At 36.4% G+C, this 71,849-nt stretch overlaps 6 protein-coding genes, 1 non-coding gene and 3 pseudogenes across 7 annotated transcripts; 5 read left to right on the top strand and 5 right to left on the bottom strand.

Annotated features, from left to right (window-relative positions):
* The first annotated feature begins 1,993 nt into the window (after positions 1–1,993).
* Positions 1,994–10,070, top strand: LOC18010033 (annotated as a pseudogene).
* A 1,530-nt stretch (positions 10,071–11,600) lies between these two features.
* Positions 11,601–25,231, top strand: LOC18009782 (annotated as a pseudogene).
* A 7,293-nt stretch (positions 25,232–32,524) lies between these two features.
* LOC18009832 (two-component response regulator ARR3) lies at positions 32,525–33,654 on the bottom strand. The gene is made up of 5 exons (XM_006392154.2): positions 33,400–33,654; positions 33,238–33,314; positions 33,085–33,162; positions 32,938–33,008; positions 32,525–32,856 (listed from the first exon to the last, which is right to left on the bottom strand). The coding sequence occupies exons 1-5, from the start codon at positions 33,572–33,574 to the stop codon at positions 32,547–32,549; spliced, it is 711 nt and encodes a 236-aa protein (XP_006392216.1). The 5' UTR covers positions 33,575–33,654; the 3' UTR covers positions 32,525–32,546.
* A 6,127-nt stretch (positions 33,655–39,781) lies between these two features.
* On the bottom strand, positions 39,782–41,586 carry LOC18009968 (non-functional NADPH-dependent codeinone reductase 2). Its single transcript, XM_024160152.1, is given in 5 exon segments — positions 39,782–40,138; positions 40,261–40,440; positions 40,557–40,800; positions 41,203–41,318; positions 41,321–41,586. Coding segments are annotated over 5 exon segments (978 nt in total). The 5' UTR covers positions 41,531–41,586; the 3' UTR covers positions 39,782–39,910.
* Positions 41,587–47,261: 5,675 nt separating this feature from the next.
* LOC18010013 (deoxymugineic acid synthase 1-D) lies at positions 47,262–49,003 on the bottom strand. The gene is made up of 4 exons (XM_006392151.2): positions 48,621–49,003; positions 47,993–48,236; positions 47,697–47,876; positions 47,262–47,571 (listed from the first exon to the last, which is right to left on the bottom strand). Exons 1-4 carry the CDS (start codon positions 48,941–48,943, stop codon positions 47,344–47,346), a joined length of 975 nt encoding a protein of 324 aa, XP_006392213.1. The 5' UTR covers positions 48,944–49,003; the 3' UTR covers positions 47,262–47,343.
* A 4,524-nt stretch (positions 49,004–53,527) lies between these two features.
* On the top strand, positions 53,528–54,091 carry LOC112087980 (uncharacterized protein At1g43920, Chloroplastic-like). The gene is made up of 2 exons (XM_024158126.1): positions 53,528–53,719; positions 53,816–54,091. The coding sequence occupies exons 1-2, from the start codon at positions 53,528–53,530 to the stop codon at positions 54,089–54,091; spliced, it is 468 nt and encodes a 155-aa protein (XP_024013894.1).
* A 2,265-nt stretch (positions 54,092–56,356) lies between these two features.
* LOC112087979 lies at positions 56,357–57,286 on the top strand. The gene is made up of 2 exons (XM_024158121.1): positions 56,357–56,702; positions 56,763–57,286. Exons 1-2 carry the CDS (start codon positions 56,357–56,359, stop codon positions 57,284–57,286), a joined length of 870 nt encoding a protein of 289 aa, XP_024013889.1.
* Positions 57,287–57,817: 531 nt separating this feature from the next.
* On the top strand, positions 57,818–59,182 carry LOC112087622 (metalloendoproteinase 5-MMP). Its single transcript, XM_024157574.1, has one exon. The coding sequence runs from the start codon at positions 57,952–57,954 to the stop codon at positions 59,041–59,043; it is 1,092 nt and encodes a 363-aa protein (XP_024013342.1). The 5' UTR covers positions 57,818–57,951; the 3' UTR covers positions 59,044–59,182.
* A 274-nt stretch (positions 59,183–59,456) lies between these two features.
* LOC18009813 lies at positions 59,457–61,100 on the bottom strand (annotated as a pseudogene).
* A 6,351-nt stretch (positions 61,101–67,451) lies between these two features.
* Positions 67,452–67,560, bottom strand: LOC112082365. Its single transcript, XR_002897033.1, has one exon. It is a non-coding gene; the product is annotated as a small nucleolar RNA R71 (small nucleolar RNA).
* Between the last annotated feature and the right edge of the window lie 4,289 nt (positions 67,561–71,849).

The following is a 71,849-nucleotide window of genomic DNA, read 5'->3' as shown; positions in this document are numbered from 1 at the left end:
CGAAACCCAATCCCACCATTATTCTTTGATTTGCACAAATCCTTCCAAGCCACCCAGTGAATCTTCCGTTTCTTTTCACATGCACTCTACCAAAATTCAGGCATAGCGCTAGTGACTTTTTGGCATTGGAATTTCGATAATCTGAAGCAAGACATGACATAGACAGGTAATGCCATGGCCACATATTTAAGAAAAATTTCCTTTCCTCCAAGAGATAAAGTTTTAGCAAACCATCATTTGAGGCGTTTACCTAGTTTTCCCCGATAAAAGCTAGCAATCTCTTCTTATAGCCACTGAAGCATTCAGGTAAGCCTAAATATGTGCCATCTCCGCCCTCTTTGTTAATTCCAAGGAAACAGGATATAAAATGCTTCATAAACGGATCCACTGCTGCACCAAACGTGATCGCCGACTTCTGGAAATTGATCTCCTGTCTTGAAGCTTCACCGTAGAGTTGCAAACATTCAAGGAATGCCGAACATTCCGACAGAGTAGAATGACACATGAACAAGCTGTCATCCACGAACAGGAGGTGCTGTATTGACGGACACCTCTTAGTTAGTCTCATACCAGTAATTTGCCCATCTTTTGCAGCCTTATTCATGACATGAACCAATGCCTCAGCGCACAAAATGAATATGAAGGGAGATAGAGGGTCTCCTTGACGGATACCTCTTTCAGGAATAATGGATCCATGAACTTGTCCATTAAGCAACACAATATATGATACCGAACGAATGCAAATCATGATCCAGTTAATCCATTTGCAGTCAAACCCCATCCGAGTGAATAAAGCTTCCAAGAAGTCCCATTCAACTCGATCGTACGCCTTTGACATATCTGTTTTTATGGCAATGAAATATTCCTTGCATGAAGGATTGGTGTGAAGGCCATGGATCATTTTATGAGCAATAAGCAAATTGTCTGATATTAATCTGTCTTCTACAAAAGCCCCCTGTGCCGGCGATATCAGTGTTGGTAAAAACCGTTTCAGCCGCGAGCATAAAATCTTTGATATGATTTTATAAGTCCCGAACAGAGGCTAATAGGCCTAAGATCCGTCATCAAGGTCGGGTTAGGCTTTTTCGGTAGCAGACATATTTGCGTGAAGTTCCAGTCTTTCGGGAGATCTCCATTTGCAAAAAATATCTTCACCTCTGCAGTAATTTGCAAACCCGTGATCGCCCAGAACTGTTGAAAAAACTTCCCAGTCATACCATCTGCACCAGGTGCACGATCTCCCTTGATTCCTCTAATAGGTCTTCGTATCTCCACATCAATCACCTTAGCTTTAAACCCCTGAAGCAACTAGTCCACATTCTTCGGTTTGGATGATCTGAATAAGGTTTTGAAATAGTCCACTGCTATTTCCCTTCTGACAGTTTCTGCAAATTGCTCCACTCCGTTTGCATCAGTTAGGCTGACAATCTTGTTCTTCATCTTCCTAGATTTAACACTCCCATGAAACCAACGGGTATTCATGTCTCCTGCCATCAACCATTTGTCCCTGCTCTTTTGTTGCCAATAAAGTTCCTCTTCATGAATCGCTTTTAGTAGCTCCGTTTTTAGATCGATCATCTTTTGGGAAGAGGGATTCACCTTTGATGATTCCATGTCCAATTCCAATTGCAACCTCTGAATGTTAATGTTAGAGTTGGAAGGTGATCATCGTTTTCATCTCGCCAACTCTTTACGATAGTCCGAGATTCTGTCGGAAGCTTTATGGGTCCCCAAACTCTGATGTTTATTCCAACCTGTGCGAACAATATCTCTAACCTCCGGAATTTCACACCATCGTTTATCAAACAAAAATCTCCCTCAATGTCCATCATCTTCTTTAACCAACCATGTAAATAATGGTTTATGATCCGACATATCTCGTTTCAGATATTTGGAATGTCACCTTGGAAATAGTTTAAACCATTCTGCATTGCCAAAAGCTCTGTCAAGGCGATACTGAATCCACATAGTCTCTTTTTGACCATTTGCGCCAATGGTCTCTCTGAAACCACCCCATGATAGATTGTTCCCTGAGCTCGGTATTTCCTGTATGCAACAGTCTCTGGCTAAAGATCGAAAAGGGTAAAAGGATTGTTCAGGTCTGATTGGTCCTCCACTCTTTTCTGAATTGTTCATAATCTCATTGAAGTCTAGAAACCATGCTGAATCCCGATTAAGCCTGATATCTGTTAATTTGTTCCATAGGCTTTGCCTCGGATTCTAACAGAATGACCATAAACAAATGAGATGTAGTATGATGTAGATCCCACTGTAACTTTTGTATCTATCAGGCGATGGTCATAGAATAACACATCCACCGTATAAGAACTCCTCCAAAATAAAGTCAAACCTCCACTAAGACCCACTGGATTCATCAAATGATTTTGGTCATAACCCAACGATCTCTGGACTTTCAATACGTGATCACTAGAGTTTTTAATTTCTAGGAGAAACAAGAAATCCGGGAAATGTTCACGACACATTTCTTTAAGGCGTCGAACTATCAAGTTGTCCAAATTACAACTTTTAAAGAGTCAAACATTAAAACTTTTGAATTTAAATGACCAAATTGAACATTCGAATTATGAGATCCAACCAACCTCTTTTTTTGTCACAGCAAAGTTCAAAATTCAAATTTTGAAAAATTCAAATTTTGAAAAATTCAAATTTTGAAGAGGTGATGTTCTCCTCCAATTGAAGAAAACACGTTGGGGACACGTGTTAGATCTCTTATCAATCTTATCCTATGTTCAAATAATCGCTAGGCGGTAGGCGGGCGGACAGACTCTGACTAGCGCCTAGACCAAAAATCGGTGATTAGTCAGTGATTAATCGTTGATTAGTTTTTTGATTAAATAATAATATTTTAAATTTTTAATTACTTTTATTATGGTTTTTTAAGATGATTTTAGAGTTTGAACTCGCTTATGCTTGATTTTGATTTTATTTTATCATAATTTAGTTGAATTAAAATCGTTAATTAGAGATTAAGTCATTAAAATAGTTAATTGGTTAACTGTTGAATGTGTTGTCGTTATCAATTAGAGAAGACAAAACATGGGCTGATTTTGGACCGATTTAAAAAAAAACGAGAAAATTTTAATAATAAAGTTGAACCGATTTCAAATTTTTGAAAATTTTGGAATTTTTGGACAGAATTTCAAAAATTAGGCGGCGATTTTTTTTTAATCGGTACTAAGCGGTCTTAGACGGTAAAAAATCGGAAAACCTCATAGAGACACAGCCTAACACCTAGTCGGGACGGTCATCCATTGCCTAGCGCCTAGTGGATCTTATTTTTGTCTTCATTGTGGGGTGTGCTTTTAGTTATATGTAATGTAATGGGTTACATTCTAAAAGTTACAATAGTTGGCAAAATAATTATAATCTCTAAAATTGTAATGTTTAGAGAAATAACCATAAACTCAATAGTTGCAATGGTTCACTAAAAAAAGGGTAACACTTAAATTTCCAACATTCATTTCTCATTAAAAAGTAATCATAGATTCACTAAATAAACAACACATATACTAATAACAAACAAAAAGACATAACCATATAATAGCAACCGTTTCTAAAATTAGCAGTTATACACGAAAATATACAATTTTAAAAATAATTAATGAAAATATACAATGGTTTTATTGATAGCTTTTCATGGAAAATTATAATCTTTAAAATTAAATAAGATACAATCTTATAATAATATTTTTAAAAAAAAATAACTGTCAATTAATTACAATTAATATGAATAGAAAGACACAATGGTTTATTCATAGTTTGTCATATTGTTATTTTTTTCATAGATTAAAGTTTTTTTTTATTGTTTTTCCTAGCCCTCTTTTTTGTTTTTTTTTTGTGTATTTTTTATTTTCAAAACTTAAATCTTTATTACTTTCAAATAAATTTGCTTTCTTCGTTATTTTCTTTTTCAATTCACATCCAAATCTATTAATTGTACTATCTACTTTCGAAAGTGTATCTTTAATCCCCATTATAATTTGGTATATCTTGTTTCCTGTATCAAATAAATTATATAATTATTTTATATTTTCTGGACAATGAGCAGATGGTAGATCCTCCAATTCAAGTTCTTCTTTATTCATGACTGAACAAAAAAAATAATTTAAAAATACAATTAAAAAACTCATAAGATAAAATATAATATTACCTTTTAAGATTAGTGATATAATTGCCAAGAGAATTACCATTTTTTTGTTTAGTCTAAATTTTTGAGTGCGCAGCTAAAATGCCATATAATACTAAAAAGTGTGCTCAAAAGCCATCCACCTAATAATTATTTTCTTTTTCATTTTCTTTTATTAACTTAAACCCTGGATATTCTTCTTTTCTCCTTCTATGTCGAGATATTAACAAAAAAATCAGGGTAATACCCATCCGAATTCAACCCACCCGATAACCTATTTTTATTTTTTTTATTAATTATTTAAACATTTTTTCTCTTTTCCAGCAATTTCTTTTAATTCTCTTATTTTTTTTCTTTATATTTCTTTTTTTCTTATTCTCCTTCATCGTTGAAACATTAACAAATTTTGAAAACCACCAAAATCTCATCTTCATCATCCAATACTTGCTTACTCATCCTCTCTAATCAGTGTTCTGTCTTTATCTCCTCTCCCTATCACCATTGTTGAAGCTTCAAAACCCAGTTATGTTTTTATTTGGAGATTTAGGGATTTCACAATTTAGGGATTAGATTTACCAAAATTGCTTGTTCGGTATGCAAATCGGGTTAGTAACCAAGATTTATGTGACAATTAGGTCTTTGCATAGGTAATTTATCGAATATAGTTGTTGAATCGTAGTGATTCTTAGGTAGATTGAAATGAAAACCCGAATTCATCATCAAATCTGCAGAGAAGGACAACTGGTACGAATGGTACAACTAAGAGATAAGAGGACAACTTGTACAACTATGAGATAGAGGACAACGGTACAACTATGAGATAGAGGACAATTGGTACAATAGGTATAACTACAACAACTTAAATAATTACTGATTGAAAATACTTTTGTTATAATTGCAAATCGGGTTGGTAATCCAGTTTTATGTGATGATTACGTATTTGTATGGATAATTTTATAAATATAGTTGTTGAGTCATAGTGATTTTTAAATAAATTATAACTATACCTGAGTTCATCACCAAATTTATAGAGAAGAACAACTGGTACGAAATGGTACAACTAAGTGATAAGAGGACAACTAATATAACTAGTACAACTATGAGATAGAGGATAACTATAACAAATGGATAGTACTAAGACATGTTGAATAATTGTTAATTAATAATTTTTTATTATATTTTCAAGAAATAATGAATATCAGCCACACAAGCAATTCAATAGATTTTATATCATTTAATATATCATATTTGGAGTAGATATCTTATTCGGTATTAGTAGATAAAATATTGTATGTAAGAAGATTGTAATATATGAAACTAAACAGCTTTGGAGTAGATAATTTATGTGGAGAATGAATTACACACATAAATGCTTTCTATTCTCCAAAATAACATTGTTGAAAGATGAAAAATGGATAATAAATTAGATAAGTGGTTTCAGAGCAAACGTAACATGAAAACTTAATTTGTGTATGTTTTTGGGTTTGTTTTATCCGAAAAGATTTTATTTTAGCTAAGAAAATTATATGTTAGCTGACGAATTCTTATTCTGTATAACCACATTATTCATTTTAGCAGAAAAAATCTTTCCCAAATAAGAATAAACAAGGTACAGTTAGACACATATATACAATTATCTGTAACTCTTTAATTTAAAAACAAGGTACATGATAATGAACGATTCAACTTATTTTAGCCTTAAAGTGTACAAGAGCATTTTGAAGTTATTTGTATTTTGGATTTCTTGGATGTCTTTGATTTCTTGCATTACTATTTATTTTGGAGTTATTTATATTTTGGATTTTTTGGATTTTTTTGATTTCTTGCATTACTATTTTCAATTTCTCCATGGTAACTTGGTGCAATTACGTAACGAATTGCTCCATGGCAACTAGGTGCAACTAGGTACAATTACGTTATGAATTTCTCTAGGACAACTATGTGCAACTAGGTACAATTACGTTATGAATTTCTCCAGGACAACTAGGTGCAACTCGAGACAACTACATTTTAATTGTAATGTTAAAAAATAAATTCCTAAAGTTATTCACTTAAAACCAATACAACCCCTACCCTAAAAGTCGTATATTTTCAAGTTTATACTAGAAAAAAAATAAAAATAAAACTTTGTTTTGTTCAAAGAACCAAATATTTTTGGTTTCACTTGAAATAACCCTTATGTTATAAGGAAGTCTTTGATAATGTTATCCATCTTATGCAAGCGTCTATGCAAAAATATAGGAAATAGAAAAATAATAATGCAAAACCCTTGGGGCTGCTATATAATGTTCAAAATTCTTGTGGACAATTAGAACATAATAATTTATGTCGAAGGACAACTGAAAGAACTACAAAATCGATCAAAGGACAACTATTAAGAATTTTGGACAACTGGACAACTAAGTACAACTATGTGCGCCGACAAAAAGGGGACATGTGCGCCGACAAAAAGGGACAAGGGACACGTGCGCAGTCAAAGTACCACGTGCGCCGTCAATTTTATACATAGTTGTATTCAGTTGTCCAGTTGTCCAAAATTCTTCATAGTTGTCCTTTGACAATTTTAGCATTTTTTCCAGTTATCTCTTGATATAAATTATTCTTTTGTAGTTGTCCACATGATTTTTGACTATTGTAGTCCATTTACAACATTTTCATACTACAATTTATGCAAAAATTTTGGCTCTTTTCCATCATAAGATTGTTAACATTATCAAAGTCTTCTTTGTATCATAAGGGGTGTTGGATGTGAAACCAATTATATGTATTAGAAAAATGATAAATTTCATGTTATCCATCTTTTTAATTTTATTCCTTATAGTTTACGAATTTTTTACATTTTTTAAGTGAATGTTTGTTTTCTATATTTATAGTTTATCATTATTATTTTCTAATGAAAGAATTGCATATAGTTGTACATATGTGTCTAGTTGTACCTTGTTTATTTCCATCCAGAAAGTATTCTCGGCCAAAAATGAAATCCTCTAGATTATATTGACTTACCTAAGTGTCAAGTTATCCATCAAAATAATATGTGCACTTATGTGCGCCGTCAATTTTTGTACATAGTTGTACCTAATTGTACTAGTTGTCCTCCTCTGCAGATTTGGAGATGAACTCAGATGTAATTATAATTTACCTAAGAATCACTACGATTCAACGACTATATTTAAAAAAATTATTCATGCAAATACCTAATCGTCCTATAAAACTGGGTTACCAACCCGATTTTCAATTATAATAAAACAATTTTCAATCAACAATTAATTTCGTTTTAAATTATTAATTTCAATTTAAATAAAATCAATCATTTTTTTATTAAATTCAGGAATGCGACAAAAAAAATTATTTAGAGTAAAATTGGAATTACATGCGTTTTATGGCACACAGACTTGTTTATGGCACAACAGATTAGTTTTTTCCAATTTATGGCATTACAGCCATTAAACCTAAATTTTTTGGCTTTTTCCAAAAATATTTTTTTGGAGAGTGAACAGATCTTTCACCATTCATTTAAATTTTTTTTTATTGATGACTAACTATATACTAAAAACTCTTTCTTGTAATACTATTTCTATAACAGTTGCTTGCAAATGAACAATGTTTTTATTAATGAATTTTAAATTAATTTAAAGTTTATCAACAATAAATTGATATATTAAGTGTTATTTTTTAAAGTAAGAAAGTATTATAAAAAAAATTCAATAAAAAATAATAAAAAGTAAAACAAAATATATACAATCTTCAAAAGACATAAGTATTAAGAAGAGAAATCGTTAATAATCATCGATTATGTAGTACAATTAATAAAATAAAACAAAAAACACAACTATAAAATTTTAACCTTTGAATTGAATAAATTAACAGATATACATAAAAATGTAAAATTAATTAAAATAAATAATAAATAGAAAAACACAATGGTTCAATAATTTATTTATAGTTTTTCATATTACGATTATTAATAGATAGTTGTGAAGTTATTATTTTGGACCTTTTAGTTGTACTTGTAAATTTGTGTTAAAAAATTACTGCTTTTAGAATCAACGTATTGTTTTTCTTGGATTTTGTTTGAACTTTTCTGTTGGTTGGGATTTTACCTTTATACTAGGTTTTAACCCCGTGCATCCGCACGAGAATTTTTCATTTTTTATGCCTAATATAATTTTTTTAGAATTTATTTTTGTTATTTATTTTTTTAATTCAAAAATTTTATTATGATGTTTTAACTTTGAATAGTATAGATTTATATATTAGTAGAATAAAAATATGAGTTAATTAAGTAAATATTGATCTATAATGTTAATTATGAACTTTGTTATTATGTAAATTTAGATTTACACATAAACAATCTATAAATCTATGAATTAGCTAACCCGTCTGTTTAGTTATCTCAACTCATTTTTTAATATCTTACATGTTTTGACAAACTAACCCGTATAAGATTGTTATTATAAATGTAAAACTTTAACTTTCTCTATCATATTATTATAAAATATAAATATTTACCAATATTAAATATTTGATGCTTTAGTGATTATGATAAACAATACAATAAGATATTTGTTAACTATTTGTACTATTATAAAAATATTATTTAAATTCAAAATTTTAAATTAAATTTAACCTGTATTTAAAAAATTTTAAAGTAATTAAAATTATTATCTAATTTTGTAATAAAATTTAATTATAATTTATTTTAAATTTTCAATTAAATTGAATCTAAATTTTGTAATCAAATTTAATTAATAAAAAGTTCGTATAATTTAAAATTTAAATTAAATATAATTTATATTTAAAGAAATCTAACAATATTTAAATTAGTAATCAATTTTTAAAATTAATTATAATATAAAATATAATGTTATAAAAAAAGTTTAGATATTTTTGGAAACAAACTCTAAAAGTGATTCTGCTTTAATAGAATAGATGTTTCTACTTTGGTAATTTATTTTCCAGGACTTTATGTTATATATCCTTCAACAGTCTTCAGTCAAATTTTAGATATTATATACCATTGCTGACATGTTCGTTCGTAGTTGTTTTTTTTTTATATATATTTGATAAGTTATTTACTGCTAATTTTTTAGGTGTTGAATAAAAGCTTTTAAGAAATTTTAATTATCTGCATTTCAAAAAAAAAAAATTAATTATCGTTTTGCCTATCTCAGACCAAAAATAAAAATTGTCATCCGACTTCTATCTTGGGTCCCACTGAACTTAAACGTATTTCTAACGACGACATTTATAAGTTTTATATACGTCTACCATCATCGTCTTTCTTCCGTCTTCTTCTTCGCTTCTCAATTCCAAAATGTTTTATAATGCCAATTCTTCGGTTTCATTTCTCCTGAAATTTTGACTTTAAAACCTTAAAAAGATTTTGAGTATCCGTTTCCATTACAGCGACATTGGGATTCGGATGTTGATCTCTCGGCGGTGAGTGATAGCAAATTTTATCGAATCTGTGCAATGCTTGGGAAGGAAGAAGACGGCAGTGGCGGTGACACACTGCAAGCGTGGGCCTGGTCTGATCAAGCTCAATGGTTCACCAATCGAGCTATTCCAGCCTGAGATCCTCCGGTTCAAGATTTTCGAGCCAGTCCTCCTCGGAAAACACCGTTTCGCCGGTGTCGACATGAGGATCCGTGTCAAAGGTGGTGGTCACAGTTCTCAGGTCTACGCCATCCGTCACGTTCAGAGCATCGCCAAGGCTCTTGTTGTTTTCTACCAGAGGTACGTGGATGAGCAATCGAAGAAGGAGATCAAGGATATCCTGGTCAGGTATGACAGGACCCTTCTTTGTGGCGGATCCGAGGAGGTGCGAGCCGAAGAAGTTCGGTGGTCGTGGTGCTCGTGCTCGTTTCCAGAAGAGTTACCGTTAAGCTGGTTTGTTTTATTTTCACTTTCCATCTGTTAGTTGATAATTGAGTTTGGTCCTATTTTATCTATAATTATATAAGTCCGATATGTATGTTAAGCGAATAGCTGTGTGTAAGAGTTGTAACTTGTTCGATAAGTTACAACTGTTACCAACAGGTGCTTACGATTATGTTATGTAGACAACTATATAAGTGTTATTGTTGTCTTAATGTAAAATTGTCAAGAATAATAAAGTAACAAGGTTTCAGATTTGACTTTGTTCTCTCTCTCGTCCAAGTTTCTCTTTCTTCTCTAGAGAGTTTTCTCTCTCATTCTGTGTTTTTAACACGATCATCGGAAAGTTTTTGTCTTAATGGACTTGTGAGACTTAGAGTTTTATTTTCAGTTTGATGCTTATTTTATAATGGATATTCTCTCATGTTTTGCTATGTTTGCTATCTGAAAGTTTTAATTTTTATTATTACTCCAGTACTCCTTATTTCTTGTCCTCTGATGTATGGCATTTGCGTAGTATGATCAATTTGTTAGGTTAATTACTCCTTATAATCTGCATTTGCGTCGAAAAGTTTGAGCTTGGTGTTGAGTTTGTGAAAAGGTTGTGGCTTGATGTTGTGACTGAGCTAGAGTTAATCAAACATCCGAAACCTGTGATCTTGTCTGTGTAAAATTATTTGCGAGTTGATATCTCCACCTCGATAAACGTCTTTTAAACAATTCAAGTGTCTACATTTGTAGCTTCAGTCTCTTGAGTGTACTCAATAGAGAACTTGTTGTCTCAACTTCATGAAGTAGCCTACAGAATTTTCAGGCTTTATTTTGTATAAGCAGGGATGCAACAGATAAATGAGCTCTTTTGTCTTCCTAACAAAGAAATTTAGGTTATTCATTGGAAGCGAAGTGAATCCGATTTAGTCTGTTGTGTACCTATTTGGTATGATTATATTTGTTATAATGTTTATCAAATCTTCCGTCTTTTCCCTGTGAAGCCTTCTTGTTGAATTTCGTCAAATCTCATCATTGTGAACCAATTTGCCATCATCGTCTTATTTCTCGACTAAGAAAAGTATTGCAGATTTGGTTTGTTGCTTGTGGCATCATCCCGGCTATAAGAGACTGAAATTGACCGATAATTTAAGAGTATCTATTCATCAAATAACATTGTTAATAAACTAGAATCCTTTTTCCAAGGGAACATTTGATATATGGAAACTTTTGGGTCACGGTTAAAATCGTTTTCTCGACAGACCTTGATTTTAGTTCTGCTCTTTTGTTTTCCCAAGTTTCAGCGGCAAAGACATTCGCAGAACCTTTCTCAGTCAGTCACCTTCTCAAGGAATTCAGGCGAAAGGCAAATCCTCACCTTCTTATCTATTTCTCTCTTTTTTTCTGGCCTTACATATGTGGCACATACAAAGCCTCTTACGTTCACTTAGATGCTTATTAGATAATGGGCAAGAAGTTATGTTTTTGCTATATTTAACCGTTTGCTAACCGAAAGAAGTTACTTTTAATTTCGTTCTTTCTTTAAATCAGTCCTTAGTTTATGTGGATCCTTACCAAGAAGGGAGTAATGAAGTCTCAGTGGTTGCGCAAGTCTAGTGAAGTGTCTCCTCTTCTGTTAGTGCTTTATTTTCTCAACTTTGGTGTGTTCTGATGCTGACAACACTTCGATATTGAAACAGAGCATTTTGTATAGATTCAAAAGCTTGTTGCTTTCTGAAAGAGGACAAAGGTCATGACACACAAGGACTAAGCACTCTCAAGCATGTCTTTCGGTCTCACATTTTTAATGGAGAGAATAACATTAGAGGATCTCACGTCGAGAATAAGTAAACAGCGAATACAAATCATTTATAAAAAAAAAGTCAACGTCTTTGGAATTTCTGGCATTCATGAATCTTCCTCTCCTACTTCAAAAGTCAAGCTTTGCTGTTTTCTTGTCTTATGCGTCTTTTCCGTTGTTTCTACAAAGCTTCTCCGTTTTTCATCTCTCTTTCCCAATTAATGCTGAAAGCTTTGTGATCCTCTTCTTGGATCTCTCCGTGTTCTTATCCATGGCTTCTTCTTCATCTCTGACTTGCAATGGAGGTACCAAGTCTTCCCGAGCTTCTGTGGAAGTGACGTGCGAAAAACCTTTCTTAGCCACGTCCTGGAAGAGCTCAGAAGCAGGGGAATCACACTGTTCATTGATGACGAGATCGAGCGAGGCGAATCTATCGGTCCCGAGCTTGTACAAGCGATCAGAGAATCAAGAGTCTGAAAGATCAGAAGATGTTCGTGTGTTACACAAGATCTTAGTGTGTGATACAGAGTTGTTGCTATAGTCCTTACAGAGCAACAAAGAGAAGAGGAACGTGAAGTTATGTTATGAAATGTTGATGAGGCATTGGAGTCTTACTGATCCAAGAAGATGGAAAAGGGCCAACTTCTAGTTTATAAATAAAGTTATGTGGGCTATTCGAAATAGAAGCCCAACTACAAGTTACTGGCTGATGATGACGTAAGCTTGGTGAGTTAGGGTTTTCATGTGAAGAGTATAAATAGGACGAGGCAGTCACAGAACAACTTACGCGCCAAGGGTTCTATTGTGTAACGTATATGGTGTGTGTGTGGCGTCGTCCCACCAGACAGATAGAGAGATCTGTTGGTGGTTTTGTTATGGAAATCACACTTATCAGATGAGACGTAGGTGCACCAGTGCTGCTGCTGGTTATAGTCAAGCATGCTGTGCTTGTTATTATTTCTATAGTCCATGTAGAAAAGAGTGGTAAACACGAATGTGTATTGTATCATGTAGCAATTGTAATTTGCAATCTTTTCTAGTGGATTGGTTATGGACGAGATCTCGGGATGTAGGTTCGCTGAACCCCGTTAACAAATCTCTGTGTTCTTATTTATGTTCATCGTAATGCTCTTACTCTTTCGTCATACTAGTGCATTACACAAGTATATAGATCTAACACAAATCTGGTTCTTACATTTGGTATCAGAGCGGGCTCTCGACAGAGATCTGTTCTCGTTTCGAGTGGGATCCTGGAATTAGATTTGTGGCTAGCAGAGAAAATTGCTGATGAAAAAGACGATGGTTCGTGAACGTATAACAGAGAGGTTTGACGATCAAGTAAATTGCTTTGTTGGGTGATCTGCTATAGATTGATGATGGAGACTTGATTTGTCACCAACAAAGAAGAGAGAGTTTCTGGTCTGTGCTGATCTGGGTCTCAGAGGTCAGAGCTGCGAGACTCAAGGTTCAAAAGAAATATTTTCAGAAAAACGCAAGGTTAAACTTTCTAAGAAGCGTTTCTGGTCTATGGTAAAGAAAGGCCTAGAGTTTGATGTTGAGTGATGGCTTCACAACTTCAGTGTTGATAACGAAGATTAAGCCGATGAAGGTAGCGATGAGCAGTGGTCAAGCCGTCGAGAAGAAGATATAGAGATGAATCGATCTACTCCTTGTTGAAGAATTTGTTAATGAAGAGGTTTTCATCGTTCTAGCTAGAAAATGAATTAATGATATGGAGAGGAATTTCAGAGATTATGATTCGTCCACCAACTACAAAATCTCATAGATGGTCTAGTCAGAGATAGAAAATTTCACCTAGAAACCTCTTGCTAATGTGATGTTCTCGTGAAAAAACAAAAAAAGGAACAGAGAGCTCTCATCTCCAATCTGTCTTGAAAGAAATATGTTGCAAAAACAAAGGTGGAGGCGTTCCTGATCTTGAAGAGAAGAAGATGATGGGCGAGAAGATAAACATTAGAAGATGTAGCCTCAATCATCGTATCTGCTTGGATCTCAACCTAAAGGAAGATTTGTTACCTGAAAAGAGAGGTGGAGTTTCGAATATAAGCAAATCTTGGTTGAGAATTGCAAATATCTTTGATGCATTCAATATTTCAAGTTGACAAAAAGCAGATGGGCAAGTGTCTCTCAGTCATCGTCGAAGATTCCTTTTCTTTCAACAAAGATCTCAAGGGGTTTAACAATTTTGTAGCGGCATTTCTGATTTGGCTACTGTTCGTGTGGGCTCTATGGAATATATAAGAAGGAGATTCATGTGAAGAAAGGTGTTACTATCAAGTCTATTTCTAATTCAGACAGAGGAAAAAGAGTTAAGATGTTTGACTCAAGGACCGTCAATAATGAAGATTTCACTGAAAATTTTGATCGGAAACTGTTTCTGGGTTGGTGTTCTTTTTGCCGGGATATTGATTTTGCTATCGTGAAAGGAACAGAAGTTATGGGGGAAGAAGATTCATGTGAACTGGGCCGACTGGGGAGCAAAGTGGAGTTGTCAGCATTGTGGGCTTTAGTTCTGATAGGCCCAATGGAGATTAAATTGTTAACTTCACGTTTTCATCAAGAACAAAAGGGACGAGCTTTACGATGGCAATTGTGTTCTATGGATTTGAATTCTGTGAAATCAATAAGTCGGCCGTACCTTAGCATAACGTTGGGAGCTTATGCGACTCACAATTCTTCAGATTCACAGTGAAACAATCATTGCAACTGCGACCTTCTCTAAATTATAGAGTTCAGAGGTTTAGAAGTTTCGAAGAGGGCTGTAGGCATATAGGATCCGCCTGAAATAGCTGAAATTCCAGGCTTACAGTTTGGCGAAATTTTTAAAGCTTTAGCAAGATAAGGTCGCTGATATTCTTTCTTCGGAATTACTCTTACTAGCTCCGGATTCAATTTGTGTGTAACGACTTGCTGACTTTTGGCGGTTGGGGCTGAATTTGAGCTCTATGGTGGTCTTGAAGAGGTTTGATGATGGTGAGTATGGAGAAATTATAAAGTCTCCAGCAAAGTGCTGTAGTTGCTTTTTTGCAAATTAAGGATTCAAACTGGAAGGAAATTTGTGTTTATTGGATTCATAGAGCTCTGTTTCTCTGTCAAAGATTTTAGAAAAGAAATTTCAAGTGTAAGAGTTCTCGATCAGTCGCTAGAGGCTTCATGAGTATCAGATTCAAAGATAAAAACATCAGATTCGGTGGCAGCAGATTTGATGTTGTTAGGACTAAACGGAAATTGATGACTCTCGTGACAGGATTTCTCTGAATTTTAATGGGAATTACATCGTTATTGAAGAAGGGATTCCAGTCTTAAATTTCAGTTTTCGAGTTCATTGTGATACAATGTGAATGGGATTTGCGATGGTAACAAGTATGAGTCTCAACGGTGAACGCTTGTAACAGGTGTAGTTTGTGGGATTCTGGTTCTGAGAAGATGTCTGCTCTATTTTAACATTGTGCATGCTAGGGAATCACAAGAGAAAGCAAGACGGCATCAGAATATCACCAGAAATTGCAGAGCTTCATGACGATTACGCTTTGGGTCGAATCTGTGATATGGGGCAAACGGTGATCTCGCTGAAGGATACTGTATCGGAGTTAAATCAATTTTGGATGTGATGCTATTGGAAAGTTGGGTGACATTGGTTCTTGAGCAATCAAAAGAAGAATGACATTCAGGTATGGCTTTGAGACATTGTAAGATGTTAGGTTTTCAGATAGGATCTACAGATGTGGGTCAAAGAAATGACGGGAATGTGTTTGTACGTGAAGAAATATAACGGATCTAGAAATCAAAATCATCAAGCCAGATGGAGAACTTCTTTTGATATTTTTGTATAAGTTTAAGCGCGTCTCTAATGATGAATGCGAGATTGAAACAAGAAAGGTGTCTTGGTTTACAGTCTTTACTGTTAAATGAAGCCGAGGTGAAACACATGACAAGAAGAGCACCGACGAGCAGAGGTAGCCTAGCCTTGAATTAACGGAGGAAACCGTTGGAGATATGCTTCAGTAATCTGTTTTGGATCAAGGTTTTGTTTACAGGACGCGTTGATTTTGTGGGTCATTGTTATTGAACGTCAGATAAAGAGGTTCTTGTTTACAGATGGTTACAGAACTGGACTAAGAAAACTTCAGCACCTACCGATTCTTGTTGGAAAGGAATTTTTTTTTCAAGAAGAATTCAAGTTTGGCTCAAGAGATTGTTATCAAAGATGAGCCAAGAGGAAAGGAGTGCATAGGAATTGAAGATCAAGAGGAGGACTCTCTCTTTCTAAGAAGATGGTCGGTATCAATCTGAGGTAGAATACACAGAGTTGTGTAACTCCGATTCGGTTCTGCAAGGGTAGCTTAAATGACATCTGCCGGGAGATGTTGGTCGGGATCAATATGAGGTAGAATACTCAGAGTTGTGTAACTCTGATTAAGTTGTAACCCAGGAAGCTGAAGTGTGTAAAACCTCTATAAATTAATACTCATAAATTAATAATCACTATAAATTAATAAATTTTGTTGGTCCCAAGTCGGGTTAATGTAAAAATCCATCAAATTCGATAAGATAATAAGATAATAATTTTTTTTGAAACCCTTATGTAAATTTATGGTCCCAACAAAAACATAAATTAATAATGATATAAATTTATGCAAATATATGTAAATACAATATTTTTAAAAAATAACTAATGTGTTTATTTTTATTTAAAGTTGAAATCTCATTGGTTCTCATCTCTTTAATTATTATATCAGTAGCTTTTATTGCTTTTTTACTATATACATGATGATTTTTTGATGTGATAATTGATTTTTTTTTATCTTTAAGTGTTTTTAAATGTATTGTAGTGTTATCTTCAATTTTATCATTAGTAATACTGATAGTAGCCATGATATTTTTATAAATTTTAAACTTATGAACATGTATATTTTTACATAGACAATCCAATATGGTGTTAAAAACTATTTTATTGTGATAGTTATGATTCTTAATCATAATTTATATCATGAGATTTGTTAAAATTTTAAAATATAACATTATTACAAAGAAATTTTATAGAAAATTATATGCGGAAAACAAATTTTCTTTATAAATTAATAATTATTAATTAATATCACGATAAATTAATGAATTATCATGGTTCCAACATTATTAATTTATAGAGGTTTTACAATTGGGATTCGTAAATCTGTTGCTGCTCTAGCTCTTAAAATCCGAAGGTATATGTATGAGGAATTGAAGATCGTGTGTCTGTTGAAGCCTGATGATTATTGACTGTAGCTACCATCTGTTTCAGAATTTGCAATCACCTGTCTTGTTCATTGGGTTACTGTTTGGCATGAAAATTTTGTGTAAAGAAAGATTTTTTTTCACAACTATGCTCCCGAGCAGAGGGAGTAAGATTTTCTGGCTGGTCTTGGGTAGGATTTTGATACACACAGAAGATGGCGATCAAATCAAAACATAAAAAGGATCATTCTCATGAGTTTGTTGGGTTATTATTAAGGGAGAGCTTAGTAAGAATATGATCCGATCTTGGTGAAAGTATGATCATGATTATTGAGAATTGCTTTCACAAGTGCATCTCTCGTTGTTCTAAGCCAGAGAGAATCTTCTTTTGTTTCCACTGCAATCACAGAGGTGGAATACACGTGGTGTATGCAAGTAGTTAAAAGGGTGTCATGATGATTTTGTAGTCAAACCTGGATCTAAAAGGGTCTAAAGCAGCCTGTGTTTTATATGAAGCTGGTGTAAATTGTCTCTGTAAATTGCTCCTAGAACTGCTACCACATCAAAATGAAACTGTTCTGTGCGTACGGCAAGCGTAGATCTTGTCCTATTGGCGACAGCGATATCCTTTTGATGCTGGGACAGCTGCTTCTGAGCCATTTTCATATCGTTTTTGGTACAATCACAAGCTGAACTTTGCTTTTATGTGGAAGCTGTGCCTTGATTTGTTACTGCAAAGATGGAGTCTCTAGTAAATCATGGATGTTGACTGGTGATCAATAATCAGAGAGAATCGTCGTAATTTTTGTAGAAGCCGGTTTGAAGCATATTATTTTGATGTTTAGCCAGAAGCTTGCAGAGGTGAGGCTGACTGCAGGGTGTTGCAGAGATCCAAGCATAGAAAATCAGTGAAAAAAAAAAGATCTTTAATGGTGCGTGTATAAGTACATGGATCTTAGAGGAGTCTTCTAATGATGTTCGTTACAAGAAAAGTGCATAAGAACTCATCATTAATGGCAAGCTTAAGAGGAACTGCTGACAATTTTGGAAATGAGGAATACAGCACTGTCGAACCAACTTCAAAGTCACGTTTGCAGATTCGAAACTGTTCAGATCGAGCTGGAATTTCGTGTCAAGCTTCGTGGCACTATTGTTTTTAGAATCAACGGTGGGATTGAGTTTCCAACGGCTGTACTGAGATTTATTCATGCAGTTTCCAGACAGGTTTGTTCAGAGAAGGCTGTGACCAGTATGACGAGATGTTGAGGTTGAGTGGTCAAACAAGATCTTTTTGAGCTGAATTTTTGCAGTAATATCTTGGACATGTTGAACTATTTTCTGACCAAAAGCGAGCTTATTTGGAGCCTGGATGACAGAAGAGCGTTTTTATTGAAGTAAAGATCATCTTTGTAGAACATCTAAGTTTCTGACAGATATCTGTGTCCTTGAGTAAAGTGTGATTTGAAGCTACTCATGGTGGCAGAGGGAGTGAGTCTCTATCTTTGTTTTTTACAAAGTCTTGTTCACGATCAGACAGATTAGTAGCAGAAGGATGGTAAATGCTTAGTAATATGCTTCGAGGATGTGTTTTTGTGGATTTTCATCTTAGTTGTGCACCCAAGCACGGGGAGATGAAGGCATGTGAGTAAGCACCTTAAGGCATGTGAGTAAGCACCTTGGTTTCAGGGAGAGTAAGGTTCTGTGAAAGGTGGATACTTGGATTACTCTTGTGGTGCATATGTAGCTTGAGTAGCAAACTAAGATAAAAAGGGAGAGACTACTGATGATGCGTGAACTAAGCGGTGCTAAGCTAGAACATCTCTGAAGTTCAGATGAATCTCATGAGATTGATTATTTATGATTAAGGGGGAGACTGATCACATATGACACACTTGATGTTGATGTTCAAAGGCAGATATAATTGAAGCTAACGCATGGGGGAGTTCTCTTGAGATTCTGGTTGATCAACGTGAACGAAGAATGCGACGAACGAAAGTAAACTGAAGAATGCGACTATCTTTAGATGATGATTTGCTTTATTATTATGTCTCTGTTCGTTGCATGAGCTTAATGAATAGAGTGCTCAATGTCAAAATAAGCTTGGAAAAAAGAGTGATTGATGATATTAAGATCATGTGAGCTAATGTAATAAGGAGATGGTACATGACAGTTGAAGATGTGGTCTAGCTATGGTGGTTTTTATATGAGTGTGCACTCAAGCAGGAGCAGAATGTGAAGCAAAGATTGAGGGGAGATTGCTACTTAAAGTTAATCTGCTGCGTAGCTGCTGGTTGTGGTTGTGTTCACTGATGTGCTTGAGTTGACACACTCAAATAAAAAGGGGGAGAATGAAAGATCAGAAGATGTTCGTGTGTTACACAAGATCTTAATGTGTGATACAGAGTTGTTGCTATAGTCCTTACAGAGCAACAAAGAGAAGAGGAACGTGAAGTCATGTTATGAAATGTTGATGAGGCATTGGAGTCTTACTGAGAAGATCCAAGAAGATGGAAAAGGGCCACATAGACTTCTAGTTTATAAATGAAGTTATGTGGGCTCTATTCGAAGTAGAAGCCCAACTACAAGTTACTGGCTGATGAGTGATGATGATGTGGTGAGTTAGGGTTTTCATGTGAAGAGTATAAATAGGACAAGGCGGTAACAGAAAAACTTACGTGCCTAGAGTTCTATTGTGTAACGTATACGGTGTGTGTGGCATCGTCGCACCAGACAGATGGAGGGATCTGTTGGTGGTTTTGCTATGAAAATCGCACTTGTCAGATGAGACGTAGGTGCACCAGTGCCCTGCTAGTTATAGTCAAACATGCTGTGCTTGTTATTGTTTTCATAGTCCATGTAGAAAACAGTGGTAAACACGAATGTGTGTTGTACCATGTAGCAATTGTAATTTGCAATCTTTTCTAGTGGATTGGTTCTGGACGAGATCCCGGGGATGTAGGTTCGCTGAACCCGGTTAACAAATCTCTGTGTTCTTATTTATTCTCATCGTAATGCTCTTACTCTTTCGTCATACTACTGCATTACACAAATATATAGATCTAACACAAATCTGGTTCTTACAGGGTTGCCATTGTCGTGCTCTCGAGGAACTACGCTTCTTCAAGCTGGTGTTTGGATGAGTTAGTGGAAATCATCAAGTGCAGGGAAGAGCAGAAACAGAAAGTGACTCCCGTTATCTACCAAGTGGATCCATCTGATGTGAGGAATCAGACCAGAGATTTCGGAAAAGCCTTCGAGGAAACCTGTAAGAAAAAAAACAGAAATGATGACGCAGGCATTGAGTGAAACCTGTAAGAAAAAAGCAGAAGAGGTGACGCAGGCATGGAGGCAAGCTTTGGAGGAAGTCACGAGTATAGCTGGTTATCACTCTAGCAAATGGTTCGTTTACTTTCTCTTCCACTTCTTGCATGTTATAGTGTAGCTAGCTACCGTTTCATGATGACTGGTTTTAATGGAGAACTCTGTTTTTGTTAGGAACAATGAAGCTGATTTAATCAACAATATTGCCTTATTTGTTACGGGTGTGTTGGATATGACACCGTCAAAGGATTTTGATGACTTTATTGGCATAAGCGATCGTACCACGGAGATAAATTCGTTACTGATCCTTCTACCAGATGAAGTTAAGATGTTTGGAATTTTGGGTCCTACTGGGATTGGTAAGACGAGCACTGCCAGGAAATTTTTTGAACAATTCTCTGCTGATTTTTAATTCAAAGCGTTTTTGGAGAATATCAGAGGAATATGTGCGACGGCTGGTTATGTTGACGACTATCCATCGAAGTTATGTTTGCAGAAAGAGTTGTTGTCTGAAACTTTCAAGCGAAGGGACATTGAGGTGAGTCACTTGGGAGTTGCTCGGGAAAAGCTGAGACAAAAAAGTGTTGGTCGTTCTTGATGAAGTGGATTCCTTGTGGCAACTCGAAGCAATGGCAAAACAGTCTGGATGGTTTGGTCGCGGAAGTATAATTATAATTACCTCCGAAGATAGAAGAATTTTCACGGCACAGGGGGTCCTCAAATTTACGAGATGAGATTTCCAACTAAGAGTGAGGCTCTTCAAATCTTCTGTAGATATGCTTTCAGTCAAAAGTCTCCAAGAGATGGTTTTCACGAGCTTTCTTGGGAAATTTCTGGACTAGCAGGTAAACTACCGCTAGGCCTGAAAGTTATGGTCGTATCTACGAGGGTTTCTGTCCAGAGACCAGTGGGTAGACGCATTACCAAGGCTCAGGTCTAGCCTTCACAGCGGAATCGAATCAACTCTGAGATTTAGCTATAATGTGCTAAGTGATGATAAAGATAAAGCTCTTTTTCTGTATATTGCATGTTTCTTTGTTGGTTACAAGGTTGATTGCGTTAAGAGGTGTCTTGCGAATTGTGGTTTGGACGTCAACTACGGGCTTCAAAACTTAGCTGATAAATCTCTCATATACACCACAGACTACGAAGTTAGAGATGCATCTTTTACTGCAACAAATGGGTAGAGAAATTGTCAAAAAACAGTCTTTGGACGAGCCTGGAAAGCGACAGTTCTTGATGGATGCCGAGGAGATTTGTGATCTACTTGATGAAAATACTGTAAGTTTTCAAATTCGTTACTGTAGTCTTGTGTTTCCTCCTTGGTTTTTCTTAAGCTGAGATTGTGTTCTTTTTGAAATATTTATTCTAGGGTACAAGAACTGTTCTAGGCATAACACTACACGACCTTCCAGACAGAGAGGAAATCAAATAAGTAAAAGCGCCTTCAAAGGGATGAATACTCTCCAGCTTCTAGCAGTCCGCTCTCGTAGCTTACGCATACCTCCCGAAGGCCTCAACTGTCTCCCCGAAAAACTCAGATTGATACATTGGAACTACTGTCTAATGAGATTTTGGCCTTCCAAGTTCTCTGGAAAGTTTCTTGTGGAACTTGTCATGCAGTATAGCAAACTTGAGAAACTGTGGGACGGTATTAAAGTAAAAATAGTCGCCATTTTTTTTTTACTGTATTGCGTGTAAAGCGCGATTATAGTCATTTCTGAATTTTTTATGTTTTTGTTTTTGTTTTTCAGTATAGCCTCTCCAATGCCTCAAGTTGATGGATTTGGGGAATTCTAGGGATCTGAAGGAGATTCCAGATCTCTCAAAAGCAACGAGTCTCGCGAAACTAGATCTCTATGGCTGCGATAGTTTGTTAGAGCTCCCAAGCTCTATCGAGAATGGCAATAAGCTTATAGACTGCAGACTTTTCAGCTGCTCTCATTTGAAGGAGCTCCCTTTCTCTATCGGCAATGCCACGAATCTCGAAATTTTGAGTCTTAGCTATTATGAAAGGTTGAAAGAACTACCCTCTTCAATCGGTATGTTAATCAATCTCAAGCGATTGACGCTCAGTGGTTGCTCGAGTTTGGTGGAGCTTTCTTCTATTGGCAACCTTCACAAATTGCAGGAATTGGATATGAGTAATTGCGTAAAGATAGAGAGTTTTCCTACTAACATCAACTTGGAATCTCTCTCTAGAGTTAATCTCTCGGGTTGTAAACGATTGAAAACCTTTCCTGATATTTCAACAAACATGAAATATCTCCATCTGAAGTATACTGCAATAAAGGAAGTGCCATCATCAATCAGCTCTTGGTCGTGTCTACATACATTGGAAATGTCAGGGTCTAGAAATCTTAGGGAGTTCCCAAATGTTCCTAACAGCATTGTAGTGTTGGAGTTGAGCAAGACAGGAATAAGGGAAGTTCCTTCATGGATTGAGAATCTATTTCGTTTGAAGGAACTAGATATGGATCAATGTGAGAAGCTGAACACTATATCTCCAAACATTTATAACTTGGAGAATCTGATATTTCTTTGTCTAGGTATGTCTGCCGATACTAGGTGTCAATATGATACTATGTGTGCTAACTACGGATGTTGAACTGGGCGACGAGAGTAAAGATGGTGATAGTGGCGACGATGAAGTGGATGACGAAAATGGCTATGCTCGTTTTGAAGCGGTAATCAAGTGTGACCCTGACCTCCGTTGGCATATTGTATCAGACTTTGATATTCACTACATTTTACCGATATGTCTACCCGCAAAGGCGCTTACATCTCTAATATCGTTACGTCTGGAAATTGATGGTTTCAAGACTATTCCAGATTGCATCAGACGTCTCTCCCGATTACGTAAGCTTGACATCAGTGAATGTACAGAGCTCGTAGCATTTCCACAGCTCCCAAGTTCCCTTCTATCTCTAAATGCAGAAAACTGCTTTTCCTTGAAGAGAATAGTCTATTCTTTCCAAAACCCAAATATCGAGCTAAACTTTGCTAATTTTGCACTAACCTGAATCAAGAAGCTAGAGAGCTCATCCAGACATCATCTTGCAAATATGCGCTCTTACCGGGTGTAGAGGTGCCTGCACACTTCACACACCAAGCTACTTCAGGTTCCATAACGATCAATTTGACTCCAAGGCCTCTTCCTCCTTCAGATTCAAAGCTTGCATCTTGTTGTCACAAGGCAATATTAATGTCGTGGATGACAGTGATGACGATGATGAAGAGGTTGAGAATTCAACGATGTGTGTGTCTTGTCGCGTCAGGGGTAAACAGGATGGCCTCGTTGTCCATTATGGATCAAACCAGCACCATATGCCAGCTATATATGGGTATAGATATCCAGAGCATATATATACATTCGAAGATTCTTTCTGTCTAAACAAGGATTACCCTGAAGACGAAGAAGCCACTATAAGCGAGCTTGTGTTTAAGTTCATAGTCCATAATAAAAGGTTAAAGGTGGAAGAAACTAATGTCAAGCTCATTGTATTCTTGGAGGTACCTCATTATATTCTTGACGGAAAAGAAACTAAAGACGAAGAATGTAATGGCACAAACATGGAGGCCACCAATGAAACTGAACAAGAAGAAGAAACTGAAGGTGATGATAATGCAGAGACGAGGAGCATGAAACAAATGAGATTAAGCCTTGTGTAGATCTTGGAAACTGTGATGCTGTTAGATTTTCTTATTCTGTGCAATGTAATTCTCCAAGAAGAGAAGCTCAATCTCAATACCTAGCACAAGAAATCAAGATTTTTGAAGAGAACATTGTTTGAAAAATAGCCCATATGATGAAGGAAATTTGTTATCTGGTGTGGGCACCTAATTGTATGGTGTAGAATTAAGAGTGTGGTCAGATATCCATTGTGCTGTTCGATTAAGCGGAAGTGTTGCGAAAACATTGTTGACTCTCCATGTCAATGGTAGCTCAAAAAAAGAGGATTGGAATCTACCTCTGTGTTTGGAGAACTGGACAGTCGAAGAGCAAGCGATAAGTAGATGGAGCCCAGAACTCAGTCGTGAAGATGAAACCTCAAATCAAAAACCAAATGTTACCTCTGTGAGTATTTTGAAAACCCCTTGACGAACCGTTCTTGGCTAATCGAGTACTGGTTTTGATTTTACTTATCAATATAAGCAACTAGTTTCAATCTTAGTTCAGATAATGAGATGCGTAACCTTTTTTTACTAGAGAAAATCTCAAGTCTCCTACCTTTTTAATTTTAGGCATCTTTTGTGTTATTTTTATTGAAAATCAAAAAGAAATCTGAATTTTTGGGTTCATACATCTTCCCTACAAAACCAAATATCAGGTGACACCTACAAACTATCCAAAAAATGAAAACCATGTCTGTTTTCTACAATATATTGTGCGCCAGAACGAATTGTCATTTGAAGTAGGAGATGAAGTGAACTTGAAGTTGAGAGCCTTCAGAGGAAATGATAGGCATCAGAAGCTGAAAAAGCTTCAGCCGAGGTATATGGGCCCATACCCTATAGTCGAAAAGATTGGAGAGGTAGCATATCGACTGCAACTGCCTCAGGAGTTGTCCGATCTTCATGATGTGTTCCACATTTCGCTATTTAAGAAAGTAGTAAGAGAACCAGAGTTCATTTTACCTGCCCGGCCAGTCGACTTAGAGGGAAATCTGTCAATTCTAAGAAAACCATCTGTAATTTTGGAATTTGGAGAGAATAAAGTTAATGGTAAGAAGACCAAGATGGTAAAAGTTAGATTGGAGAGAGATGGTATCCGTGAGGAAATGTGGGAACCAGAGCAGCAGATGAGAAATGAGTACCTTGAACTCTTTCTAGCCGGAATGGAAACGATAAGGAGGGAGTGAATTTGGGGACAAATTCTTTTCAACAAGGAGAGAAATGTAACATCCCAACCTATACAAAAGCCCGATAAGAGGCGCATCCCCCAAAATCTGTCCCTATAAAAGAGAAAACCCTAAGGAAAGAGCCTCATTCTCTGCAAAATCAGCCCCAAGCCGTGCAGAAAGAGAGAAAGATATCGCCCAGCAGCATCAGAGAGCTCTTGCCGCCGCTAGCCACCACCGAGCCAAGGAGAAGCCGCCGAGAGCCTCTTCCTTCCCGTTGTTTGCTTGATTCCATTAATTTTCAGTATCCTTAATCCAGATCTGCAAATTGGCCAAGGTGAGGAGTAGATCTAGATTCATAGGACATTATTTGTTTGTTTTTGATGTATTGACTTTAGAACTACTCAGGTCTGAGTTGATTGATGCATTTAGAGAGATCATGAGAATGTGAAATGAATAAGGAAAGATGAAACACCAGCATAATTGTTTGTCCATCTGGTTGATTGCCTAATGATTGTAAGTAGCTAGAGATAGATGATCGACCTGTGGAACGGCACAGTGATTTGATTATTGATTGTTGGGGTTTATACCTGGAAGAAAGGATGATCCACATCGCTTGGTGGTTGAGGCGAACCACGTTGAATGTCTTTGTGACCAAAACGAGTTTGCCATGCCTTGTTAGCATGATGAAGAGTTTGTCATGCCTTGTTAGCATGATGAAGAGTTTTCCATGCCTTGTTAGCATGATGATCTGTGCGTTGCCTCGTTAGCATGATGATCTGTGCATTTGCTTTGCTTGTGTGCTTGTAGAGCACTGTTTGTTGCTTGTTTAGTTATAGGCTTGATATACTGGAAATAAATGGTTACTGTAATGGGAGTGTACGTGGATTTATTTCTCACTGAGTAATTTTTCCAAATTACTTATCCCTTAATCTTTCTTTTCAGGTGAGTATGAAGATTATGATCTTAATGGCTACGAAAAGGAGTAGTCCAAAGTGGTGAGCTTTTGGGATGGGTTTTTCCTTCGTTTTGTTTCAATTTCTTTATTCTATTTAAGATTTCTTTGTAATTTGCTTTGGTTTCTCTTTCAAATTTAAGTTATGAATTTTTATTGCAAGACTTGATTTTTATTAATTGAATAAGAGTATTATTCAGAAATATGTTTATTTAATCTAATAAATATAGTAAACCAGTTTAAAATCGAAGGTGACAGTCCCGTTCGTCTGGTGGACGGATTGGTCTGTTACAGATCTATACAAAGTACTTTCCACTGGTAAAAGTGTTCAGCATCGAGTTTTCACTTTAGGAGCTCAAGAAGCATGGAGATCCATCGAATATAAGTATACCTATTACCCTGAAACGCAAGGTATATGCAAGAAAGGGGTTGTCTGCTATGGAGCTAACAGTCCTGACAAAAGATCTGTTCTAGTGTGCTTTGATTTGAGATTGGAAGAGTTTAGTCTTATTACATTACCTGAGAGTGTCCAAATCAAACGATTTGACCATAGCACTAAAATCGCGAACTACTACTGAAAGATAGCCTTAGTAGATTATTAAAATAACGGTAAATTCGACATGTGGGTTCTGATGGATGTCAACAAACAAGAATGGGGAAACACTTCAGTCCTGGTTCCTTGTTGGGAAGATGTAGTTGGGTGTAACTTATTATTACGTTGCGAGGGTACTATTATCAGTACTGGAGAGGTAATATTTCAACCAGTTTATATTTCTTACCAGTTTTTCATTCTCTGTTACAGTCCCAAAAAAGGCAAGGCTAAACTTTAAAAGAAGAAGTGGAGATCGGTATGTTCGTTACAAAATTTTCCTGGATCACGTAGAGAGTCCTATGTTTCTTCCACATAATGAAATTTGTCCGTTGGTAATCTAGTTGTTGATTTTGTCTAAATTAAACTTTCATTTCAGTCTCATTAAGATCCCAGAGAGTACTCTTAAGATCATGCATGACTCATAGGGGTCTTTCTTTAATTTATATATATGAAATGGTCTGCTTATGGATTATGCAAATGCAATGGGGCTTTGATAAGGTAAGTTTTAGTTTTTTATTTCCTCGAACTTCAGTTTTCTTATTTGGTTATATTTGGCAAAGCAGCATGAATTCTGTTTTGTATTATAGTGTAAAGATGAGTCGTTATTGGAATGGAAATATTGGTGCAGTCTTTTGACCTTTTCTTATATGTTTAATTAATATTTTTATAAGAATCACAAATAGCTACAAACCGTTTAGTTAAGTGTGTAAACAGTCTTTGTGCTAACAAAATTGGCTTATACACCCTCTATTATATAATAAAATTAAAAATTTCAATAACTCTGTCGCATCAATAGGCTACTATGGCCTGAGAAGTATTAGTAGAAATGTTATGAAAGTTCTAATACTTGACTGATCGAAAAGGCTCCTATATATGGCCTGAGAAGTATAAGTAGAAATGTTATGAAAGTTCTAATACATGACTGATCGAAAAGGCTCCTATATATGGCCTAATAAATAAAAGTATACTGACTTGATCGATAACATATACCAAAAACAAAGCTTAAGCACAATAAAACTCAAAATCTTGTGTCTTACGAGAAACAGCTGTGAATGTACTGGTCAAAACTCAAAATTCTTCATGTTCACACAGCTCTCCAACTTGCAGATGTGTTTATCGTGTAATGACGCCTACTCAGTTTAATTTTCTCATTGGCAAGATAAGTCTTTTTCATTTTTTTCCCCCTCGTCTTGAATAAAAATAGTAAGGTATTCGGTTTACTAAACCCTGTAAATATCAGATTAACTGTGCTCGAGATGTAGTGATCTAAACCTCAAACCTAAGCTCCGATTTCAGCTCAAGAACACAGAATTGAACAGAGAAAGAAAGATGTAAGCGACGACACAAGATTTTGTTAACCCAGAGTTCACTTCCTTTCAGGATAGCTACTCTCTGGGGCTCGACAGCACGAGCAAGAACAATCCACTAGAGAATAAGCTCGATACAAGAGATTCACTCTTAGATCACGAAGAACAAGCCTCTTCGATCTCTTCTTCTCTCTCTACCTTATCGTCTAACGTCTATATTCTCTCTCTGTAACAGACTAATCTTATCTTCCAATATATATATGAAAGACCCCGGTTCAACTCGATCAGACCAGAATCAATAACCTTCCTGGTTATCTCCAATCTTCTCTTGAACCTGATTAAGCCTAAACCCAAAACCGGTATTAGCTCAATTGACCATAGTGTTGATATCACCTTCAACTTACAATCTCCACCTTGATGTCAACACTACCAAAGTCTGTCCCTCATGCCGTCGAGCGTAGCCGTTCTTCTAGCACTTGGCTACTTTGAGCAGAGCCAAAGCTTGCTCAAACTTCTGAACTGGTATCACCTTTGTTAGTATATCTGCAGGATTCTCAGATGTATGTATCTTGCTCACTACAACCTCTCCTTGATCAACTATGTCTCTCACAAAACTCATCTTCACCGCCATGTGTTTTGTTCTCTCGTGGAACACATTATTCCTGGCAAGACATATCGCACTTTGTGAGTCGCAGTGAACCTTCACCACATTTTTTTTGAATCCTAATTCCTCGGCTAAACCTTTCAACCAAATTCCTTCTTTAACCGCCTCCGTCAATGCAACATATTCAGCTTCTGTTGTTGATAACGCCACAATGTATTGAAGACTCGACTTCCAGCTCACTGTATTATCACCTGCAGTAAATACATACCCTGAAGTGGATCTTCTCTTATCCAAGTCTCCAGCAAAGTCTGAATCAGAGTAACCCTCTACCTGTAAACCAACTGAACTCTTCTTGAATACCAAACCTCTGTCTTGAGTCCCCTTTAAGTACCTTAGAACCCATTGCACAGCAGTCCAGTGATCTTTCCCAGGATTACTCATAAACCTACTCACTAGACCAATCGCATAGGTCACATCTGGCCTGGTGCCAATCATAGCATACATTATGCTCCCAACCGCATTCGAATATGGAACCTCTCCTGCATTTTCTTCACCATCTCTCAAAGCTGACAATTTGAAATGAGATCCTATTGGTGTTGTGACCGACTTAGCCTCATCCATTCTAAAAACTTGCAGAACCTTCTTAATGTAACTAGACTGAGACAACGTGAGAACTCCACATTCTCTATCTCTTTCTATATCCATTCCTAAGATCCTCTTGACTGGCCCTAAATCTTTCATTTCAAATTCGCTATTCAACAACTTCTTAACCTTATCTATTTCAGACTTACTCTCGGAAGCAATCAGCATATCATCCACATATAAGAGTAAATAGATATGTACCTGATTCTCCAAAGTCTTTATATAGACACACATGTCGAAATAGCTCTTCACAAAACCATGCCTGACCATGAATTGATCAAAACACTTATTCCACTGTCTTGGGGTCTGTTTTAACCCGTAGAGAGACTTTTGCAGATGACAAACCTTGTTACTTTTGCCTTTTATTTCATATCCAACCGGCTGCTCCATGTAGATATCTTCATCAATACTTCCGTGTAAGAAGGCTGTTTTAACATCCAACTGCTCCAACTCTAAGTTCAAATTTACCACAACTGAGAGCATGAACCTAATCGACACATGCTTTACCACAGGAGAGAAGATTTCCTGGTAATCGATACCTTCCCTTTAGGCCAATCAGCACTTCGTTGAGCTTCAAAGAAGTCCTTCGGTTCCTCGGATATAAATTCTTCAGCTACTGACAAAGCAAATGCCACTTCGCTGTCTTCAGTAAACCTTGCTGGCTTAACTATCTCTCGGCGTTGTCTGTCTCTAGTTAGCTGGTTCTTCAGCGATACCTTCCTCAGTTTCTACTACTTCCTCATCAACTCCACCTCTACCAAGATACTCTTCATTAGTTACATGATCCTCACTGATCCCTGTTGCTTCAACAAACACTTGACTCTCGTTAGGCACACTAGTATCACCTAACTTCTGCTTTAGCTTTTTATCGAATACATCTTTATACATAGTATTTTCAGTGAAGACCGCATTCCTAATTACACACTTGTTTTCACTAGGAAGCCATACTTTGTATCTTCCACATTGAGAAGTCTCCTTGTCCGTTGAACCCTAAACCTCAAACCTAAGCTCCGATTTCAGCTCAAGAACACAGAATCGAACAGAGAAAGAAAGATATAAGCGACGACACAAGATTTTGTTAACCCAGAGTTCACTTCCTTTGAGGATAGCTACTCTCTGGGGCTCGACGGCACGAGCAAGAACAATCCACTAGAGAATAAGCTCGATACAAGAGATTCACTCATAGATCACGAAGAACAAGCCTCTTCGATCTCTTCTTCTCTCTCTACCTTATCGTCTAACGTCTATATTCTCTCTCTGTAACAGACTAATCTTATCTTCCAATATATATATATATATATATATATATGAAATACCCCGGTTCAACTCGATCAGACCAGAATCAATAACCTTCCTGGTTATCTCTAATCTTCTCTTGAACCTGATTAAGCCTAAACCCAAAACCGGTATTAGCTCAATTGACCATAGTGTTGATATCACCTTCAACTTACAGAGATAGCTGTCCATACACGGGTAAAGTAAATTAAAGAAGCTTAAATCAATGTATACAGTCAGTATAAGGGAGTCTTGTGAAAGTATTTTAGTAACATCTGAATTCAATGAATAGTTTTGGCAAATATCACTTGCAACGCTTAAAATTTTTCTTTTTTATTTAAAATATGTGTCAATGTTTTATCGCATGTTCTACTTAGAAAACCAAATAAAAAAGTTTTATATGTGCCGTACGTTAAGGGAACAAACAAGAAATCAAAGTGGAAGAAGATAAAAGTTGGTTTATCACAAGTTTAGTACGCCAAACGTGAGGGCTATCTTTGAACTGATTCTGTTGTCTACAATGATTATTGATTTTGATTCATTGCATTTGCATATTTATATTTAAATATTGATGCCTCTTCCCATGTTCCAATGGGCAATGTAAGCCTGTAAGGGTCTCGTTAATTAATTTAGCTAGACCATCTTCTAGTATCCGATTTGATCTTTTACTCCAAAAGAATTAAATTTCAAAACACATTATAATATACTCTCTATAAGTAGATATTCTGATCGTGGTGTCAATCAAGAAAATTAGTACGTGTGATTAGGAGCTAAAATGCTTACTTAATTAATCTTATGTTAGACATCAGGTTTGACGTGATCATATGAGAATCCCCATGATAATCTTTAATTAGTTACTTTGACAATGCACTTATTGTTTGTTACAAAAAAAAAAAGACAATGCATTTATTGTCTCCATGATGTTTTTAAAAAATGTTCATCTTCGTTGACAAAAATAAGAAAGAAAACAACAATATAGTAATCTCCGTCCTTTTTTCTGACATTCCGAGAACGCTCCTACGATTCCGAGACTGCTCCTACCAAAAAGAATGAAACAAAATGGTAAGCTCTTACGCTCGGCAACTACAATAGATAGATATATACTAGTGTGGATAATTAGTAAAAGACTTAGTTTGAAACCCTGATGAATATCATCTGTATTTTTACTATACGCTAACTCAGTTTTATGTTTTTACTATCAACCAGATTGTCTCGTATGTCAGAAAAATAGTAGAATAGTGGATTAATCAAATAGCAAAAACCCTTGAATTATATTGAAAAATCATAGAACGCTAAAAGGCTGGTTTAGTAGATGAAAGATAGTTTATTTATTTTATTTATACTTTTTATAACATAGTATATAGCACAATCTTTTTTTCAACATATAAAATAACATGAAAAATTGATTAATGTTCTAAATGATGAGAATAACAGAATCACGTTTTTTTTTTGTAAAAACAAAAACAGAATCGCGTTTTAAATGGGTGATACAATGGTATATCATAGTGAATGTTAGTTTAGAAAGAAAAAAAGAATGTTAGTTTAGAATTTTTGGATGATTATTGAGAAGTATCCCCCAAATCGTACATAGCTGGCATTAAATCATTTCTGACACCTTAATGAATTAAAAATCAGCTTTCAAATCTCATAAGTGGTTAGCAGAATATTCTAATACACCTAGTAGCTAGAAACAGTACGTTGCCAAAAAATGGTATTTTTCGTAGATTATGTGATTAAAAAAAAAAGATGGTTAACGAAAGAAAAAACATTACCTTGAATTAGAAATTAACGAAATATAATAAAGTAATTAAATACAAGAAATCCAAAAGGTTTTCGTTCGTGGGTAAAGAGACCCACGTGGATATATATATAGAAAAGAGAGAGATCTATAAACTGACGGCGTCAAGTCAACGTACAGTCAAATAAAACCGTCAAAAGTAAAAAGTTAACGGAGACAGTTATCACACGGATCTCCTCATTTTCTCCATCGGTCTTATCGGCGAATCCATCGGCGAAGCTGAAGACTCCGGCGACGATTTCAACGAATCGTCATCTGTAACAGGAGGCGAAGGCGATGTTGAAACGAATTCTACCGGAGACGAAGGTAAAGTAGCGTCCGCGGTGGTGGTGGTGGATGACGGCGACGGCGGAGCAATCGGTTTATTCCCGTCGGCGACTTTTACGTCTTTCGTCAAGTAATTCCTCAGGCGTTTCACGTCGGCGAGTTTCACCGGTTTCAGTAAGAAATCCTCCGCACCTTCTTCAAGGCATCTGCAGATTTATCGTTTTTTTCTATAATCAATCTGCATTCTGATGAATTGGGAAAAAACAAATTTCCGGCGAGAGATTCACCTGTCGATTCGAGTGAGTACGTTCTCCGACGACATAATTACAACTGGAACTTCCCGGAAACTAGTCGATTCCTGTTTTTAGAAAGATCAACAAATTTTCCAGGAAACCTTAAGAGAAAATTTTTTCCATGGCGAGAAAATTTCGTACCTTAATCTTCTTGAGAAGCTCGTATCCAGTCATTCCAGGCATACAATAGTCAGTGATTATCAAATCAACTTTCAATCTCTGAAAAATCAAGATTCAAAATCAAAAATCATAAATTAAAATCCGGAATCTGGAAAGCTCTCTTTGAGTGATTACATCGAATTCGACGGAGGCTTTATCGTCGTCTAATCCTAAGAATTCGAGAGCTCGCCATCCACTATCAACCGCCGTGACTGCATATGAATTCGCCGCCGGAGATTAGCTTTTCGCATGAGGTAATCAAACGAAGAAGAAGAAGAAGAAGAAGATGAAACAGACCTTTGCAGGAGGTAATACGAAGCAATCTCTCGATGACGATGCGATCGACGAGGCTGTCATCAACGGCTAGAACGTGAACCTGGTCAGAATCCAACGGCGGAGATTCTAATTCTCCGATTCCTATCCCGATCATCTCTGATCTTCGTAGACACGAAACGCCACCGTCTCTGGTCATAGCTCTCTCTCTCTGTCCAGTGTAGGAAAATCAGAGAAAGTGCCAAACTCTGTGTGTTTTGCTTGCTCTTCTTCTTATTGTCCTCCACTTTCTTTTATAGTTCCATTATTGCTTTAACTGTTTAACAATCAAATCCTTATTGGTGTATTTTGTTTTCTGCATTATAATAAAACATTCTACAACAGAACATACAAGTGAAAAGGCTATTTAGTATGTTGAAAAAAAAATAGCCTTCTAATGAGAAGTATGTCCAATATTACCAACAAAACGACTTAAATTATAAGATTTTATCAGAGAAGATTGATCATCGAAGGTGTTTAGTAATCAGTAATCAAAACGGATGATAATAATGTTAGGACTGGACAAAGTGATAGTGAGATTGATCAATATAATTTGCCAATAAGACTTACATAGCCATCAGAAGAGTTTTCCCATCTGAATCCACTAAAAGATTTTAAAACACTGTTAAACCATGAGCTTAGTTATAGTGCAATTCCAAAAAGTCACTAGATGCAGGTGCATGCATATTCCTTCTCTTTTATAGAAGCATATCCTAATGCATGCATTATGTATAATTATAACCAATTAAGATCATTAGAGATATCAAACTGAACTTTCAATATTTGTGTAATTAGTTTTTTTTTTTCACTTCCTTTGGCCATTGGAAAAGTCTGCTCGTGTTGTTTTTTTTTTACGCAGTTGAAAATCATTAAAATCTAACTAGAGCTAAATCTTTTTAAAAACTCAAATTCGCAAGCAAAAAATTTGAAAAAAAAATTGTAGAACCACCGGAATAAAATTCAGAATCCACAATAAAATTCTCTGTTTTTAGTTAAGATTAGTTGGATACAATAAAAAAAGTGTTTGAATATTAAACGAAAAACCATATTGCAATATTTAAAAGAAAACACAAATAAACAGAGATTGCCAAAAACACCATTAAAACGTATCTACATCATTTCCATAGGCATGCATTTTGGTTTTAAAGTCTTTTTCTACCAAACGTCTCTTTGTTGTGGTTTAGATTTTTCATTTTGAAAAGTTTTCATTCGTAATGCCAGTTCATAATTTATACCAGTTGAACCACTGACTTTAAATACAAACTTCTATAAATTTTATTAGTTCTAAATATTAAACATGAATGGACAGACAAATATTCAACGTGTATAGATTCACGTGACGTGAATGTGAATACCATTATAGTTTTAAAATACATTTTATAGAATAACATGTTCAAGTTTCACCTAAATATTAAATCAAAGTAAAAAAATTGATTTGGCTTTGTTCAGTTATATAATTGATCACATTGTATTTGTCATTTACTTAATCTCGATATCTCATCGCTAATTTACACTTTAATTAAAAAGAAAAGGAAAAAGATATTGCGTACGTTCACGTTGAGTTTAGATCTGTGGGCCCTAAGAGATCTAAGTGGGACCCATTTTATTTGTTGAACAATTTTTTATTAAAAAAATGCTAAAAAATATTTCAATTATTTAATTTTTAAAATAAATTTACACAAATTTTTAATATTAAACTATTTTTTCGATCCATAAAAGTATCTAAACTTTTTAAAATTTTATTTTCCCATTCTAATTTTGCGGTCATTAACTGACATAACAGAATCAATAAACAACATCAATTTTTTGTAAAAAAAAATATCAATTTTTTGTAGGAAAAAATGCTAAAATATACATCAACTATTTAATTTTGCTAGAAACCCACATAAATTTTGTGCGTAGCTTGAAATCCACACAGACTGTTTTTTGATCTAGAAAAATATCCAAACTTTTTAAAGTTTCATTTTTCCTCCTCAAATTTCACGGTCATTAATAGACATAAAGGCTTCGAAAAACTGCATTACTTTTTGTAACAAATACTAATTGCTATCAGATTGATACCATTGTTATTTTTAGAAAATCTCTAAATCGATTTGAGTAAAAAAAATATAAACCCTAATTTTTCTCTTTCTTACTTTTAGAAATTAAATGAAATTGGTTGAAAAATATGGTTAGTAGTCTAAATCGAGTTGGAAACAGTGCATGTTATGATATATAAGACTAATAAGAGCAATTCGAAGAGATAATGTATGTGTTTTGAACATGATTTATTGCTCTACTAAACATTTTTTCAACTGCTTTCACTTAATTTCTTAAAAATAGCAAAAAATTTAGGGTTTATGTTTTTCTTTCTCAAATCGATTTGGAAATTTTTTAAGGGTAACATTTATGGTATCAATCCAACAGTGTATTACAGAAAACTAACGTAGTTTCTCGATTCCGTTATGTTTATTAATGACTGTGAAATTTGAGGAGGGAAAATGGAACTTTAAAAGTTTGGATTTTTTTTAGATAAAAAAAATAGTTTGTATGGATTTCTGATAATGCAAAAAGTTTGTGTGGATTTCTAACAAAATTAAATAGTTAAGATATTTTTTTAGCATTTTTTACAAAAAATTAATATTGTTTATTGATTATGTTATGTTCGTTAAAGGTCATGAAATTAAATGGATGAAAAAAGAACTTTAAAAGTTTAGATATTTTTATAGATAAAAAATAGTTTATGTGTGTTTTTAACAACGCTAAAAATTTATGTAGGTTTCTTCAAAAAAATTAAATAGTTGAGGAATTTTTTGGCATTTTTTATCTTTTAAAAAACACTGGACTTTTTTTAATTTTTTTTCAACCATGATTTGCTGTTTCAGACAATACAACGTGATAAAATCTGGGACATTGCTTTTGCTTTGTCTTTGTCTTTCTCAACTAGTGTTCTAAAAGATCAATCGATTCGATTATTAGTTGATGACGTGATTAGACGGTATATGCACTGCTAATTCATTTTTAATATGCTTGTATGATTTTTGTTCTGTAGATAACTTTTCTAGAAACCAATTGTTTTGTGAATTTCTTCTCACAGTTTTTAGGTTATATATCCCATTTCATTAATTGTTTTTAACCTTTTTCTATCAGGTTTCTCTCAAATCTTTTTGTACATGGAATAAGTTTAAAACATCAATTAAAGTTTAGATATGAACAAAACTGATTCTTCAAATAAAGAAGATTTTTTTCTAGTGTCGAACTTAAACGAGTCTTCATTGACGATTGTCTCTATTCTCAGCCAAGGGAGTTTCGGTTATATCTCTCTCAGGATGGACTCTCAAATCATCGACTTTATGCAAAGAAATCATCGTGTCTCAAACACATGAAGTATTTTGAGAAAGAGCTCAGGGTTAGGGTTAGGGTTGGGTTAGGGATACTCCTCCAAGATTCCTACATCTATATAGAGATTGGGTCCATAGATAGTCTGTTTCTTATTTGAGTCTGTTTCTCTACTTGCTGTGCAAGAATACTATTTCGAGTCACTTTTTGGTACTTGCAGTATAAGTTTGTGCGAGGTATATAAATTAAGGTATACAAAAAGTTCAAATCTGTTAGTATTACTCTATTTATTTGCCTTGAGAGATAAGCAATGGAAATTAACTGCATAATAAAAGTCGGAGTTGTCGAATCAATTTGTCCATCATTAGATTTTTAAATAAATTCACCCAAATCAATCAAAAGCCAAAAACTTTAACAATAAATCGAAAGAAAACGATTGTTCTTCTTATATGTGGAAACACTTAAGCTATCAAATTATTCTAAAGTAGAACAGTAGGAAATAGAATTTGAATGAACTTTTGATAAGAACAACAATCAATTATCCTTATCAACACTCGAACAATATTACAAAAATATCAATCAATTCTACTATTAATTGATTACGATCATTATATTATTCGTGTCACGTTTACTTTCAGCTTTAAAAAGCGTTAAATACCTCAAATGAAATCAACGTAACCTCGATGGAGAATAATCGATTAGGCTTAAACGGAATCCGGTTTACCGCTGCAATGGAACAACGTTTCGTTTGTTCTACTAACCATAGAGTATTAGTGTCCTATACATCAAAGTACTCATCTAAATTTAATAGCCTCCAACTTCTTCCATCTCTTGTCATACCTATTAGTCATGGAGGAATAAGATTTTGGGTTTCATATATAGTTCTCCGATCTCATTAAAGAAAAAAGAAGAACAAAGAAGCAAATCATTTGGCTCTCAAGCAATTAAGTTCCAAAGAAACAGGCGTAATAACAAACAAACATGGCGGAGAAACATTTGGAAACGAAATGTACAGAAAGAACAATGAAATTTTTTCTTTAATAATTGAAAATACACACAAAGCAATTCCAGTGTGAGAGAGAGAGGGGAATTCTGTCACAAGTACGCAAGTCTTGGAGGCTGAAGATCTCCTCCTATAAAGCCTAACAAACAATGAAAAACCATATAGCACATGAGCGATTTATGTAACAAAAGTTCACAAAGTATCCATATATAGAAACAGAGTAGAAACCTTTTGTTAGCTTTGGAGAAACCGCTCCTTAGTCGCATCATCATCCCATAAAAGCCCTTTCAGCCATTCTTCTTCTGCTTTTATGACGACATTTTGATTCGCGCTAGTAGAATTAAGTGGAAGTTTTGTTAACCCTGGACAGCTTTTAATGTTGATTTCTTTAAGCTTGCCAAACAGCAAAGGATCCCAATATATGCTCTTCAGATTACCCAAATTCCTCAAAGTAAGGAATTCCAGTTCATGAAAAGGAGTGACATCTCCAAACTCACAAGTACGACGCAACACAGCTTCCTCGTCTTTGCTTATGATGTGTTCTATATCCGGTAACAATACCAAATATAGAGTAGCCAAATGTGGAGCAAAAATCAGCCACGTCAATTCCTTTAGACCAGTACAGTGATCTACTCTCACTTTGCGGAGGTTAATTAGTAAGGCAAATGTCACTTGGAAACCACGGTCCAACTATCTCAGACTCATTGCTGCGTGCCCCTTCTATCTCAATCTTCGGTATATCTGAGTCCTGTATTTCGAGGAAGCGAATACTCGAAATTGTAGCAAGAGGTACTCTAAGTGGATATGAAATTGTATTGCTTCCGAGAGTTAAACCTTCGTTGTAGCTGGAGAACCTCTTATCCCGAAGAAAACATTCCAAACCAGTGGAATTTCTTAAGGTTATAGTTAACAGATATAAATGCTCCATGGCTTGTATCTGCTTCACTAGCCTATATCACTTGTAACTATTCCAGAGGCATACAATCTCAGAACTTGCAAATCTGGTAAATCATATATCTCATAGATACTTTTCAACATGTACGTATCTGACTTAGTCAAGATATTCTACAACGGTTTAAATTCGTTATAGAATTCACAGAGGAGAAGTGGCATAAGTATTTCCAGACTCGCGGAGGCAGTTTAGATCTCAAGGGAGTTATAAAAAGAGTCTCAAGACTTAGCTAAAAACTTATATTTCCTAGCCCTAATTCATTCAAAGCTCTCTTTGTAATTCATCTCTTCGAAATAAACCTTTATTCATTCATATCCAATCAATATAAATCCAATTTATTTAATAATTTTGATTGTACTCAAGATAAATCTGACTCATTGTTATAAATTCCTAATCTAAAAACTTACACAAATTTGTAAGTATGAGATTTAGCAATCAATCACTATGCGAACAATAATGGGCTCGTTCAGCGTAATAGGCTTGATAATGCATGCTAATTGATTAAATCCCATGGGCTTAAAGTATGTAGACAATTGCGTACGCTGACGTCAGTGATAGGGTTAGATATGTGTACTCAATGAAGTGGCCACGGGACACACGAGTTCTAGAGCTGGGCACAGGGGAAGTACTTGCTACTCGGTTTGGCCAGTCCAAATAATTTGTTTTGTTACTTGTACTTGACCCCTCTAAAACAAGTACTTCTTTAAATCAAAGTACTCAACAAAAATAAATTGATCGAATAGCTGCAAATTACTTGACTCGGTTTGTTATTTGCCAAAAAATTTTGATCCTGACTATTACTTGCCAAAGTTCATCTAGCTGGAATAGATGCGATTTCGAGACCAGATGATTCGGCTGCTATATGTCATACGTGGGTTGTAGCAAATCTTCAGGTTAACTATCGTATTCCTTTGGGTTGGTAATATGTAAAGCAAGCTCTATTGCTATAGCTATCGTAAGAAACATTGCTATGTTTAGTCGTATTCAATCGCACCTTACACTCAGTGAACCAACATGGTAGATACTTGATAGTGTCTGAGCAGCCGCTATAGTTATATATGTAATGCTCTCTATTTTTTAAATCTCGGGTAGTAAGATTTTGTGGCTCTTTTGGTCTTTTTTTTTAATGAAAGTTTTGATACCCTTTCCATTATTTAATAACAAGAGAAAGACTAGTAAGTACATCCTTTCCATTGGACCACTTTCATACGAAGTGATCATCATCATATCTCCCCATCCCACATTTCGGCTACAGATTTGATGGGGCCTTTCTCAGAGATATAAACCTCACCGCCAACGATTCTTGACTGAGGAATCTCTGTGGAGATTCTATGTTTCTCTTCCTCTGTCAAAGACCAATCAAATATCTTCAGATTTTCCTCTAATCTCTCTTTCTTAAAACTCTTCACCACCATGCTCACTCCTTCCTCATAGGCCCATCTCATACTCACCTGTCAACAAAATTTATTCATCTTTTAACAAAAGTTTCCATTACAAAAAGCGAAAGCTAGGCTTCAAAACTTGCATCCCCCAAAACAAAGTTCCATCTCAACTTTCTTTTGCAAGTTAGTACCTGTGCCACTGTTTTTCCTCTGGCCTCAGCTATTTCTTTGTGAACATCAGACTCCATGATTTTGTGAGTTCCCCAAAATGCTCCTCTCGATCCCAATACCGAATAAGCTGTCACAACAATGCCCTTCGACTTACAAAACTCCCTTAGCTTCCTCTGTTGCCATACTGGACTCATCTCCATCTTTCACATTCATTTATAATAAATAAATATCTCCAATTCTTTCAACTTCATCTAAACTCTTTTAACAAAAGAAAAGTTTTGACAAGGTTTATGTAATTCGACAAGGTTTGATTTACTTGATTGACGCTAGGCGGGATTTTGGCGTTAGAGAGGATGTGTTGAAGCTTCTTGCATGAGAAATTGCTCACTCCGATACATTTTGCAAGCCCGAGTCTCTGGCACTCCTCCATCTCTGACCAAACTGTTTCGTAATCCATCGGAAGAAAATCATCTTTTTCGATTGGAAACTTAAATTTACCAGGTTTTGAGCTCACTGGCCAATGAATCAAGTAGAGATCAAGATAATCAAGCTTAAGGTTTCTGCAAAAACATGATGTGCCAAAGAGATCATTTACATCAAGTTTGGTTTGATTAATTCAAAACCACAATTAGTGATACAATTTTTGAGATAGATAATTTTGAATCAGAATGTGTTTCGGACAAACAAAAAAAAATAAAAAGATTTGTTCAAACCTTTCATTTCAATATGAGAATTTTAAAAATCAGATTTCTGAATTTATTATTAGGTTTATGTATATAAATAAACCTAATAATAACAATAAAAAAAACTAATAATAAAGTCTCTATAATCAATACTTCAAATTCTCCAAACATCCTGGATTCTTGAATCTTGAGCATTCGTCCTTTTATTTTTTTCTTCTTTATATTCCCCAAATCTCATCTGAAAATCGTTTCTTAATCAAAAAGGAAGATGAATCTTACTTCAAACTCCGTTGCATCGCCGGTACGACGAGGCCGCGATGAGCATCGGCGCACCAAAGCTTGGAAGTGACAAAGAGCTCAGATCGAGATTGGACTAAGCCGAGAGAAAACGCCTCCCCGCTAGAGCTTCGCCGAGAGGCTCCTCCGTCTGGTACCTCGGAGACGTGTCAAAGTGACGATAGCCGAGCTTGATAGCCTCAAGCACAGTCTCTTTCAGCACCAACGGTTTCGGCGGCGGAGACGCGGCTGTTCCGAGTCCTAGAACCGGCATCAAGTGATTGCCGGATCCTATTCCGAGCGTGGGGAGTGTAATCAAATTCAAAGACATTGTCAAAAGCCAAAACAAAAGTCAAAGAAAGTTTGCTTCGTGCAAATCGTTTATCAGTGGCTTAACTGAGTGAGTGATGCTGATACTTTCTCTTAATTTATAAAGAAAAATTTATACAAACTGATCAAATCTAAAGCCGCCTAGGCAGCGGCATGTGCGCCATTTGACGAACATCATTTTGAGCGTAACATGATCGTTTTCAAAGAAAATTAATTGTCAGTCCTAATTTTTTAAAAAAACTTTAGTCTATTTATATATTAATTTTTAAATTAAATAAAAAATTGATGTTGTATCTCTAAGCTTCCGTTTTCGTTGAGATACCACCGTATGAGAATATAATCACACGGATGCTCCGCTCATTTATGATTTTGATACGATCTTCTTAAAGAAATCACGCTCAAGGTTGGTAAAGATTAATAAATCCTCGACTCCAAGGAAATGCGAAACTAGATGCTAAGGCGTGAGTATGAACTCGAACAGGGGCAGATGCAGGAAAAAAAAATTAGTGGGGGCAAACATAAAAATATGGGAAGAAAATGACTTTTAATGAAGACAAATGATTAGAACTTTGATACATTATAAAAAAATTTCAGTGGGGGCAAGTGCCCCCTTTTTGATGCATGTAGATCCGCCACTGAACTCGAAGATCCTTAAGCCCCAAACTCACAATAAGTTTTTGAAACAAAGCTGTGGCAACCTTGTTGATTGAATTCGCGGAGTAAGATGTCAAAGCATGAGAAATGAATTTCCGAAAATCTTTGATCCCTAAACTCAACTTAAAACAAATCTACGAAACAACTGATGAAGGCTGTGTCAAGTGGATGAAAAATACTTGATAAATCGAAAATAATCTGTTGGCTAACTACCAAGAAATCAGAAAGAGTTTGCAATAAACCAAAAAGAAAACTTCTCTAAATGAAACGATTTTATAAAAAAGGTGAACAATGAGATATGAGATCTCTACATCATTTATATAGGGGAAGGAGTAGGCCAAGAGCCATACTCGCAAAATTACAAAAGTAATTAAAGAAGCAAATATTAAAATTAATTAAAGTTTGAATGATCCTTCGACAACTTTGTCTGTTTGACTGACATTTGAGCTTCCAGCCGAAAATGACCCTTAACATTCTTAATGAGTTTGGACCGAGAATGGGATGTAAGTCCATTGCTTCGTCAAAACCTCCACTAGAAAAACCCATTGGGACAAAACCAAAAGCATGAAAAAAGTACAACAGACTTATATCTTCGGCCAAACCTCAAGTAAAATTCACAAATTATATTGAGGTTAGAACTGGATGTGTAAGCTGTTCTTCCTCGATCTGGACTTGAATCTCCATGTTCTGGAACGCAAACTTCCGGATCTTAGATTGTGTCATTGGACCGTAATGACCAATGCCTCTTCCTGAACCTCAGCAGCTTCCTCCGGATCCATGATCATATCAGATCCAAGGACCCAAAGCTCTTCACTCCGAAGTTACGCTCACTGCAACCTTAAGCCAGACAACATTCTCCTTGTTCCTTCCACCGCTTTTGAAGAGTCGTGGGATCTCAAGCTTGCTGATTTCGGATTTTCCAAGGAGCCTAGCACATATTTTAGGTCATCGTTTCGATCGCTGATTTTGGATTGTCCATTAAGCCAAGTTTGTTAGTTTTTGGCTTAAGGCTAAACACAACAATCCCTATCTTCTTATTTTTCATGTGTCTTAGAGTCTGAGAGTACAACACAAGAATCAGGGTTCCTAAGCTTTGTTCTCGAGTGTTGCGAAACATAGAAACGGTTTAGTTGTATCTTGGGATTCTTAGGTGTGTTCAAACCGTCACACTACAGGCATATAAATAATTAAAGAAAGAATATCTCGCCTCCGCACATAACCTTCTATTCCAATCGCATATTCGGTATCCGTTTTGTGATTTGTATTCCTATTTTTCTGTATATATCTTCATATTATCAGATTGTGCTCACTGTAGAAATTTGGGTGTTATACCAACTAGAAGACACCAAAAACATTGACCGATGATTCCAAGATTTCCAGGTTCGATTTGATGAGAGCAACTTACATGGGAGAATAAACATCCTTATTTGAAGTTTTTTTCTCTATTTGCTATGCAAGAATACTATTTCGAGTCAGTTTTTGGTACTTACAGTATAAGTTTGTGCGAAGTACTCAAATTAAGGTATATCAAAAGTTCAAATCTGTTAATTATATTACTCTCTTTATTTGCCTTGTTAGATCAGAAATGGAGATTAACTGAAAAATAAAAGTCGGAGTTTTCGTATAAATTTGTCCATCATTAAATTTAAAGAAAATGTGCTGTATATACTTGGGACTGTTCATAATTTGCTAAGAAGGAAAGTCCACTGTTCCGACACTGTGCTATTTCTTTTAATACAACATTACCCCTATACTATCGAGCCTATAGCTAAGATCATTCATCTGCATTTCGAGATTGTGTGTCAGATTTAATAATTTTTTATTGAACGAGAAGATAATACTACATTTATTTATATTTTAAAATACGACATTTATTGCTTCCTTCTTTGTTAATATCGCCGATATTTTGTTACAGTTTCGAATAAATCTGGTTCGAATATAAATTTTAGGTAAACTTCTTGTTAGATTGGATCTCAAAACTACAAAAGTCCAAAGACGGTTTTTGTCCTCTCCTCAAGCCATTTACACCATGCTCCCACTATCCGTCTTCCACTTTCGGTAAAATTTGTGATTTTTTTGTTGCAAATATTCTTACTTTCAACTGTAATTTCTTGATTCGCAGTACACCCGTTCTGATTTATTGTTCTTCTTGTCAGTTCAACCCAAACACATGTCCAATTTTAGTTTTCCCGCAAGGATTTTCGCCGCCGGTCATGAACCAGTAGGTGAAAGGGTTAACTCTTACCAGAAATCGAAAGTCGTGAAGGCCATCCTTAATGCGCTTGATCATGAAGAAGCAAAGATTACGAGACTCACAATTGGGGAAGCTTCTGGCGACTATGAAGCAACCGTCGTTTTCCAGCAGTTTTGGCGACCCAGAAGCCATACTGATCAATTTCTCTGGTTTGGTTTCAATTTTTTCGAGAGAACTAATCAAACATGTTTATCTTATCTAAATCAAAGTTATTTTTAGTTTCGTCTCTTCTCTGAATGTATCTGTTGATGTAAATTCAAAATTTTGTTTCTTCTCTAAAATTATGGATCTGAGATTGAGAGAGAGATTGTTGAAGACGGAGATTTCGATGAGTTAAGTTGGAAAAATGTTAATTTGAAAGTTAACAATCAAAAAATGTTTATACCATCTAACAAATGTTTTAATATATCAAAATAATATATAGTTGGATAATATATAGCTGGTTATCTTTGAATCCAAAAGCTGCACTCACTCTAAATATTTTTGAATTTGGAATTAGGTTTCTAAATTGAGTGTTAGATTGCTAATATATTTTACAGATGATTACAATTCATTTACTATACCATATAAATGTTTTGATATATCTCTAATATTCCACTTAACATGTTAACTATATTATTACACATATAAATTTAAATTAATACTCGATAAGCCAATTATAGCAACTGAAATTAAGCACGCTAACAAATTATATAGCTTTATAATATGTTAAGTAATTGTATAACTTATATGTTAACGTATATCAGATAAAAACAGTGCGCTAAAAAATTATTTATACTGCTAACGTTTCATATATCTCTATAACGTATATGTTAACGGGGTCTGATATAATCAATTATCAAACCAAATATACAAGTGTCAAAGAATGCAGCAATCCTTTTTTTTAAGAATGCAGAAACTTATCATGCATACAAAGTATCTAGTTTGATAAAAAAAAATTATGTAATTGTATAACTTATATATTAAGTAGATGCATACACATGAATATAATTATTTAGATTGATAATGTTTAATATAACTATATAATGTATATGTTAATGAGTTCTGATATAATCAATAATCGAATCAAATATAGCAACTCAGAGGTGTCAAAGAATACAAAAATAATTTTTGTTTCAAAAATACAGAAACTTACCATGCTAACAAAGTATGTAGTTTGATAAGAAGTTATATAATTGTATAACTTATATGTTAAATAAAGAAGATTGATGAGAGAGAAATTCCAGAGCTGTTATATTTTGTGGTTCTCAAATGCCTACAAGCAGACCTACGCTATCTACATGAACCTATAGAGGTCGATATTATCTTTTCTTCTGTCATTTAAATTAAATCAAAAATACAATTAGCAAAATAGAAAAAGTTAGCTCGAGGGTTCTTTTAGTAATCTGCCACAATTTGGAATTCAAAATTTTCACCTGAAACACTGTTTTTCCTTATTGGCAAATTTTAACCGGGTCTTAATCTATATAGCAAATTGTCTATTTTTAAATTTACCCTATTTTTTCCTCTTTTAAATTGGTTACCAAATCAATTAAAAGCCAAAAAGACAAAAATCTTAACATTTTCAATAAATAGATAGAAATGATTGTTCTTCTTATACAATTTAGCTACCAAGTTATTCTAAAGTAGATGTAATCAGTAGGAAATCAAAATTTAATGAACATCATACATCATTAACTAGGTATTTGGCAAGCGACTTACACGGAGAGAAGGATTTTATTAAATAATATTATAGGTAAATAATCCATTTAGTAGTTTTGATATCACGTTAAACTTTATCTCTAAAGTAATTGTTACTGTATAAAATTAAGTTTATGCATTATTTTATTTATTCAATTTTTAGCCTTAAATTTACTTTTTATTTTGACGAAATTGATTATCTTTGCTGATTCTTATCTTTCTCGTAAGTGTGGACATGAAACAATTTTATCTGATTGTATGCAATTAACCAATCTTTTTTGCTAGTTTTGATACCATGTTTAATTAACCAAATAAATTTTTGGTAAAAAAACCAAAATAATTTTCCAATTTTTTATTTACCAAAATAATCCTAACTTTTTTGTTCACAAAAAAATTCAACTTTTTATTTATTAAGCCATTTTAGTCATATCGTTAGTCAACTATAAAAGTTGACTAACGTTAGGTCTAAAACGGCTTGGTAAAAAAAAAATTGAGGATTAAATGGATTATTCAACGAAAGTTAAAGATTTATTTTGTCTACCGAATGGTAATTTTTTTGGCTAAATGTTATAATTGAAGGTTTTTGGCATTTTTCCCCAGTTAAAATGAAATGTGATATATATATCGCTTTTAAAATATACGTAAGATAATAAACGACCTATTAAGAACATAAAACGCCACATAGGTTAAAAAATAATCTAACAACATGTCAGCATAAAATAAACATAAAATCGTTATGAGAACGACACATCAAATTTTTTGATTCACAAATAACAATATAGATTGGACTTATTTTTTTTTTTCTAATTTTCGAAATCAATCAAAAGTTTAAACAACCTTACCTCTTTTCTGTTTTTGTCTTCCCAACCAATAAATCATCTTGCCATATAATATGATGTGTGTGTATTCATTTTCAACTGGTACCAAGAGCCCTTCTCAACACTGCTCTAGCTGCAATAGATGCCATTTCTAGACCAGAGGTCCAGATGATTGGGCTATATCGCAAGTGGGTTAAAGCTAATCTTCAGGTTAACTCCTCTTTTGAACTTGTGTTCCTTTGGGTTGGTGTCAAGTAAAGTAAACTCTATTGCTGAAGCTATCGTAAGAAACATTACTCAGTTTACTCTAAGTGAACCAACCCTTTTTTTTTATATAATGAAAGTTCTGATACACCCCAAAAAAAAAAAAATTAAATCGTTTCACAGGGCAACTTTCATACGAAGTGGTCATATCTCGCCATCCCACATTTCGGCTAGAGATTTAATGGGGCCTTTCTCGGAGATATAAACCTCACCGTCGACGATTCTGGACTGAGGAATCTCTGTCGAGATTCTATGTTTCTCTTCCTCTGTCAAAGACCAGTCAAATATCTTCAGATTCTCCTCTAATCTCTCTTTTCTAAAGCTCTTCACCACCATGGTCACTCCTTCCTCGTAAGCCCATCTCATACTCACCTGTCAACAAAATTTATTCATCTTTAAACAAAAGTTTCCATTACAAAAACCGAAAAATAATAGGCTTCCAAACTTGCATCCCCCAAAACCAAGTTCCATCTCAACTTTCTTTTGCAGGTTAGTACCTTTGCCACTGTTTTTCCTTTGGCCTTCGCTATTTCTTTGAGAACATCAGACTCCATAATTTTGTGAGTTCCCCAAAAGGCTCCTCTCGATCCCAACACCGAATAAGCTGTCACAACAATGCCCTTCGACTTACAAAGCTCCCTTAGCTTCCTTTGTTGCCATACTGGACTCATCTCCACCTTTCACATTCATCTATAATAAATAAATATCTCCAATTCTTTCAACTTCATCTACACTCTTCTAACAAAAGAAACGTTTTGACAAGGTCTATGGGATTCGACAAGGTTTGATTTACTTGATTGACACTAGGCGGGATTTTGGCGAAAGAGAGGATTTGTTGAAGCTTCTTGCACGAGAAGTTGCTCACTCCAATACATTTTGCAAGCCCGAGTCTTAGACACTCCTCCATCTCTGACCACACTGTTTCATAATCCATCGGAAGAAAATCATCTTTTTCGATTGGAAACTTATATTTACCAGGTTTTGAGCTCACTGGCCAATGAATCAGGTAGAGATCAAGATAGTCCAGCTTAAGATTTCTGCCAAAATATGATGTGTCACAAAGAGATGATTTACATTAAGTAAACGAGACCATGTTTCTTCAAACATATAATCAAGAAGCATTTAGGTATTATCCATGCCTGATTTGAGCTTGAAACAGTTCATCAAGTTTGGTTAACTTAATTTAAAACCAAAATTAGTGATAATATTTTTCTGACCAAAACAAGAGATGAAAATTATTAGGTCAAATCTTTCATTCCAATATGTGAATTTCAAATATCAGATTTGTGATTTCGCCTATTCATAAACCCAATATTAAAATCTATAACAATGAGATAATCAGTATTCCAATTCCTCTAATTGTTTCTTGATAAAAAAAGCATCTGAAATTGTTTCTTAATCAAAAGGAAAATAAATCTTACTTCAAACTCCGTTGGATCGCCGGTACGACGAGGCCGCCATGAGCGTCGGCGCACCAAAGCTTGGAAGTGACGAATAGCTCAGATCGAGATCGGACTAAGCCGAGAGATAACGCCTCCGCTAGAGCATCGCCGAGAGGCTCTTCTGTCTGATATCTCGGAGACGTGTCGAAGTGACGATAACCGAGTTTGAGAGCCTCCAGCACCGTCTGTTTCAGCACCAACGGTTCCGGCGGCGGAGACGCGGCAGTTCCGAGACCTAGAACCGGCATCAAGTGATGGCCGGGTCCGATTGCGAGCGTGGAGAGGGTAGTCAAAGAAGACATTCGTAAAACGCCAAGAAAAAAGTCAAAGAAAGTTTGCTTCGTGCAAATTGATTTGTCAGAGGCCCAACTGAGTAAGGTGATGATGATACTTAATTGAGTAATATTTGCCACCTATTTAATATTTATCAGTTATTTAATACTTTTATAAAAAGAAAAAAAAATTTAAAAATCTTCAATTATTTAATATTCATCAATTTTCTATCTAATTTTTTTGCGTTATCAGAAACTTACACAAACTAATTTTAAATCAATAAAATATCTAAAATATTTTATGATTCCAGTTTTTATTTCACAATTTCACGGTCGTTAACGAAAATTAGTAAACTCCGTTAATTTCCAAAACAAGAAAAAAATTAAAAAACTCTCAACTATTTAATCTTCGCTAGAAAAATATCCAAACTTTTAATGTTGCCAAAAATCCAAACAAACTAATTTTCCAGTATAAAAAAATTTTGAAATATTATACGGTTTCAGCTTCTACCCCATTACTTTACATCCATTAATAAATTTTCCCAACTTCATACGCTGATGGTTATTCATTTGGTATTGGTTAGTTTCTTATCGTAGACCACATCTATTCCGAAAAACGATTTGAATATAAGCTCCTAACTAATCGACTCTTTGAAACTGAGATCTCAGTGGCTCATAATATAGCAAGAAATATAACGTAGCAGGTGATTAACTGAGATAAAGTGTGATAAATATTTTTATCATCTACAAAGATCATCTCATTGGAGGTTAAATTAGTCCAAAAGTAAAAATAAAACACTCATTTGCAGAATTTTTAGCCACAAATATATCGTAGTTTTTAGAAAAAAAATTATATACCGTAATTTATTTCGAATTCTATTCGTGACAACTTTTTTTTTAGTTGTTGTAAATTTTTTGATATTTTAGTTTTTAAATAAAGTGTTATTTAACGTTAAAAAAATTAGCTAATGTGATTTTTGATAACATAAAAAATTCAGGTATTTTTTGACAAAAATTAAATAATTGAAGGGTTTTTAGCTTTTGCTTGTTTTGAAAAATAACAGAGTTTACTAATTCTGGTTGACCGTTAACGGCCGTGAAATCGTGATATGGAAACTAGAATCATAAAATATTTCAGGTAATTTTTTGATACAAAAAGTTAATTTGTGTAGTTTTCTAGCAACACAAAAAATATAGATAGAAAACTGGCAAATATTAAATAGTTGAAGGTTTTTTAAGTTTTTTTCCTTTTAACTAAAAAATTAATTCTATTTTCTTTTATTTATATAAAAAAAATTATATACAAACGGATTAAATTGAAAGCTGGCTTGGTAACTGCATGTGCGTCATTTGGCGAACGTCTATTGGTTCTAGACTTCCAAACAAGTAAAACGAGGTCTAAATTTTGGAAAGATATGGTGTTTATATGATAGTTTCCAAAAGAGAAATAAATTGCCAGTCCCAAAATTTAAAAGACTGCTTCATGCAAATCGTTTTGTCAGTGGCCCAACTATGACCAAGTTGCTTTGTGCAAATGGGGTTTTTGTCAGTTGCCCAACTGAGTGGAGTGATGGTGATACTAATATACTAATTCTATTTTTTTATTATTTTTTAAAAATATATAAAAACAAACGGATTAAATCTAAAGCTGCCCTGGGCAGTTGCATGTGCGCCATTTGACGAACGCCATATGATATTTTAATTAATAACACAATTAGACGAGTAAAACGAGGTCTAAGTTTTGTATGATATGATGTTATATACTAGTTTCCAAAGAGAAATAATTTGTCAGTTCAATTTTTGCTGAAAAATTAGTTAATTATATATTATTTTATAAATTAAAGAAAAATATATGGTGTATCTCTGAACCTATGAAATATCTTAATTCATTTGCAATCCATCTTAACATATGCTGTAAAGTATATGTTTTTTTTTATTTTACTTATGATTTGAAATCATTTATATTTGAGATAATTTTTTATCGGTTAATATTCTTTAGCCGATAAACAACATGATTACAATGATATTTTAATTAATACACAATAAACCCAAATCGTGAAACACAAACAAGAGAGATTAATACTATCTAAACACATGTCATGCACGTGTAACACCAAATACTTGGTTTTCATTAATAACTAGGAGAATACCCATGCGTATGCGTGATTTTTTTTTTAATATATTTTTACTTCTTAATCTAGTTTCAATAATTAACTCATTTTATTGATATTTTCAACTTGATATTAGACATTTTATAGTAAAATTCTGGATTCAAACCAAAATTTTGTAAGTTTTAAAAGAGGTTTTTAAAGTTTTTATTGTAAAACTAAGTGTAATCAGATAGTGATCCATTAACAAGTTAGAAAACCAATTCCACCAGTGAGCACATCAAGATGACAACATGAATGAAGAAGGGATGAAAAAATATTGATGATATATTATGAAATATGAAGAGCGAACAAATGGTTTGGATTTTATATTTGTGAAGAACGAACAATAAATGGAGAAGAGAAAATTTACATCCAAAAGATTTTTGAAATTATATTATTAAATTTATTTTTGACTGTATATATTTTTTAATTTTTTTAAAAATAAATTTTTGAGAGCTGATGTGACAGAAAAAGAGATGCTTCGGTGTCACACTTGTGAGACTTCACTCATTCTTTATATAATAGATTTGCGAAATGGTGGAATTTCATTTTTAAACGTAATTCCATAAATATTTTATCAATTAATGAAAATCTGTAAAAAAAATAAACACAAAAACACAATCTACATTTTTGCTTAAAAAATATAAAGATGAAGTCATCAAAGGAAAATTAAATTTTAAGAAGATTATTTCATTTCGTAATTATTCCATTGTTTCTCCATTCTGCAGGTTACCAATCAGAATTTTAATAGAAATTTAATATCGCCAATCTCACTCCAACACAAGCTCTAATATCTGATTTTCCAGAAAATTTTATCTAAAAATCGACAGAACTCAATTTCGTCTGTATTGCATCACCAAAACACTTTATATGCAGGGTTCACCAAACAGTTTATAACAGAGATCTTCAAAGCAGCTCTGAAAGACTCGATAGATCTAGAGAAGACAGATCTGTCGTAAAACATACTCTCCTGATTTGGTACTCAATCGATCAATAAAATTCACACACAATGATTGATAAACATATAAAAAAACTTCATCGACGTTGATATACAGTCCATAAGAAGGTATAAAGATTTACATTCATATGCAAGTAATTGAGCGACAATGGACACAATAATTCCGAATAAACTCTTGGAATTTGTTTTTACCAATTCGTAAGAGATGTAATTTCTGAAAAAATGAGAAGAGAAATGAAATAACAAACTAGATCCTGATATTGTCTGAAGTATTAAATCCAAAAATCAGAACTAAATCTTATTAAGATCAAGGCTTTGATGGGTAACAGTTTTTCGGAATGCATATCTGCGGAATGACGCTTGCGGAATGAAATAGGCAACTTAAAACCTACTTTTTTGCTTAATGGTTTTTCATTAAACAAAAACGCAGACTACATTTTCACGTTTTATTTTTTATTCTGCAGTTTTTGTTGATTGGCAAAATATCTGTGGAATTGCTTTTAAAAACATAATTCCGCAATTCCACAGGTTACCAATCAAAGCCCAAGAATGACAAACAAAAGGTGAAAAAAACGTGTTCTCTCTAATACCTAAAAAGTTTGTCAATTTAAATCTCTTCTAGATTTTCATATACATATAGTTAAAGCTTAAATGCTTGTCTGTCATCTGGCAAATGTTTAGGGAATTTTAGGAAAACGGCAAATTCTTACTTTTAGTTGAACTCATATATGCTAAATAAATTCTTTATAATTTAAAAATGTGCTAACTTTTTTTTTAATAATTAAGAGGTTTTGGGCCAAAATCCATACATCATCTCAGGCTAAGACCATCCACAACGCGGTATGGACGGGGTTCATCCGTGGGGCCGAAGACCATTATTTTGATTTGTTTTAATTGTTTAAGCCCAAAAACTCGCTGATACCGTCTCATTGGGATGAGCCTGACGAGCCCGTATCGTCGAGGTTCAACGGCCTACGTGGCAAGCAGTGATTGGGTGAAGTTTGGGGAAAATTTTTTAGAGTCGTGGTCGAAGTTTTGGGGTTTATTTTGCATTCTATTTTTATCAAAAAAAAAACTCTCAAGGCGATTTGCGATAATCGCGACTTCGACACAAATCTTCCCCTTCGATCGAATCGACGGTGAATCGTCTTTTCCCCTCCGATGGATCAGTAAGGTACGTCGTCTGTTTCTTTTTGAAGTATTTTAATTTCGTTTTATTCGGGAGTTTGAATCGATACTATGGTTAACTAAATTATGGGAAAATTAGGGTTCTGCGGGAACTTTTGTTTTGGGGCTTTTGGTGTTTAGTAAGATATGTATGTGATTCATTGTTCTTATGGTTAATCGGTTCCGGATTTCGCATATTCGAGTTTTTAAAATTGATGATAAAATTAGGGTTCTTGTTGATAAAATTATGTGATTGGATATTGCTTTGTAGGTTTCATTGATTGTTTTGCTTAAGTAGTTAACCATCGAAATGCTTATGTTGTTGTTGCGAGGTTAGCAATGCCTATCAGCTGGAGCGAGCCCTCGACGTCTGAGGACGAAGCTATCGAGAACATGGCTTGGGCATACGCCGATGGTAACTATGGTATTCCACAGAGATGTTTCTGTGGCTTAGCGGTGAAGCTTGAATCCATGAGAGGTGGATTGAATTGTGGACGAAGGTTCTACCGTTGTCCTGAGTGGATAAACGAGGTCCGTTGAACACTTCTGTTTACTTGTTTTGTTGTATATTCATTCTTCATTTGTATCTGCTTTGGCTTAGTTCGGTTTACTTGTTTTGTTGTATAGGGTAGTTTTCAGCATATATTCAAATGGTGGGATGAGGCTGTGGAAGAGCAATTCCAAATCTTGGGGCAAACGGTTGAACGGCTTAATGGAGAAGTAAAAGAGGAGGTGAGGTTGCTTAGGGAAGAACTTAACGAGGAGATACAAGAGCTTAATGGAGTACTAACCCTGGAGATCCGCATGATTCATGATGAACTTGAAAGGTTGAAGCAAGGTGATAGCTACTTATGTCTCATTCTTCTTTGTGTGTTTGCTGCTATTGCCTACGTGTTTAAGTAGTTCATAGTTTTCTGCTAACTGTTTAGGCGGCTTTTGTTAAGTACTTTTTATGATGTTGTAATGGAAGATGCTATTTATTGGATTACTCTTTATTGGTGAGTCCGTAAAGATAAGCCATAACTAACAACGAGTTAATGCTATTTATTGGTGAGGTTGGATTACTCTTTCAAGCAAGACGAACCAGATAATTCTCCTTAGGCAAACCAGACAATGCTTGGGTGGGCAGAAATAAGGTTAGACATCACATCACTTAACTTTTAAATGAATATGGTTGGTTTAGGTTAGCAAAGTAGTTATTGTATTTGTTAAAGCTGGTAGGTAACTCGATATGACAACCATTACTAAACCCTTGAAACTTTAAAACACCAATCCTAACTTTCTTAAATATAAAAAACCCTTGAATCTTTAAAAGAATTGAATATCCAAACCTTCTACACTTTCCTTTCCCTCTCAACCTACCTAAACTCTCAAACAAAATGGACTCAGCGAATTCATTTGGGAACTCGCCAGGGTTCGTTAACCTCTTAGCAAGCCAAGAGGATAACACTTTCAACTTTTCCCTAACCATAGATCTTAGCTCATCCGAGGTCCCCTGCTTTAGTAGCCAACTTTCACAAGATGATCCAAGTCCTGTGACTAAAGATCGTGTACCACGGAGGATTTGGTCACCAGTTGAAGACATTGTCCTAATCAGCGCTTGGTTAAACACAAGCAAGGATCCGGTCATTGGTAATGACCAAAAAGCTGGTGCTTTTTGGTCGCACATTCAAGGATTCTTCAACAACAGAGGTGGGGTCGTATAAATGACCAAGATGCAAGTTCAGCGGATGTTATGAGACCGCATTGAAGCAGCAGACCAGCGGCCAGAACGACGACGATTTGGTGAAAACAGCTCACCAGATTTTTTTCAATGATCACCATTTCAAGTTTGGGCTTGAACATGCTTGGAGAGAATTGCATCATGACCAGAAGTGATGCACAGCAGCTGCGGAGAAAGATTCTGGGTTGAAAAAGAGAAGAAAATTGTCAGAGTCTTCAGCTCAGTCGTCACCAAATTCCCAGCCTGAAATCATTTCAGAGGAGTCAACAATGGAACGACCAATTGGAGTGAAGGCAGCCAAGGCTGCTAAGCATAAGGGCAAAGGAGCGGTCACAACCGAGGATGGCTCAGGTCTCGAAAAACTGCAGATGGCTTGGGAAATACGAAAACTTGACTTGGAAATAAAAGATAAGCTGTCTAAGCAAGAACTGCTTCCGTCGAATCATAAAATGCTTGAGATGCTCCTTTCTAAACCCGAGCCACTATCAACAGTTGATGAGGCTTTGAAGACTAAACTGATTAACGAACTGCTGTGACCAAAATTATAATGTAGTATCTTCGTTTATGTAGGGTTTAGGTTTTTTAGTGTCAATGTTCTCGGGTTCTTTCTCATGAATTTTAGACGTTGTAGTCACTATGTTTTTCAGGGTTAACTTCATATTTTTAAATTTTTGAAATAATATTGTTGTATCATATGGTCATGACTAAATACATTTTACTTGTTTGTAGTGGTTGGTGAGGAAGTTTCACTTTGTGGATGTGGTGGTAAAGAATCGAGGGTCAATGTACCCTATGAAGATGTGGTGAAAAAACATTGAGGGGCCATAGATACTTTGTCATTTTGTGCTATACACCATACAGATTTAGGCTTTTAGGCAAGACATATGTGTAATATTGTATACCACATCTTTCTTTCATGCTTTAGTAACCTGATATGTGCTTCTTCATTATATATATATATATATATATATTGGCGAGTTGTAAAATTTGTTCCATATGACATCTAAATCTTACACACTTTATTTCTTTCCATACTTTGTGTTTGCCATGGCTTCATCTTCAAGCAATTCTTTCAATGTTAATTTTGATGATTTCATCGAAGAATCTTTTGAGGAAACTTGGAACAATTACTTTGATCAAACTTTCAACAATGCTCTTAATGAAGTTTTGGAGGAGCATTCCGTTCCAAAGCGCAACCAGAAGAAGAAAGCATATATTGAAAGAAATCGTGAGCAAGGCCATCAGCGTTTATGGGATGATTTTTTCAGTGATCGTGCAAATATCCCCCAAATATGTTTCGTCGCCGTTTCAGAATGACCCGACCATTATTCATGCGTATCGTGTCTCGTCTGTCCGAGAAAGTTCCATTTTTCCAGCAAAGGAGAGATGCGATTGGAAGGGTTAGTCTTTCAGCCATCCAAAAATGTACTGCAGCTATTCGTATGATGGCATACGGTTCTGCGGCTGATGCAGTTGACGAGTACCTCTGTCTGGGTGAAAGTACCGCACTTTCATGTTTGAAACATTTTACTGAAGCAATAATATCTTTATTTGGAGATGAATATCTCAGACGACCCACTGCAGTGGATCTTCAACAACTACTAGATGTTGGGGAAAGCCGTGGATTCCCGAGAATGATAGGGAGCATCGATTGTATGCATTGGGTGTGGAAAAATTGTCCTACAGCTTGGAAAGGGCAATATACACGTGGTTCAGGAAAACCGACAATCGTCTTAGAAGCAGTAGCATCACATGATCTTTGGATATGGCATGCGTTTTTCGAACCTCCAGGTACTTTAAACGACATTAACGTTCTTGAGCGCTCACCTGTTTTTGATGACATTTTATAAGATCGTGCTCCAAAGGTTAAATACTATGTCAATGGAAACCAATACCGTTATGCATACTACCTAACCGACGGTATCTACCCGAAGTGGGCAACTTTTGTACAATCAATACCCCTACCGCAAGACCTAAAAACCAGATGTTTTGCTAAACATCAAGAATCCGTCCGCAAAGATGTCGAACGTGCATTCGGAGTTTTGCAAGCTCGGTTTGCGATTGTAAAAAACCCAGCTCTCATTTGGGATAAGCAGAAAATTGGAAATATTATGCGGGCATGCATCATCTTGCATAATATGATAGTGGAAAATGAACGAGACCATTACAATCTGGTTGATACAACAGAATTTGAACAAGGCGATCTTACCAGATGTTCCCAAGTTGATATGTCATTCTCTACAGATTTAGCTTCAAATATCGGAAATATGATCGGTATTCGTAATGAAATTCGGGACAGAAAAACACATGATCTATTACAAGCGGATCTACTTGAGCATATGTGGCATAAATTTGGACATCTAGAAGATTATTAGTTTTACTTTTACTTTTGTTTTTAATTTCTTTGTTTAGTTTTAAATTATATGTACTAAATAAATTTTTTCATTTTAAATAATTTAAATGTTTAACCAAGTTAAAATAAAAAATTTTAAAAAAATTATTATTTTATTCTGTTGAACCCCAAAATAGGTATTAGGGTTGGACATCCATTTTTCTTCCGAGGTTTACCTAAGGTTTTTCCACATTTTCTCTTCTCCAAAAATTATTAAAAAATGCTGATGAACGCCATCATGAAGTTCAAAATTGTGGATGATCTTAGTATCAGATCATGTTATATGATTTCCAAGAGCCATTCAAATTAGCGATCTCTAGGTTTTGCCTAAAATCTTTACCAGTTGAGCTATTGATTCTTGATAAAATGTGCTAACTTATATTCGAACTCTTGATTATTTGAATTTACATATATGAACATTTTTTTGGATCCATTAGTCAAATAGTGGTAATGACTCGTTATGAACTGAATCTTCTTCATATTAATGATTTTCAATAACATGGCATGTGTGCCCACTTACAACCGTGTGGAAAATGGAAGCGAGTTCGCTTACCCGACGTCGTTTTTTCAATTCTGCATCTGCATCTTTCTGTAGCTTCTCCACTTATCTTTTCTTCCCCAAAAAGTATAAAAAACTTTTCAAGAAAAATGAGATTTCTGCAACAGCTAACGCTTTTGAGCTTCCTCTTCCTCTTCATAGTGAATCCAATCTCAGCCAAATTCTACCACAACGTTTCTTCCATACCACCGTTACAGTTCCTAAACGCCACCCGAAGCGCGTGGGAAACTTTCGAGAAACTCGCCGGTTGTCACGTCGGAGACAAAGCCGACGGCCTCTCCAAACTCAAACAATACTTCCGTCGTTTCGGTTACATCTCCGCCGCCTCCGTCGTCGATAATTTCACCGACGATTTCGATGACGTCCTCCGATCGGCCGTCAACACTTACCAGAGGAATTTCAACCTCAAGGTCACCGGTAAACTCGACGCGTCTACTCTCCGGCAGATCGTTAAACCGAGATGCGGAAATCCCGACATGATCGACGGGACCTCGGAGATGAACGCCGGTAAGAAACTCCGTACGACGGAGAGATACTCGTTTTTCCCCGGGAAACCGCGGTGGCCGAAACGGAAACGAGATCTGAGATACGCGTTCGCGCCGCAGAACAATCTCACCGACGACGTGAAGGAAGTGTTCGCACGCGCCTTCGCGCGTTGGGCGAATGTCACTCCGCTGAATTTCACGCGCTCGGAGTCACTAATCGGCGTCGATATAGTGATCGGATTTTTCGTCGGCGATCACGGAGACGGAGAGCCGTTCGATGGAGCGATGGGGACACTAGCGCACGCGTCTTCTCCGCCTACGGGGATGTTCCATCTCGACGGAGACGAGGATTGGCTGATCTCTGACGGCGAAATTAGCCGTAGGATATTGCCGGTGACGTCGGTTGTGGATCTGGAATCGGTCGCGGTTCACGAGATCGGTCATCTTCTAGGGTTGGGTCACTCGTCGGTGGAAGATGCAATTATGTTTCCGGCGATTTCCGGTGGAGATCGGAAGGTGGAGCTTGCGAAGGATGACATTGAAGGGATTCAGCATCTGTACGGAGGAAATCCGAACGGTGACGGTAAAACAAACAGTGGAGCTGAGTCCGGCGTCGATTGGATTCGTCGGTGGAGAGGGCTGATGCTTATTAGCCTCTCATCGCTTGCCACGTGCATATTCTTGATTTGTTTATAGAACTATGACAAGATTTATATCCTTTATTTTTGAGGTCAATATTCTTTTTTATCGGGAAAATATAAACTTAACCGAAACTAAACCGGATCGCACCTAAATCTAAAGTAAACCGAAGCTCACCGTATTCTCTAGAATCTTTTCTTCTATAACTTTTTTTATTTATTATTACAGCTCTCATCTGTAACCGTTTTATGCTAATTTACCTCTAAAAAGTAAATACAGTATTCTATTTGATCGGGATATACTGAACCGGAATTAAACCGGATCGGATCTAAATCTAAAGTAAACCTGAGCAGACCGTCTTCTGTAGAATTTTTCTTCCTTCTGTAACCTTTTTTATGCAAAACTTACCATGATGATTTCTATAATCATTTGTTCTGATCAAAGGTTACTGTTATATTAGACTAGGCCAACATCTTTCTTTGGTTCAAGATCACTTACATTAAGATTCTTAATGCCTAATCAAGATATTTAGAGGCAAAACAAGAATTTAGAAACACAAGACACAGAGAATTTGAGAGTATCCAAGTCATTAAGATCACAAAAATAGCATTATCTGATGCTGATAGAGAGAGAGCTACCAAATATGTGGTAGACGTGGTACCGAGTCCATCCACAGTGGAAGCACAAATTGGGATAACAAGACGACATTAGTAAAAGCTGCATTGCGAAAACCCTCCATATACTTCTTAGAATCGTACTTGTTTATGCATCTACCTTCACTTCCACTCCAATCCTTCGATTCTTGATGAACAACAAACTCTGGAGTCTTCAAGTTACCCGACACCACACAGTTGTGTTCTCGGCTCCATAGATAGATGACATCAGTATCAAACGGATTCATAGCCAACGGAAAACAATGGACATCAAATTTTATAGACGCCAAGTGGATTTCTTCCAGCGACAATCGCCACCATTCACACTTAGAGTCAGAGTTGTTGTTGTTGTTGTTACTCAACCTCCAAACCTTCAGTCTCCGGTAGAGTATCTCAACGTACATAACATCTCCTCTTGAAGTAGTCAAGCATCTCTTAACAAATTTGTTATCCGGGACAGGTAGAGGTATAACCCGAAAATGATCATCATCTTCTCCTTGGGCAAAGAATTCATAAGATAAAAGGATTCCAAACTCAGGACGATCCCAACCACATTCCCATAGATAAAGCGTCCCGTCGAGATTCTTAGGAGGATAAACAGCAGAGACAAGACTAGAGGACAAGAGTCGCTTAAAACTCCATAACCCTGTCTCTGAAGAATACACATACACTCTCCATTCACACGTTCCAGTTTCACAAGTCCTAACAACTTTAAAGCTCAATACGACCCGTTCTCAACATGAGTCACCAAACCAGTGGCTGTACATTCAACTGGAGGTGGAGGGATCTCGACCCATTGTTGTAACACCAATGAAGGATTTGTAACCATAAGCTGATTTCTTGGTTCGAGTCACGACGACCTCCATCAAAACCAATCCATTGGAAGAAGCAACATAGTAGTAGTTGAAATCAGGGAGATTCGGGTACGATTTAAAAGGTGAGATGTAAGAGACGACAGATTTGGGGAGATCCCATGTCTTGCATCCATGGAAGCCAATAGCTACTGTGATGGGACGATTGAACTTGGTTGTGAACATGAGCGACCATGTAGAAGAAGATGATGATGATGATGATGATGATGATGATGATGATGATGATGATGATGATGATGATGAGATGATGATGAGGAGGAGTTTTGGTGGTGAAGAGAGACGAAGAGATGGCGGAAATACGCTGATTTGATTTCTGATTTCCATGATTTGCAAACCAATTTGAATCTCACAATGATTCTCAAGGGTAATCGAGCTAGTATCTCAACCAATATCGCATCTGGGATTGTTCCTCTCATCTTCTCCATTTGGTCAAGGGAATAGGGTTCTCTTCGCTACTCTCTTTCATCCCCTTTGCATTTCCAGTTTTTGGGGGTTCTGAATTTAATTTTGGCGAAGAGCAGCAAGGATTATCATCAGTGTTGTATCAAAAGTTTTTTCGACTGAATTTGCTTATGAGATAAGTGGTCTGATTGGTAGCAGGGGCTTTTGAAAAAATGCTACTTGGATAAAGCTTTAAAATTATGGTTGTAATTAGGCCTGAATTTTTTGGGAATCGGATGGGGAATTTATAGATAGGGGATGGGAATGAGAATTTTAGAAATCTGAATATACTATCTAAAATATTCCCACAAACTAACGGAAGGGAAATTTATGAATATGGGACGAGAATGGGAAATTCGGGAATCAAAACATATTATCCATACAATCCTAAAATAAAATATAATGGGGAAAGGGACGGAAAAAGAACAGAAAATGGACGGGAAAGGAACAGAAAATAGACGAGAAAATTTTTGGATAATTTGGATAATTAGACTAAAATCAATCTTTTAAAAATTATTATTTGTTAATAAATTAGAAAAAAATTATTATTTATTATAAAAAAAATTTCAATTAACCAAAATCTCTAAAATTTCATTTTATATAATTACCCAACAAAAAATTCGGGTAATCTCATTCCCGTCCCTACCCTTTCCCTTACCCATTCAAATATTATTTTCAAACCCGAATAGAAAATTATAATTTCCCTTTCCCGAAAAATTCAGGAATTTTTGGACGGGTACGGGACGGAACGGGTTACCCTTCCCGAAAAATTCAGGCCTAGTTGTAATCAGCGTTTGAAACAGGCGGTTGAAAAATGATTCAGGCGGTTGAAAATGATTCAGGCGGTTGGAAGATGATTCAGACAAGTTGGAAGTTAATTTTCGAGTGGTTACAAACTGTAAAAAAAAATGGGCGTTTAGAGCAAACGAGTACTTGTAGCCAAAATTGTTTTTTTAATAATAAATTAGTAAAATTATATTATTTGTTGATAATAAACTAGTAAAATTATTTGTTTATTCTTTGTATGTATATGTGTGTTATTTTTTGTTATTTCATTCAATTAGAAAAAAAAAATAGATGTGTTTGTATATTTAAGTCAGTCCACAAAAGGATTAGACATTGGTTGTGCATCTCTCTTTTTTTAATCGTTTTAAAGTGTCGGGGATAAATTCGATCTTTCCTACGTGGACGAATAAAATGTGAACAAGTATCATTCACGGTCTTTTTGCAGGTACACCCCTCCCCCAGGGACCAAATTAGAATTTGTATTGGGCCGGCCTAAGCCTAGTACTGGGCTTCGAATCTAGTTGGATTTGGGAGATCCGACATGATAGGCCACGTGTTCTCGGAGTCTTTGTGTCTAACAGCGTAAGTCATACTGTCAGAAACAAGGAAGTCGGAAACTAGGTGGTCAAAAGGAAGAGTAGCCCACAGTGGCGGAGCCACATGCATTAGCATGGGGTCATTCGCCCCCAACCAATTTTCAAAAGTTGATGTAATTTAGTAGTGTTCAATATTAATGCCTCCATTTATTAAATTATATATATTTCTATATGCCCCCAGTCAAAAACAATTCTGGCTCCGCCACTGGTAGCCCACGCCTGTACCCGGAGAGCGAAGTCTTTCATCCCTGGCAGCCTAGTCCCAGTATCGAGGGACTCGGGCCAGGTATAAGTAACCCATGTGAGCGGGAATAGTATTCAAATCTCTCTCCATTCAACAATAGGAATATGCCTTAATCTGATTTAATTGTCCATACTCTTACAAACTCACAAAAATGGCGTTTAACGCATTTTCCTTGCGTGTGTCAGGTGAAAGTGACTTTTCGCAGGAGTCAGGGGAAAAGCAGAGGAACAGCAGAGAGCTATACCTCATCTGAGCTGCCGAGCCAACTCGTACACTGAGAACGAAAGGGACAAGCAAAAAGACGGTCTCGTTGCAGGCAGAACACGCCAAAGAAAGTCAACGCGTACACTGAGAACGAAAGGGACAAGCCAAGAAACAGTCTCGTTGCAGGCAGAACATGCCAAAGAAAGTTGGTGAGACCATCAGAGGTACGACGCCATCGTAAGAGAGTTCAGCCGAATCGGGTCATCGGCCGATCCACCCGATCTACCATCCATAGGCTAACCCGGTATGCTAGCCCAGGTCAAGTAATTTCCTATAATTACTTTACTCTCTCCTACGGAGAAGGGTTACACATACTTAGCCTCCCTAAGTCTCACGATATCTCTCTAAATACTTGTGGTTCTTAAGCTCAGGCATTCTACACAATTTTGACCATCTTTCCGGTCATCTCTCCGGTCACCTCATTTCGTTCCTCTTCCACAGTGATTCCTAAATCGTGAAATCCCTGTACTCTCAAACTCTTCTTTTCGTTCTTTCCACCACGAAAAGATCATTCTCATCCTAAGGCCCGAGTAGATCCATTCCTTTATCAAGGACTCTTAGACCACCTTTCTCCTAAAAGTTTTCCAACTTCTTTCCGATCTCCGAACAGTTCTTTTGTGGTCTTTTTCGAGTTATTCTCTGATTTGGGTATCGGAGTGCCTTCTGAAAACACACCATCATCGTGTTTTCCAGGCTCTGAAAATCCTCCAAACAATTTGACGCTAGAAGGAGGGGGGAAACCCTTTCCTGTGAGAACGATCGCAGCTAGAAACGAACAAAAAAGAACACCAGATTACAAAAGCCGACGATAACAGTTCGCCAGGGAGTGACACGGCAGAAAGGAAAGAACATTCATCGGGCGAAAGAACCAACAACGTTGTTCTCTGGACAAGCAGAAGTAGGAGGATCATCTCTAGCTCCCCCACCATCGCCAAACGCCCTCTCAGAGCTCCTCCAAAGCGTGGAGGAGAATGTCCGACACAGGGATAAGGTGGACAAGCTCTCTCGCCAACTGGTCCTGGCGGATTCCATGCAGAAGGTTACTTAAAGTCTGGAAGTCTAGAGGCCCCCGCGCTTGCTAACGGACCCTAGCCGAAGAGGATTCCTGGGTGCATTTGCAGCACCTATCCAAAGCCGAATCTCGCCAGTACCTCGCGAGATGAATCAAATGAGACAAACCCAGTTTGATACTGACGGGCCAAGGATCGATAGACATACCCCACCGAACATCATGAAGTTAAGGGGGCCCGATGAGGTGAACTCAACATACAGTTGGGAGAACAACCCGAATCCGTGTGAGAGGGAAGATGGGAACGGAATGGACTTGATAAGGACAACGAATCCCAGCTGGAGGAGAGATTAAGGGAAATGGAAAAGATGTTGCGGAGGCGTCCCCCCTCTGGCAAAGCTAGCTGTCCGGGACTCCTTCAACGTGTTTTCTTTCTGCGACGAGATCAACATGGTGGAGATTCCTTCTAGGTTCAGTTTTCCCTCGATGAGATACTATGATGGGCTCACTCACCCAGACGAACACATGACCCATTACAAGCAAGGGATGATGTCGACATCAATACCGTATTACGCACGAGAGGAGTGTATGTGCAAATGTTTTGGATCCAGTCTAGTTGGGCCAGCGTTGCAGTGGCTCATCAATCTGCCCAGGAGGCAAATATGATATTTCACACAGCTACAAGATGCCTTTGTACAGCAGTTCTCCAACAGCAGAGCTCCCACCAAGGTGTCTGATGACTTATACGAAGTTGTTCAAGTCTTGAGAGAGACTCTAAGAAGTTATATAATCCAATTCAACAACGAAGTCGTTACGGTGCCCAACCTGTAACGTATCGACTGCGCTGCCAACCTTCAGGAGGGACCTCAATAAAATGGGCACACCATACAAATCGCTCACGAAGTTCGCCCCTGTCTCCATAGAAGATATGATGCTGAAGGCGAACACAGAGATAATGTGGGAAGAAGATGAAAGTCAAAGTAAAGCGATAGAAGCTGCAGGGAAACACGACCGAGAAGAAAAAACCAAGTAGATGGGATTCCAGGAGAACCGGAAACGGGGCTACGAGGATCACGGTAGGTAGGACAACAGAAAGAGCACCGGAGGGAATATGTATGGAACGTCTACTGATAACGCCGGATTTTGACCATTTTTATGGATTATTTTAATGTCTTTTACAGGTGTTTTTACTACATTTTCAAAGGTTTTCAAAAGATTTCTATGTTTTCGGATTTTAAAAGACTTTTCAAGTAATTTGAGAAAAAGAGGCACGAATTGGAACAAAAAGACTCTTTTGGATAAATGCAGACCGTCAGAATTCTCATGGAGAGACGAAGACCTGATCACCCTAAAAATTGGTCAACTTATAGAAGAATCAACCAGCTTTCAAATGCACTTGGTTTGGAGACATTCCAACGGTTGGATCTCAAGATATTCCATTAGCCCCGGAGTCACTCGAAGACGGCCAGCAAGTCACGCGACCGCTGCCACAAGCCTATTTCCTGCGGTCACTAGCTTCCAGCCAACCACCTATCTCCCGCGGTCATGTTACTCCCGACCGCGGCCGACCAACTCCGATTAAAAGCCCATATTTCTGAAGCCCAAAGTCATTCTCAGCCTCAATTCCAGAACCCTAGAGACCATGGAGTATTGAAAACTATAAATACTTGTCTATTTAAGTCGTTTTTAGGGAGAACCTTGATACTTTTACAGAAACCCTTTTCTTTTAGCCGTTTTATGCGATTTTTATAGAAGATTTTTCAAGTCTGAGTTCTTCAATAGAGAATCTTTCTTTCATCTCTTTTCTTTACCGTTTTTGATTACTTTTATTAAAACCAATGATGATGTCGACCTCAGCTATGTCTGAGTAGATCCCGAGTTGGGCTTAGGATTCCCGAAAAGGGCTCTCATAATCGATTAAGACATCTAGGTTTATAGATCTGGGATTTTAACTTTGTTCTCTGTTTATTCTCGTTCTTATTGCATGTATGCTTGATAGATCACCTAGTATCTGATCTAGATAGTTAGTGTTGCGAAAGTTTTCATTAAGTATCAGACCTAGAATGAAACAGGCGATTTTTCCGTAGGAGTGGAAACCTACCTGCGGTGAGATCCTGAGTATTGACGAGTCTTGTGCAGCTCTTGCGTTCTGTCCCTTCCAGGGCCAGAGTGGAAATCTACTGGTCAGGGTTACGAGAAACAGTTGGTTATGATCACGACAGTGACATAGTCATACCGCCGTACTCTAGCTCTAGAACCCTATATTTCGATATCCGTCAATCCCAATCTATCATCCCTAGTGTTAAAACCGATTATGATCCCTGTAGAGTTCCCGAAAGCTCAGCGTTTTTAGCCATAGTTTACAAACCAATCAATTTTTACTTGTTTATTTAGATCTGCATTTCAATTGTTTTAGTTCGATATTTTGCTTGCTTTATTTGCTTTCTATTCTATTTTTCTACTTGTTCCTTAGGGTAGATCTATTTGCTTTCTTTTGTTTTAGTTTAATCCGTGACAAACAACCAACCTCTAAAACCAATCTAGTCTAGACATAAAGTTAGAAATCGTAGAAGAATACCAGGCACACAAATCTCTGTGGATTCGATCCCTAAATACTACAACTGATTAGCTGTGCACTTGCAGCTTTCATTTATTTTTGTTAAGGGTAAAACTTGTTCCCTCACGCAGTTACACGCATCAAGTTTTTGGCGCCGTTGCCGGGAATTTGTTTCGCTGCCATTTGTTATTTTTCTTGTTATAATTTCTGTTCTAGACACCTGATCTCTAGTTCTTTCTTAAAGTTTGCTGAATTATCTTTCCCTTCTTTTGTTTTTCCTGAATTGCATGAATACCAGGCGCAGACCTGTAGAAAACATTCCAATTCTAGACGAGATAGACAGACACGAAAGAGAACTTCGAAGACTTAAACGAACGCAAGGAATGAACAACGACGACCAGCCTGGAGATCCTGTTAACCGAGCTTTAAACATGGACCAAGACGGGTCCGAACATGGAGAAAATGAAGAGAACGATCACAGAGGAGGTGATCATGCTCGACAAGATGGAGAAGAGGATGAGTTCCTCCAAGAAACCATCAAAACCGCGAGAGAGAAGAACGTGAAGACCTTGATGCTCCCATCAATGCAGCCGATGGTGACCACCAGGGGATGCAGCCGAATGGACGCGTTAACCGCCCTGTGCAGCCAGAAAATCAACACAGTAGACAAGCCAGGAACCATCGCATAGCTGATTTCGATGCACTTACTCAAAATTTTCAGAACTGATCCGCAATTCAAGTACCATTTCCGTACCGGAATGAGTTTGAAGTCAAGCCTCAAATCATCTCATTGGTGAAACAAAACCAATTCCATGGAGTTCCTTCTGAACATCCAATGGATCATATCGAGCTCTTTGAAGAAATCTGCAGTGTGATGAAAACAAACCAAGTCCCAGCAGACTATTTAAAGTGTAAGTTGTTCCCTTTTTCGTTAGCAGACAAAGCTCACCGTTGGTTAAAATCTTTGCCTGCAGGATCGATTACTAATTGGGAATAATGTAAAACTGCTTTCCTGAATCACTTCTATACTAAGTCAAGGTCAAACTTGTTGAGAACAAATATCTCAAGCTTTCAGCAAGGACTTACTGAACCTTTCTATGAAGCCTGGAAACGTTTTAAAGAGTATGAACGTGATTGCCCTCACCATGAATTTCCCGGATCAAGCCTGCTGAGCACATTTTACCGAGGTTTGCAACCAAAATACAAACTTTCGCTTGATACAGCTAGCAATGAAGATTTTGGAAAAAAGAAGATAGCACAAGGATGAGCCCTCATCGAGAATTTGGCTTAAGCCAATAACAATGATTATCCTGAATACGATCGCTCGACGAAGCAAACCGGAGCAGACAACAAGGAGATAACCAAGTTGAAAAACATGATGAGCCAGCTTTTGAAAAGCAACAATCGCCCAATCCATGTTTGTGAGACCAACAATGGCGCAGAAGATGGACCTAGTGATATCAAGCCTTTCAAGAAGAAGAGGTGAACTATGTAGGAGCACAAGCACCATATCCAAATCGCTTCAACAATGGCTTCAACAACAACTTCCGGAATGCAAATTACAACAATCTCTCTTACCGCAATCCAAATGTGGAGAATCCTCAAGATCAGTACTACCCACTACATCAAAAATCCTTCCAAAACAAGTTCCAATGTGGAAATTTCGGAGGGACAGGAGCTTATCATCCGCGACATCCCTATAACTATCAAGGTACGGGGTTTAACAATCAATTTGTACAACAACAAGGAGTCACGACGAACCAGCTAGCTTCACAAATCGGAAGACTTGAACAGTCCATCCAACAGCTCGTTATGACAAACGAGAAAGCATCTAAAGACATGAACGTGAAGGTTGACTGCACGTATAATGACCTGAACGGAAAGTTTGAAGCTTTATCTTCGCACGTCAAAAAGCTAGACGTACAAGTAGCCCAAGCCGACTCTATGAAGAGACAAAGTGGAGCTTTTCCTGGAAGAGTTGAGGATAACCCCAAGAGATTTTGCAATGCCATAACAACGCTGCCCGAAGAAGAAGCCAGAACCGATGGAAATGATGAAGAAACCCCAATCTTTGTACCACTTTACAAGGATGTCGATGCCAAGCAACCACCATTCAAGGTACCTCAACGTTCACCGTTTCAAAGGCTTATAAAAGCCGACGATCCAGGACGTTTTTTTTTCCAATGTTTCATTTCAGGAATCAAGTTCATAGACTGTCTGTGCGATTCCGGAGCCAATGTCAACATCATGTCAAAGAAATTTGTCGAAAAATTGGGCATAAAGACCTTAAAGACATCGACGGTCAAGGTTATCTTTGGAGATTCATCTCAAAAAGATACTGAAGGGGCGATTCATGATCTACAAGTTCTAGTAGGGGACAAGATTGTTCCAGCAGATTTCCAAGTCCTGGAAATGGATCAAGACAAGGAGAGACCACTCATATTCGGGAGACCATTTCTAGCCACTGTAGGAGCAGTAATCGATCACGCAAACCGGCATGTTGTCTTCCTCAATGTAGATCGCAGAAGGTTTTACCCGACTGTCCTAGATGATTTTCCGAGCAAAGGAAACCGGCCGAAAGAGAAAGAAAAGGAGAAGCCGAGAGATTTTGAAAAGATCAAGATCATCATTCCACCAGATGCGATAGAGACTAGTGAGGACCAAATCCAGGAGCTGATCGAAAACACAAAAAGGGTTTTAAACAATGTTAAAGTCCGAAAGAAGAGTAAAGGAAAGAAGACGGCTCTTCAATGAGAAGTAGTAAAACCTCCAGCGACCGGAAGTGATAAAGACACATCAAGTTGAGTGCCAGTCAAATCAGCCTGACTTTTTATGCCTATGTCGAGCTAAACGACTTAAAACAAAAGTGCTTAATGGGATGCAACCTATTTAGGTACTCTTTCTTTTAGTTTTCTTTTCCTTTTTACAATTTATGTTTTCTTTTTCTTTTAAGTTTCAGGTATTTTTGTAAAACAAAAACACAAAAAGTCAGAAAATTAGAAAAACCGAGAAAAAAGGAGAGGTTTCTAGCTGCTCGGCCTGGCAGAAAACCTGAAAGTTAGACGAAGGTCGCATGAACATCTTTTTTAATTCTTAAGCTTTTTAAGAGATTCTTGGCCCAAACCTCACTCTTTTTTAAAGCTGATTTCAAATCTATCATCAAATCTCTCTTTCCAGCAAGGTATGAAGCTCAAACTCGCAATTTTTAATTGATTTTGAAATTTAGGGTTTTCTTAAAAAGCCCAAATATTGATTTATTGATGGTGGAAATAGCTTAAGAACATTGGATTATCCTTCTAGGTTATCTGAAAAATCGATTTTAACACCTAGCTTAAGAGGAATTGAGATTATTGAAATTTGGATTCTACATGCTTTATAAAAATCAAATTTGGAACAGCAAGATTGGTGAATTTGATTAAGTCTTGTGTGAGTTGTGATTAGTACTAGGTAACCTATAGACTTGACATGAAAATTGCTCATTAAAACCAATTTTTAGAAGATTTCTATATTGAGAACATCAAAAATCCGAATCTGGTCATGAACTACTCGATTTCTTTGATTCATTGTCAATTATGTTTGCTTATGGTTTAACTAATCTCTTGATACTATAATTAGTATAACTGATCGCTAATGTGTTAAAATCGGCATCCATATTCACTCTTTTTCCAAGAATCATCTCGTCTTGTAGGAAAAATGGAACAAAACAGATCCCGAAGAAGCCGTCGCACTGGTGACAGCTCTGAGGACATTCCCGATGATATTACTCTTGGAGAGTACATGCTGAACCAAGCCAGACCGAGAAGAAGAAACTACGTGATGAGGTTGGTCCAGCACTCAAGAGAAACACAAGCAACTCCCGAGCCACCACAGATCCGATACATTGGGAAAGAGATCAACCCGAGAGTGGACTACGCAAGACGTTTCAAGAAGCTGAACATCAAACCTACGCCTTGCATTGATTATCATACACTTGAGATGCTTAGAATTAGAGAAGATGTAATCTGGTACATAGATGCACTTAAGCTGAGACCCTACATGGAGCTGAACCTTCCAACTTATCCCGAGCCAGTCCGCAAGTTCTTAGCAACTGTCACCCTCCACCACACGAAGAGGATGAACCCTAGAGCATCTGATGGCATCTTGTCATTCTCTATCCGCGGACAGACTTACTCACTTACCATTTCTGCACTTTGTGAAGCTCTTAAGCTTCCATACACTGATGGCATTTACCTTGAAGAAGAACCTGATTTTGACTTATGGAGAGAGATGGGTCATGGCGTCTATGATAGCGGGAGATCCAAGTCAGCCCTTTTTACTCATCCTGCAGTGAGAGTTGTGCACAAACTCTTAGCACACACGATTTTCTCTAGAGCCAACATGGGATATGTTTTGAAGACCGAGCTCATTACACTTCAGATGCCATTTATGGACGACCTACGACTTGCCTGCTTTGCCTGGATCATAGCACAGAACATGGTGAAGGTGAAGCATGATTTACATGGTTGCGAGGACGCTACTCCAGCTTACGAGAGCGCTATTACAGCGATACTACAGGCTGTAGGATTCGACTTCTCATCTGATGATCCACTTCCTGACGTCTAGTCTGATCTCTCTCGCGATCACACTATCTCTCGTGCCGCTTTTGATCCAGACAGGTTTGGTTACAAGTATTGCACTGAAACCGAGGAGCACCGAGTCTGCTTACCTTCAGCATCAGTCCTGAGATTGTGTAACGGAGGACGTCCGCAGTGGACTCCGGAACTCGATGAGTTTCTGCCATCTGTGCCTCGTCTACCATTCACCATCGGCCAATTCATAGTGGCCAAGGTAAAGCGCGATGCAGCTGTGGCCGTGCTCACTTTCAGCCATCTGTTTTGACCGGCCACACTTCATCATCGACATCATCACACACACATTCTGACCTGGAGGGCAGAGTTGAGAGACAAGGACGACGCTTTGAGCGCGTTGTCACCTTCCTACAAGAGCAGCACCAGTTCGAGGCAGACACATTGGAAGATGAGTGATTGATCAGCACTTCACTGTCATTTGACAGCCAACACGGTTCTATCATAATTTTCTTTTCTTTTATCTTATTTTATTTTCCCTTTTATTCACCATCTTCTCACCAACTTTTTCACACTGGGAGGATGACTATCCGTACTAATCATTTTCTTGCTTTTGCTTTCAAAATTTCAAGTACTTTTTAAATTTTAATATGTAACCTATTCGACCTTAAGTATTTTTCAGGAATTTTTGACACAAAACTATGATGATTTAGACCTGCATGCTTCTACACTATGCATGATAGCTCATTTGTGGTTAGCACTAGACTAGGCGGTAGCTAGAATACTTGCACTACGAACTCCCACCAGAGGACTTCTATTCATGGAGATTCTTTCTGACAGGATATACTAGCTCATTTTATTTGACCTTAATATTGA

This window comes from Eutrema salsugineum, unplaced genomic scaffold (assembly GCF_000478725.1).
Source record: "Eutrema salsugineum unplaced genomic scaffold, Eutsalg1_0 scaffold_8, whole genome shotgun sequence".
Classification (NCBI taxonomy): domain Eukaryota; kingdom Viridiplantae; phylum Streptophyta; class Magnoliopsida; order Brassicales; family Brassicaceae; genus Eutrema; species Eutrema salsugineum.
This window is presented reverse-complemented; position numbering and strand designations above follow the sequence as displayed.

Coding starts and splice junctions, on each gene's coding strand:
- LOC112087622 (XM_024157574.1), top strand. CDS start 57,952: ATGAGATTTCTGCAACAGCTAACGCTTTTGAGCTTCCTCTTCCTCTTC.
- LOC112087980 (XM_024158126.1), top strand. CDS start 53,528: ATGCCTATCAGCTGGAGCGAGCCCTCGACGTCTGAGGACGAAGCTATC. Junction 53,720..53,815: donor GTCCTGAGTGGATAAACGAG/GTCCGTTGAACA, acceptor TTTGTTGTATAG/GGTAGTTTTCAGCATATATT.
- LOC112087979 (XM_024158121.1), top strand. CDS start 56,357: ATGGCATACGGTTCTGCGGCTGATGCAGTTGACGAGTACCTCTGTCTG. Junction 56,703..56,762: donor TGCGTTTTTCGAACCTCCAG/GTACTTTAAACG, acceptor ACATTTTATAAG/ATCGTGCTCCAAAGGTTAAA.
- LOC18009832 (XM_006392154.2), bottom strand. CDS start 33,574: ATGACCAGAGACGGTGGCGTTTCGTGTCTACGAAGATCAGAGATGATC. Junction 33,163..33,237: donor AAGCCTCCGTCGAATTCGAT/GTAATCACTCAA, acceptor TTGATTTTTCAG/AGATTGAAAGTTGATTTGAT. Junction 32,857..32,937: donor GTACTCACTCGAATCGACAG/GTGAATCTCTCG, acceptor ATAAATCTGCAG/ATGCCTTGAAGAAGGTGCGG.
- LOC18010013 (XM_006392151.2), bottom strand. CDS start 48,943: ATGTCTTCTTTGACTACCCTCTCCACGCTCGCAATCGGACCCGGCCAT. Junction 48,237..48,620: donor GCGATCCAACGGAGTTTGAA/GTAAGATTTATT, acceptor ATATTTTGGCAG/AAATCTTAAGCTGGACTATC. Junction 47,572..47,696: donor AAGGAAAAACAGTGGCAAAG/GTACTAACCTGC, acceptor TTTTGTTGACAG/GTGAGTATGAGATGGGCTTA.